Here is a 70,306-nt window from a genome sequence, read left to right as displayed (position 1 = left end):
ATTTACTTTATTGATCCCAAACTGGGAAATTGTGGTGTTACAGCAGCAGGTTATCAGAGCAAGTAAAAACAATGTTATTAAATACAAAGTAAATAAGCACTAAACATACAACAATAAGAATAAGAAATATATACATCCAGGATTTAACTTAACATTACTTCTAGTCTAACATATGAGCTTTAGAGGCATGACTGTGTAAATATATAATCTGCATCATCAATAAACACGAGCTCTAGCATCCCAAATGGAGGTCTGCAGATAGTTCTGCCATATTTCTTAAATAAAAGTGGGGGGGGAGACAGATAAAAAAAAAGGGGCATGCCTGCTGTTGCCATGGGGATTTCAGACGCTACCTGTCAGGCGGCTTCGTATGCCCAGCTTGAGACATACCCCAGTAAACATTTACTGCATGGATAGAAAATTAAAGTTAGTGAATCAACATAACCAGATGGATGTGATAGCATTTAGAGCACTTTTCTTATCTGACTGATACACTATAGCCTGCTGTGACAGTTGGGTGAAACCAGACGGCCTATAGCCTTCCATATAAACCTCCACCTCCTGCTGCCATAATCCTTTCTTCTGTCGCTTGTGAATCTTTTTATCAGATCTCTTAAGGCTGACAAAGGTAAATTCTCCAGTAGCGTCTTAATACTCTTACTGTGTTAACCACTACTGACCACTCAGATCAGTATGGAAGATCAAGACGTCTGAGCTCCATTGATCTGTGTGGGTGTTCACATGCATGTCCTCAGTCATTTAAGACCGGTGAGTTCAGCTATTTAAATGAAAATAAATTGTATAGATTTCATGCTTAAGTTGATATCAAGAGTTTATAAGCAATGTAAAACATGCAAGTCTGACATCAAGTCAAATCCATCATAATGGGAATAAATGTTTGTTTCATAATAACTCTTTGAATGATTTAGAGTAGCCTATGTCAAGTATAGTGAAATAGCTAAATGTGTGCTGTTTTCTATATGGACATTGTTTTTCTTGGAATCATTTTCTTTTCTTGGAATCACTTTCTTAAGACTTATAGCCTATAAGTCCCCAATCCGTTAAGGTCTACCAACACATCCAAATAAAGCCCCTTCATTAAGCGAGAAGCAAAATGCTCTCACATCCTGCTCCTTCTGATCTCTTCTTAAAACAAAACAACTTTGAGCAGTCTTTTTTATCAAATTAAAAGTTCTATCATCTCATCATCTCGTCTCATCAAAAAATTAAATGCTAACACAAACATTATATAAGGCTCCATGAGGGAAAATGGTTATGCCTGAAGAATGGTTGTAAGTTTGAATTTTCTGTGTAGTATTTTGGTGGAGAGGGTATGCACAACGTTTTATTCGTAGGCTAAATAACAATAGCCTAATGTAGCCTACCTTTTCTCTCTGAAAAAACAGCTACAGTTAGCCTAACTTCACAATAACACTTCACATTAAATGAAGCATAACTTTGGTTTATAGAATAGCCTACTTGTACTTTTGAAACTTTGTATCATTTATTTTTTTGCTTTGGTATTCTAATGCTAAGAATTTTAATTTAATGGACAATTCTGAGTAGGCCTACTTCTGCCACCAGTGGTGTAATCCTACTGTAATGGTGCTAGGAAACGTGTTCAATTAAATTAAATCATGAACCCAAGAAAAGAACCTTCCAACAAACAATTGATAGGCTACGTCATTTGATTCACCGACCTCACAATTGATGAACTAAACTTACAAGGCATAGCCTCGTTTCAAAAATATTTTTAAACATCTTCCTTTCTTTCCTCCCTGACCATTGTTTATTTACAACTGTATAGGTCACCTCTGGTGTAATCTCCGCCTTATGTTGACTGTAATAGGTGGCTCTCTTACCTATTATATGGCAGTAGTCTTTGTTCCTGCATCTCGCTTGTCTGAGCGCACCTGAATGCAGCATGCTTACAGCGCATCCCCTGAACTCCAGAGAGCTGTGTCCTGACAAGTTTGAGGTCAATTAGGATTAGAGTGCTAGTGGACTTTTATAGTTGTGTGTGCGGCTTTGAGACACGTGAGTTAATTAGTGTTGCATATTTCTGTTGTTTTTTAAAAATCTGAATAAAGTAGCATGCATTTATTTCATAGTTTATGTGAAAATGAATCTCTTATTGTGTTGCAATGACTTGTTGACTTTTGTTAAGACTGAAGTCCTTGTAATTAGTCATTTGACTGACAATTGAATAGTTATGCTTATAGCTGTTTCTGTATATGCTAACATTCGGTCGACATCCTGAGGTGATTGCTGCCACCCTTTTTGGATCCATAATTCCTCTTAGGCTTCAATTTGTGTCATATGACTGTGGAATTTGTAACCTTTTTTTTCTCTCCTTGTATTTTGACTTCCTGAAAAATAGACTTTCTTTGAACATCTGAGTGAACTTGACATTCCCTCCTTATTAGAAAATGATAAATATCAGCTTGACCACGCATTGGAAGACCATGAAATTCGAGAAGGTATGTCCCACATGAAAGGTGGAAAATCTGCAGGTCGGAAAGACTTCGAACAGATAGGCCTACATATAAATTGTTTAAGACTAAATTGGTAGGTCCACTGAAACATATGTATGAAGAGTCCTTCCAAAAAGGCTATTTACCTCCCAAGAAGTGCATTAATTTTATTGATCTTAAACCAGATAAGTCACCCTTTAAATGTGAATCTTTTAGACCTATATCTCATTTGAATTCAGATGCTAAGATATGAGCTAAAAATCTTTGCATTAAGGCTGGTTAATGTCTGTCATCTGTTAGGAATAGATAGGGGTGGCTGTGGCTCAGTTGCTAGAGTCGGTCGTCTCTCAACCGGAAGGTTGAGGGTTTGATCCCCAGCTCCTGCAACAACATGTCTGATCTTGGGCAAGACACTTAACCCCGAATATCTCCTGCTGCTTCATGAGTTTATGTGTGTAAGAATGGGATGAGTTACTACAGATGGTCACTTTATAAAGCAACCTCTACCATCAGTGTGTGAATGGATGTGAATGTGGAGGTGTGATCTGCAGTGTAAAAGCGCTTTGAGTAGTCAGAAGACTAGAAAAGCGCTACAAAGCTCAAGTCCATTTACCATTTGATAAAAAATGTCAAACTCCAGACCAGTGGCAGAGGTTGTGACCCATTATGTTGCCGTTAGATACCATTCAACTATTAGAGGAATTAAAATAGCTGATGTAGAACATTGCATAGCTCTACGCAGATGATACATTACTTTTTCTGTCTGGTGTAGTGCAGGGTATATGCAGGTATACGGAGTATACCAACTTATTTTTCAGTCTCCATAGGGTATACCCTAATCCCCCTCTGATTCACAATATTCAGTAGTAGGCCGCAATTATTTTTCCTTAGGATGGTAAAGGGACTAGTCTGATTGGCAGTTTAAGGTATAACACCTGATCTGCTTTTGTGATTTATGTTCATTTCAAAACAATCCCTGCTCCCTTAAGTCTAATCAAGCAGCGGAAGTTGAGTGTTTATGTGTAAATACAAAAGGCCCTTTTTAAGTTAATAAAAAATGCAAAATGAGTCTTACATGTTACTGTTTATAACAGAGACCGTTTATGCTCTGCTGGCCCCTCCGAAAAAATAAGAGTATACCCACTTCTTCAGGCACCACTCCACCACTGATTGAAGTGTAACTTAAAGTAATTTAAAGGTTAAGTTATGTAATGGGTTCTATTTTGGTGTTTTGGGTTATGATATCATTTATTGTAAGGGATATATTGAGTAGGGGGATAGCTGGTCACATGGGTGGGGATGTTGTGTTGATTTAACTCACCTGTTCACATTTGGTTCTCAATGGAAGAGAGAGGGTGAGCTGGGTCGTATTTTTTGTTGACCGCTATTTTCTTTTGCCCATTGTGATTACTTTGATTATGTGTCAATGCACGTTATCATGGATAATCTTTTTCAATTATAAAAAGTAAAACATATTTTAATATCTCAGTCTTTTTTTAGGTATGGTATAGGCCCAACTTCAGCCACTCAGCGGCTTCATTGTTCCGGATAGTCGCTACAAGGACTTATATATCTCCATTTAAAATAATGTAAGATGCAAAGTATTAAGATTAATTTCCCATGTAATTTCTAAACCCATTCCTCTGTGTCCCAAACTCTGCATCTTTGACTTGTACCCTAAATATTTAAGTTTGGTAAAACATGAAACTATATATTGGTTCACCTCTGCTTAATTAATACCAATCGTCTGATTGCTTTGTATGGGGAAAACATGTTGTGCCCCCATATCAGCATCTGATTTAAAGAATGAAAGAATTGCCATTTTACATTAATATTTTCTTCTTTTTTTTTTACTCTGCATAATGAATTTACTGTAATGCATTTGTAATGAAAAAAGCTGGCTGTTATAACCATGATCAACAAATAAAGGACACAGCTTGCTCTTAATGCGCAATTGTTTATATACTTGCTGTACTTTGTACTGTATTATATGAAGTAATATAGCTCCTACTTATTTCCCTTCTTTCATGAGAGATGGATTGGTTTGGGACGATGGAGAGGTGTATACAATGTTTGTCAAATTATGTATGCCCCCTTGATTTATTTTCTTTAAATGCACAAAAAATACAAGATTATTTTTACATTAAGTCATTCAATTCTATTTTTTTAACAAAGTGACCATGTATTAAAATGGCAGATACTGAGGCAGAAGAATTAGTGCATGTATTTGTAAAGTTCCAGTGTTGGAAAAAGTACTTTAAAACCACACTGACTAAAGGTAAAGATACCTCACTGTAAAAGTATGCAGCTTAAATCAAAAGTCACCCTAAATAAAATTACTTAAAGTAGCCAATTACAGGGGCGGTCCATATTGTTAATGTTTGGTCACGTCTTAGTGATCTGTTGATTTTAAGTTGTAAGATGTCATGACAGTCACTAGGTTATTGTGGACCCCAGGAAGAATCTGAGATCCTAAACTAGAGAGTGCAAATGATTAAAAAAGACACAGCATGATGATTCACAAAACACACTCAAAGGGTTAAATGCAGCCTCTAGCGCTACAGAGCACGCAGTCTCTCTATGCGTTTGTGCACCAGTGCAGTGCGCACAGAGACGCACAGGCACGCAGAGAGGCTGAGCAGTTATGCAGTCATTTGGGGGATAATGTCCCCCAATATTAAAATCTGCTTCATTACAAAAATTCACAAGCACTAGCAACACTGGCGCTAACAGCCTCGCACAGGTAACAGTTTTCAGCTGGTGATTGCGCTACAGTAGACTATTTATAAGAGCTATAAAACCCACCTATCTAAGTCTGTAAATATGACTTTAACATTACTTTCAAAAATATACCCAGGGTTAAGTCAGTCCGGGGCTGTAGACACTTCACCCATGTCTTTTTTGGATCTGTTATGCATGATAAAGATGAGGAGTGTTGCTTTATCTTGGGGTTTTCCTTTCCTTGCGTTGTCCTTCAGGGAGGAATATTTTTATTTAGGCTATATTTAATGTGTGAAAAAAAATGTTTTTGACGTGTGGTGCTTAACCTAAGTGAACACATTCAGGCCATATTGTCATTCAGTTAACTGAACGCACTGTTTGTTATTCTAAACGTTTAATGTGAATGGTCAGAAATCCAGCGGGAGCGGGATTAACACACCCTCGCTCTTTCAAAACAAGTCACGGAATATCCAGCCTTCCCCAGCCATGTCTTCAGAGCGTGACACCACGGTTGTCCTCTCATCTCAGATCCACCCTCCAGACAGCTGACTGAGATGCAGACGCAACGCAAACCTCTAATGAACAAAACAATGTGGTTGTCTTGTGTCTGTGTACCTTCATTTGTTCATTTCGTTAATTAATTTTAACACCATATTGCCTACTTTACTGCGGTCACGCCATCCGCACTTCGGAGATCGACAGTCGCGCTGTCCGCGCTTGAAAATCGATTGCGCGTCTACTCCCCTTTTTGCGGTAGAGTGAATTGAGGTGCGTTCATGTGCATTTAGTAAATAATGAGTGCTTAATCCAAATTGCAACGATGCCTACGAACGGGGATGGCTTCATTCATTTTTTATTTTCCGTTGTTACGATGCATAGCCTACATTTCTAATTAAGTTCTCAGTGTTTTTCAAACAGATTTGATTAACTAAAAGGTTACTGTGTGGACAATAATATTCATTAAACAATCTAATCAAATGATTACAAGCAAAGTCCATAGAAAAACGTGTTAAATACATCTTCAATGACACATGCAGTCACATACAAGTCAATTTAGGCCTACGTTAAAATAGATGATTAATTCAAGCCGATCATATCTGAATTGTGGCGTTCATTCTAAAAGCATTAATGTTAAATCAAATTGTTGTCTACAAGGTCCACCGTATAATGGTCAAGCTTATTCCTCAGGTACATTTTTGGTGATATGTAGAAAATGTATTGCAAAAGTTTTGAAAAATGTGATCACTAAAAGCCAAATATACCTGAATTACTTAAAGTGCAGATATCAGAACAGACCTAAAAAAAATTCCTCATCATCAGATTGCATCAAATCTGTGTAAGGACCTTCTTCACTTACCTCTGTGATGACAATCAAGTACATTTACTGAATATTTATTTAATAATTTGATGAAAAAGTAAGGCTTAATACAAGGTGGCTTAATGTTCTGATATTAAAACATTCATAAAAATTCAAAATCAAATTGTTATCACAAATTCCACTATGTCATTGTTGAGCTCATCCTCACGTACCTCTGGTGATCATCAAGTAAATTTACTGTAGCATTATTTAATAATCACATGATGAAGTCAGGCTTATTGCACCCCAGTCGCTAAAAAATCAGATATTTATAAATTAATTAAAGAAATTGTTATCAGCAAATTCCACCATATAAGTGTTGAGCACATCCTCAGGTACTTATGTGGTGATGATCAAGTCAATTTACTGTAGCATTATTAAATTATAACATGATAAAGTCAGCAATAATACACAGCAGTCGCTAAAAATAGGAGACTGAGGATGTGCTCAACGCTTAAATGGTGGACTTAGCTGATGAAAAAAAATATATATTGTTTTTAAATTAATTACAAGTACTTTCTTGTTTGTGAACAGACTGGACCAATGAACACATAAATGAGGTCAGGCCATGCCCTCTCGCCCATCCACTTCCCTGCAGCTGCGAGTACACGCCCCCATGCGTGAGCGCGCATAAACTACACAGGCCCACAGGGAGAGATAGGGTCATGTCCTCATGGCGGAAAAACACACAATTCAGTCTCTTCTGGTTTTTCCAACACCTCCATTAGTGTAAGAGGTCAGACCCTGAAGCACTATACGCCTAAACTAAAAATGTCGACTTATAAATTCTAAATAGCCTACAGATTGCAGGCTCTCTACTGTTTAACAGTCGCCTATAGGCAATTACTGTGGGATTACTGTTTATATGCGCTCCTTTCAGACGGTAATAATAATAATAATACTATGGACTAATGAAACTAGGTAACTACTGGTACATGCTGGAATTATTAGACTTAGACTTTCTTTATTGTCATTCAAACTTGTACTTTACAGTGCAGATAAGAACGAAATTTCGTTGCATTTGACTCGTTGTAGTTCAGGATAAAAAACAGCAGCAAGTATTTACATAGAAAAATAAGGTGCAGATATAAATAGATATAAAAAGAAAAGCTATGGGTAAAAATTACTATACAGATAAATATATTGCACATTTGTGATGTATGTCATATTGTATTTTACAGTCCAGTGAGGTAGTCCTGTGTGGGGGTTTGAGGGGGAATGGAGGGATTATTTTTATTTTTTATTAGGCTATGTAGGCCTATATTAGCCTACTTAAATTGTAAATAAAGTGTCCAGTGCATAACAGCAAAATACGAAAAGATCCTGGGGGAGAAACCCGCAGACCCACTGAAGTCTGATCTCAGTCCTGGGACAGGGACGGAAAACGAATGTGTACATGATGGAAACAAAAATCCCCATTTGTCTCCCTGTTGTACTGAACTTTCAGGCCACAAACAATATGAAAAAAGAAAAACAATAAAAGTCTGACATCTAATGGACAAAAACTGTATTGCAGAGAAGGACAGCTGGACTCACTGTTCGAGGGGAAAAAGTATCAGATATAGAATCAGAATCGGTTTTTATTGCTAAGTAGCCTATATTTGCACACACAATGAATTTGACTTGGTGTGTTGGTGCAAAACAGTTGACAAAAGAAATAAGGCAAAAATAGCAAGAACTTACATAAAATAAAATATCAGAAGCTATTAATATAATGAGTGTAACAAATATAAAAACACAAAATGTACAAAAGGTGCAGTATTCAAGGTCCAGTGACAGTATGACACATTGTGCAGTATACTGTGGGAATATTCTTAATATCCGCTATAGATGGATTTATTTTTATTGAATCACATACATTACTAAACAAGAGCTTTATTACATATCATATCCCTCTTTGCTCTTAATGAAGTCCATGGCCTCCTACTTGATTTGCTATATTAGCATTTAGGCCTAGTGCTTTGTTCAATGTAAAATCATCACAAACCACATGAGTCAAGTTTCCAGGATGACTTGTACGCATATAGGCCTAATCTAGTGGGGTTACAAGGTTTAGTTTCACATCTGAAAGAAAGTCTTCATGTCAAATGTCGGCTAAGGTATGTTTGCAAAATAACAGCATCCTCATAAGAGATCTGCATAAAATAAAAAGCACTTCTTAAGTGAGAGACATCCATTTCAATTCGGCATCAGGCTACACTCAGACCTGCCAAAACATTGATATTTCAGAAAATACATTTAGATTGAAATGTCATTTATATTTTATAATTTAAACGTATCAGAAAAGTGATTTTCGATTTTAAAAAAACCCCAAAAAACAGGATATATGTAGCCCAAGTCTGATTTTAGGGGAATACATCAGGGGGTTTCATCGATGTGGAAGGTATTACAATATGCAGCAAGGAAAAAACTGTTTCAGTGAGCGCGCTCATGGTAAATGTGGGCGTGGCATCTTTAAAATATATATATTTAACCACTTACTCTGTACATTTGTGCTTAAACACTATTAACAAGCACGTATGGGCATATCTTAATAGGTTATGGAATGAATTAAAGCTGCATCATCATATATATTAATATAGAAGGGGTTCCGGCACAGATGTCGCCATCTTTAGTAAGGGACAATAAGCCTAGTGAAATAACACAACTTGTTGTTATTCCGTGAAACTTGCTAAATGTTTATTTTGTGTAGGTTTCACGTGTTCTTTGAGGCACTTTAATAAACAAGGAACTCCTCACCTATTCATAATAAAAAATAACGGAAATAGTTTCTGCGTTTCTGTGTGAAACGCTAAGTGAGCGGGTCTTTGTCGCCATGTTTACTTTGGGTGACGCCAGCTCTCTTCCATTTTCCTCCGCCTCTGGTTGTCAAGAAGATGGCAGCTTCCAGGCAGGCATGAGAGGAAATACTTCTTCGCAAATCGAATGAATTTGGATTATTATCATAAGATAAGCCCTCGAATAAGTGCTTTTGCAACTACTGCATCGAAATAGGTAAGCAGAATTTTGAAATAGGTCCGCCTTTTGAGGTTTGTTGTGTTTTGTTGTGGCACTCCGTACGGCCATTTTTCTTGTGGGAGCTGTAGAAGTAGGCCGATCGTCGAAAAGATGGCTGCTTCCAGAGACGGCATGAAACATAATAACACACTATATGTGCAGTTAACTTGAGTTTGGTTGCGTTTTAAGATTGCTATTGCAACTGTATTAGTATCAGGTAACATATGCATGTGAAAATAATACGAAGTAACAGTGCATCTAATAGTAAACTTGGTCTATCCTGTAACAGAAGCTAACTCTGTTAGCCTGACCAGAATAGGTTTAACTACTAGCCGCCAGTGCTAACGAGGTCTAGCTTAGGGCATAATTCATTTCACGCTCCGGGTTTACCTCGTTTTTTTTGTTATTTCAATTGAATATTCGATGTGGCTAAACAGATGTGGGTTTTGATTGTGCTGCATCCACTGAAGAAGGTCACTATTTCCCCCCAATGTTGTGAAGTGCGATAGAGCGGCTGCAAAGAATGCTAAGTTGCTAGCTACAATATGGCGACTCCCAGAGAAGCATGAAAATAGCCGACTCTTGCTAACGCATTTAACCGTGGATTAACTCTTTGTTGAATCAGCTTATTTGTTTACTTAGTTGATCCTCTATTCGATTTTGAAATGGTGTCTCATTTTACATCCTCTCTCAGTCGGTGTTGTGTGGTAGCGACCATGTATATTTCAATTTCATTCGCTTCCGCCATTTTTCAGACTGGCAGCAGCGTTAGCGGGGGTTTGTTTGGTTACAAGATGGCTGCTTCCATGTACTGAATTCAATGGCTGGAAACAACTATATACAACATAGTTTGGGTGTTGGATTGATTTTGTATATTCAATGCACAACTTCAACTCAAATGCATGTAAATGACTTTGAACCAGGCTCGAGAGATTCTTATGTAAGATAATGGATACTATGAAGCTTTGTAGCTGCTACGTCCATAAACACAGTGGGACAAGTTAACCACGGGACATGACCCGATACCCCGTGTGTTTTAAGATATGTTTATAATAAGTATCAACAGACTCATTCACTTTTGGTTTTGATAGAAGTCATGTCTGCCCCTGGCTCCGCGGTGTCTGGGACCACAGTGTCGGTCCTGCAGCCCCGGTGGAAACGGGTCCTCGGATGGTCCGGTCCGGTTCCCCGGCCCAGACATGGACACAGAGCTGTGGCCATAAAGGAACTCATGGTTGTGTTCGGCGGTGGAAACGAAGGGATTGTGGACGAACTGCACGTATACAACACTGGTAAGATTAACTTTGTGTTTACTTGTCTGACATTTCTTTATATGCATTAAAAGTTTAAATTAATAAATATTACATGGCCTACTGGAATAAAATGCCACGCAATTGAAGATGGAGTCATTGCCTCAAAGTTATAATAGTTAAATTGTAAAGATCGATTCGTGATGTACTGAATTATCTATCGTTAAGGCCTCGACAGACCAAGCAGTTCCGTGTCTAAAGGGATTGGTCTCCATCTGCTGGAGGAAGAGTTTTATTGCATATGAAAAAGGCGGGCTAAAATAAAATGGATGATGCTAGTTGGTTTAGGAGTAATGTTTGCGACAGTTTCTTGTATACAAACAAATAAGAAAGGGAAAGTTTTGGCGAATGTGTTATTTATATCCATATCTTTAAATACCCTTTGCTGAATCTTCTCATATAAAAAATGATAGTTGCTGCTTAACAGATTAACAGCTATGTTAAAGTCTTTTATTTTTTATGACAAAGATTCTATCTCATTGTCTTTATTTATTTATTTTTATTCTTTTTTTTTTCCTAGCAACAAACCAGTGGTTTATCCCAGCAGTCCGAGGTGATATTCCTCCTGGTTGTGCTGCGTATGGGTTTGTTTGTGATGGCACAAGGTTGCTGGTGTTTGGTGGAATGGTTGAGTATGGAAAATACAGCAACGATCTCTATGAGCTACAGGTAACTAAGCTATAGAAAGACAAACTCAATCTGTTTTTTTTTTCTTTCAGTTTTACAATTTTTCATTTCTGTAAATATGTTTGTTTTTAACTTTTTACTATTTTTCCGTTTTTTCTCCTTTGCTGTAACAACTACATTTTCCCCAGTTAAGGTTTATCTTATCTTATGAAGTAATATTAATTTAGATAACGTTCTAAAACAAATATTTCATATTAATGGTAATTCATGAGTATGAGTATTGCAGTGTCCCACTGAATCACACTATAGTTGGTTGGATGGTTTTTAATGTATGTATTAATTGTGATTAACTTATAACATAGTTTGTAAACGTCTTAATCTGCTCATCTTACTTCCTTTCTCTTGTCATCGCACACACACATGAACCCACAATCATGCCTGCACTTCTCACACAGGGGGCTGGTCCCGTCTCGCCTCATTCTGTAACTTTGTATAATGTGTGATTTGACAATATTCACCAGCAGGGTAGAGAGACGCTCAAGCACATTACCTGCGTTTTGAAATGTTTCACTCAATATTCTGTGATCACATCAGAGGATTCACACTTAAAGCTTTTGATGATGAATCGTACGACACGCATCACAACAAACGTCGAGCTGCAGAGAAATATTTAAACAGCATGTGAAGGTGCTGTTTTAAAATGAGACGTAGCACCACAGAGGTTGCATAGCTCTCTCGCACGTGTGCAGCTCTCTCTCTCTCTCTCTATCTCTTTCTCTCTTGTGCAAGTGGTTTTTAATGGATAAACCAAAAAAAGTCAGGAAATATACGTGGGTGGCCAAACATATACCTGAATGTCCCGCCCAGGTATCGTCTATGTGTGCCAAACACTGGATGTTTATTTCATATGATTGTATTTACAGCTTATTCAAGCATTGGGCAGACAGCAAAGTTTTTACGGCACAAATAAAAAAGCCCAGAGTTACAAGTACCAAAAAGTGTCTTAATAGGCGTTCCTTATTTTAACTCATAGATAAGCAATGGGTTTATGATATGAAACAACAGAAGTTATTCTGGTCTGATAAATTGGGAGGGGTAAAAAACATGGCAATATTCTCCAACATGCAAAAGTTTCACTCTCTCCACCATGAATGAAGTTATAGTTAAATATGTTCAGTTTCTCGTTCTGGTGTAAAGCAAGAACTTTAAATCCTAATAGATATTCCGTTCACTTAAAAATGGAATAAATACAAATTACATAAATATGAATCAATGACAAATGTAATATAGGAAATATAGGAGTGTGTAAAGATGCAGCGATTGTGAAAATCGGGGCCTACACTGATGTTCTTTTTTTTTATTACTTCTTTTGGTCCCACAGTGCCAACTTCTTCTCTCATGTTTGACCCAACAGTTTGTCCTCTGCCAAACATCTTGTCTGAAACAGCAGTTGTATAAACTAGTTTGGCATAAATTAATTGAAACGACACAACAGATAAACAGTGGCCACAGACATCGGTTCATGCCACATTATTTTCATCATTATTTGCATCGCTGGGTTCAGGAGTATTGGTTACATATGTGTTTATAACTTGCATATCGCTTAAGTTACTTTGGACTTACATCCTTATAATCAGATTATAGGATCCAGACGGCGCTTAAACGTGATCTTTGAATCATTTAATAACTGAATTTATTGATGGACGGCGAGTATTAATCAACTTATCAGCAATACGGGTCAATGTAAATATCCAGGAATTAGCACAATAGCTAAATTTAATGTGTTGTCAATCTTTAGTCTGATCTGTTATTCTGCTTCTCCTACAACCTCATCAGTGAATAATATGTTGTTGAACATTGTTTGTTTTAGGCTAGCAGATGGGAATGGAAAAAGCTGAAGGCAAAAAACCCCAAGAATGGTCCCCCTCCTTGTCCTCGTCTTGGCCACAGTTTTTCCCTGGTTGGCAACAAATGCTACCTATTTGGTGGACTCGCCAATGACAGCGAGGACCCAAAAAACAACATTCCCAGGTATCAATATTTTTATCAGCAGGCAATAGTAGGGCTTACAGACGCACCAGTGCTATAGATTTAACTACAGCAAAAACACGAGTGTGAAATATGTCTGTGCTCTTCATTCACAGATACCTAAATGATCTTTACACACTCGAGCTGCGTGCTGGTTCCAGCGTGGTTGGATGGGATATTCCGATCACATATGGAGTTTTGCCTCCTCCCCGTGAGAGCCACACGGCTGTGGTATACACAGAAAAGACGAGCAGGAAATCTCGCCTGATTATCTATGGAGGGATGAGTGGTTGCCGTCTTGGAGATCTGTGGACCCTCGATATTGGTAAGTTTCAAAAAGTGTAAAAAGTTCAAATATAATGCCCTAATGTTGCTTCTCTTAGAAAGTGCTGCTGTTCTTAGTCAATTGAAAACATATAATTCTTCAGGGAGGATTAAAACTAATCTTTTGACAATGGTCTGTTTAAATTTGTCTTGTATGTGGTTAAGTATTCTGGTGACATGTCAGAAAACATTGTGTGGCTCTTGGATAACATTTACAACTGCTCGTGATCTTTAGATACCCTGACATGGAACAAACCATCAGTAAACGGGACAGCACCGCTCCCCAGAAGTCTTCATTCTGCCACCACCATCACAAACAAGTGAGACCACAGTTGCACTTAAGCAACAACACAGTTCATCATTTTTTTTGTGATCATGTTAAACTTTCCTGGTAGATGCATCTCTTTATTATTTCAATGTCTCAATCTGCAGGATGTATGTTTTTGGAGGATGGGTTCCTTTGGTGATGGACGATGTCAAAGTAGCAACACACGAGAAGGAGTGGAAGTGCACAAACACTCTTGCATGTCTAAACCTTGGTTTGTATAACTAATATGTACTGAATAGTTGTTAAAATTTATCTTTTGGCAACGATAAAGTATAATGTGCTTCACTGGAGTTCATTTTTTTGCCATGTGTTTTTCTGTAGACTCAATGTGTTGGGAGACGGTGTTAATGGATACTCTTGAAGATAACATCCCTAGGGCCCGTGCAGGCCACTGTGCTGTGGCCATTAATTCCAGACTTTATGTTTGGAGCGGTCGTGACGGATATCGTAAAGCTTGGAACAACCAAGTCTGTTGTAAAGACCTCTGGTACCTTGAAACAGGTTGGTATACTTTAAAAGGATTTGATTCACACATAAGCGTGGCATTGGTGGCTCAGGTCGTCGACTGTAGTATCATTATGTGTAATATCTTGTTCTCCACCTCCACAGAGCGGCCGCATGCCCCTGCCAGGGTGCAGTTAGTCCGTGCCAACACAAATTCTCTGGAGGTGAGCTGGGGTGCCGTCTCAACTGCTGACACCTACTTATTGCAGCTACAGAAATATGATATCCCTGCAACTCCAGCCTCACCAGCCATGAGTGCAGCGCCCTCGCAGCCTTTGAACTCTCCTAAGAGCCCTGCACCAGCTGCTGCAGCACCTTCTGCTCAGAGCCTACCACAGACAGGTACTATAAAAATGGCCACTCTCCTCCTTTCTGACGCCTCCATTGTGCTAGTTCTCACTGCAAGCGTTATCATTGTTCCCTTTATCTTGCAGCTGTTTTGAAGGTTGCAGCACAACAGTCTGCCACAGGCACATCTCTTGTCACAGTCCGCCCCAGCCAGCCTGGGAAATCCCCTATCACTGTGACATCCCTTCCTCCAGGTGTACGAATGGTAGTGCCTGCTCAGACCACACAAGGATCAGTATGAACAATTTCACTAATTTATCGAAGTATATATTGCAGTTGAATAAGCAAACAAGTTAAGCTATTGTTTACTTTTTCTGTTTTCAGCCTCAGATGAGTGGCATGGCAGCTCTTGCTGCAGCTGCAGCAGCAACACAGAAGATACCGCCTTCCTCTGCAGGCACTCTCCTCAATGTTCCTGCAGGTGCTACCATTCTTAAGACCGTAGCGATGTCTCCGGGCACAACCACAGTGAAAGTTGCTTCTCCAGTCATGGTACAGATTTTAATGAAACATAGTCAATTCTAATATTGTGTGCATTTCATCTTTCATAGGTGTGTGGTTAAAATAATGCTCTTCTTATAGGTCAGTAACCCAGCCACACGGATGCTCAAAACTGCTGCAGCTCAGGTGGGCACAGCAACTGGCTCCTCTCCCACCACAAGACCCATCATTACTGTCCACAAGTCTGGGGCAGTCACAGTGGCCCAGCAGGCCCAAGTGGTAACCACAGTGGTTGGAGGGGTCACCAAGACCATCACCCTTGTTAAGAGTCCCCTCTCTATGGGCAGCGGTGGCACATTGGTAAGAAAAGAGTATGCACTTTTGCACTATGTTATACTGAAGCGTTTGACCTTCTAAACACACCCTTTGGTGCTTTCACATGCATGCGTTTAATTTGGGGTTCTGCAATTTGGGGTTTTTACACACTGTGTTTGCATTTAATCTTTAAAAACGTGTACTGAGCCAGTGGTATAGTGACTGCTAGATAACTCAACTCAGAATACAGGGAGCATGGTGTTAATAATCTGCATGACAATCAGTCAGTTACGGCCAGAGTGTTTCATAGTGCTACCAGTTTGGTGGTCCATCCTCCCACTGAACTCCCTGTGCCATCCAGTGTTTTCTGGTGACTCATGGATTTGAGTCTCTCTCCTTTGTCGGCAGATCTCCAACCTTGGCAAGATGATGTCTGTGGTGCAAACCAAGCCAGTGCAAACATCAGCGCACACAGGCCAGGCTTCAACTAACCCTCTCACACAGCTCATACAGGTCAGCTATCATCATGAGTGCAGGAAAAAAAAAACAGGAGGTAGCTTATAACTCCTGAGACAGGCACCATGTCTGTCTTCTTATGGTTTGCATAATCTGTGCTCTTCTTTCAGACAAAGGGTCCTTTACCAGCTGGCACCATACTGAAGCTGGTGACCTCTGCAGATGGCAAGCCAACAACCATAATTACAACTTCCCAGGCAGGAGGACCAGGAAATAAGCCCACTATCCTCAACATCAGCGGTGTCTCTCCTACCACCACAAAGCAGGGCACCACCATCATTAAGACTATCCCCATGTCAGCCATCATGAGCCAGTCTGGAGCTACAGGTGTTAAATCACTCATTGTCATAACTATTTATCACAACAGGTTGCTCATTAATTACTGTGATTAGAACTACAAAAAAGTTGTCGTCCATATTTTCTTAAGGGGTTAAAAATAAATCTCTAAATAAATATTAATGGCATGCTATGACAGAGTAGTGATCATTTAGTAGAGGCTGTAAATAAAACATTGCGAAGAAGTATAAATTGAACACAGTCTCGTGTTTGAATAGTGCGTCTTTATTTGACATAGTTAGAAGGTAATTGGTTTCAGTTATACATGTTTTGGCCTTGCAGGTGTGACGAGCAGCACGGGCATGAAAACACCAATCACAATCCTTACCACAAAGGTGATGACCACTGGAACTCCTGGTAAAATCATCACCGCAGTGCCCAAACTTGCCACTGCAGCCGGCCAGCAGGGACTCACACAGGTACACTGAGTCTATATGTCTGTCTTTGTATACATCATCAAGTGTTGCCATTTGTGTTTTACCTAATGACATCATCCACACAATGTGTTTCAATAGGTGGTTTTGAAAGGTGCGCCTGGGCAACCTGGTACTATTTTGCGCACTGTGCCCATGGGCACAGTGGGTGGTGTTCGACTTGTTACACCGGTGACAGTGTCTGCAGTTAAGCCAACTGTCACCACTCTAGTTGTCAAGGGGACTACTGGTAAGAATAACTGTTATCGTGAATTTTTTTAAAGAACATTTTTTTTGAGCGACAATTATGTAATTACATATTTTGTCGTTTTCTGAAATGTAATCTGTGGTTCTTTCTCTTTTCTTTTTGTATGCCACTGATCGTCTGTCTAGGTGTCACCACTCTTGGAACAGTTACTGGTACAGTCTCTTCTAGCTTGGCAGGAGGCGCAGTGGACAGTTCCAACGCTTCTTTGGTTACCCCCATCACCACATTGGGTACAATTTCTACCCTGTCCAGTCAGGTGATCAGCCCATCTTCCATAACTGTGTCAGCTGCTCAGACAAGTTTGACCTCTGCCTCATCATTGCCCTCCTCTACAATCACAGTTCAGGTAAGACTGTCTCCCAGCTAATTGTTATACATTTGAATTTCTCTCATTAGGGCATCAAACCCTTAAAGCAGTATGTGTCGTACGCTTTGACTCGTCGATTGGGTTATGGTGTTGATAAATATATATGTAACTGCAGAACAGTAACCAAGCTACTGGTGTGAACGTGAAAATGTGTAAAAAGAATAACTTAAATTTCTTTAATCTCCGGTGGTCAGAACCAGCCCACCCAGGTGACTCTAATCACAACCCCCAGTGGTGTAGAAGCTCAACCCGTGCAGGATCTACCAGTGTCGATCCTTGCTTCACCAACCTCGGAGCAGCCCAGCTCTGCTGAGGCTGGAGCAGCTGGAGAGGGCTCTGGGACCGTCACCTTGGTCTGCTCCAACCCGCCCTGTGAGACCCACGAGACTGGAACCACCAACACGGCCACCACCTCCTCTGCCACCATTGGAGCAGGAAAGGTCTGTTCCAATCCGCCCTGCGAAACCCACGAGACTGGAACAACCAACACGGCCACCACCTCCTCTGCAACACTGAAGGCAGGACAGGTGTGCTCGAACCCCCCCTGCGAGACCCATGAGACTGGAACAACCAACACAGCCACAACTGCATCTTCAAACATGTCCACTCCGCGCATGTGCTCCAACCCGCCATGCGAGACCCACGAAACTGGGACAACTAACACAGCTACTACAGCCTCGTCTAATATGGGAGCAGCCCAAAAGGTGTGCTCCAACCCACCCTGTGAGACCCATGTGACGGGGACAACCAACACAGCCACCCAGTCTTCATCAAACATGAGTGCAGGCCAAACAGGCACAGCTCAGAGGGTTTGCTCAAATCCACCCTGTGAAACACATGAGACTGGGACCACCAACACCCCATCTACAGCCACCTCCAGCATGGGAGGTAGCGAGCAGACCAGCACAGCAACAGGCACGGTCCAAAGGGTTTGCTCCAACCCGCCCTGTGAAACCCACGAGACTGGGACCACCAACACAGCCACCACCGCCACCTGCAGTATGGAGACAGGCGAAGGCACAGGTAAACTCACATATACTGTAACTGTCAGTATACCTGCGGATATTGTTTTCTACGTCCAGATTCATTAAATTAATATTTTTTCATGAGGTCTATGTCTAGGATCTCACAAGTTGTTCTTGTTCATGTAACACAGATGTGAAAAATCCAAAGGTGTTCGTGTGGCAACGAGTTATGATTTTATTACAAGAATGACTATTGGTATTGAGTTGTCAAATTGTACTTTTGTATCTATTAGCCACCCAGCAGACAGAAGAAGGAGCAGAAGGTCCCAGCAGCACAGAGGCAGCCTCCACCACCACGGCAACTGGCCCAGCTACCACCGCCCAGAGCAGGGCAATCACTACCGTCACACAGTCGACACCAGCTCCTGGACCCTCTGTACCTGTAAGTGCTCACTAAAGAACATAACTACCTCTTTAGAGCAGTTGTTACTACAGCAGATATCTCTGACTGCATGTCTGATTCATATTGAATTACTTGTGAGAAACAATGTTTCCCTGCCTTCTTGCTATAAAGCATAGTACCAAATGTTTATTTCTGTACATTTTATCATCTTCTTTCTAGTCAATATCATCAATCACAGAGGGGGTGAGCACTGCTGCAAGCTCTACAGAGGAACCAATGCAAACTGATGAGACAGCATCAGCAGAAGCTGCAACTGCAGAGGAGGGAGCTACCGCCATGGAGACACAAGCACAGGTATTTACAATATGTTTTTTTCAATTCCAAGTCCATCTGATCAAAGATATGTTGGATGTATATGTGACCCATGATGTGTTTTCTCTTAGGGAGAAGCAGCCACTGGAACAGCTTTGAATCTGCCCTCAGAGCTGATGTCTGAGGGTCAGGGAGCCACACTTATGGTGACTGGTCTTTCAGACGAGGAGCTGGCCGTGACTGCAGCAGCAGAAGCCGCTGCTCAGGCAGCAGCCACTGAAGAAGCCCAGGCTCTTGCTATCCAGGCTGTCCTCCAGGCAGCTCAGCAAGCCGTAATGAGTGAGTCCAGTTGTTGTTTTTAAGTCAGATTTGTCGCTTGTTTTCTTGTCGCTTAGATTTCAACAGTAATGTCGATGTTGAAGGCTGATGTGTTAAGTGAGGAAGAAAAATGGAAACAAGTTCTCCGACTATTCCAAGCTCCACAATTGTTTAACAGTCTTCATGATTGTACTAGTATCATTTCTTGATTACTTTTTTTGTTTCGTTTATAGATGAAAGTGTTAACACTGGAGAGAGCCAGCAACCCACCAGCATCCCCATCATGCTGACCCAGCAGGAGCTAGCAGCACTGGTCCAGCAGCAGCAACAGCTACAGGAGGCTCAGGCTGCTGCGCAGCAGGCTAGCGTGGACGCCAGCATGCCTACTGAAGGCCTTGCCCCTGCTGACAGCCTCAATGACCCCTCTGTCGAAAGTAATGGACACAATGAGATGGCTGCCGCAGTGACCAGTGCTGTGGCATCACTGCTGCCACGGACCACTGCTGAAAGTAAGACTCTAAAGAAGTTTGTTTGAGAGTTTCTTTTCGTGTTTCTGTACAGTAGTTTGAACCTTATGAACTTTTTGTTTTACACCATAGCACTCGCTCCATCGAGCACATTTGCGCCGTCTATATCGGTGGCAAGTCCAGCCAAGCTGCAAGCAGCAGCTGCTTTAGCAGAGGTTGCCAATGGCATTGAGGGAGAGGTGAGTCACTTTTAGTAATTCTGATAACATGCTGGCCCAGCAAGATGAAAGGAGAATAACTTGGACTAAATTGTTATTTTCTTTCTTTATTTTACAGAAGCCGAGTCCTCAGCCAACTCCAGTGAAGCCTGTTATAAAGAAAGAGAACCAGTGGTTTGATGTTGGAATTGTGAAAGTGACAAATATGGTTGTTACCCACTTTTATGTGCCAGGAGATGATTCGCATGGAGATGTAAGTGTCTCAGGAGACATGTAAGCCAAGCCATGACTGCTGTTTGGTGTTGCCAGTGCATTTCTTATTTCTGTATGTTTATTTATTTTATTTATTTTTGAAGGATGACTCTGGCATCATGCCAGACTACAGCCAGATGAAGAAAATGGAGCTGCAGCCTGGAACTGCTTACAAGTTTCGTGTCGCTGGAATCAATGCTTGTGGCCGTGGATCTTTCTCAGAGATATCTGCTTTCAAGACTTGCCTACCAGGCTTCCCAGGGGCACCCTGCGCTATCAAAATCAGCAAGGTAACACACCAGTGGAGCACTTCCCCTCATTAGTTTTTTTTCTGTAGTTGTGAATTTGACAAATATCTGTTTGAGCAGGAAAATAAAAGCAGCTTTGTTTAAAAGCCATGCCCTCAGACATGGAGTGTTTGTTGTTCACTGGTTCTCTACAGAGCCCAGATGGTGCACACCTGACCTGGGAGCCACCCTCGGTGACGTCAGGAAAGATCATCGAATACTCGGTGTACTTGGCCATCCAGAGCAGCCAGACAGCTGAAGCCAAGGCCTCAACTCCGGCACAGCTAGCCTTCATGCGCGTGTACTGTGGGCCCAACCCATCATGCTTGGTGCAGTCGTCAAGCCTCTCCAATGCCCACATCGACTACACTACCAAGCCAGCCATCATCTTCCGTATTGCCGCTCGCAATGAGAAGGGTTATGGCCCTGCCACCCAAGTTCGATGGTTGCAAGGTGAGGGCATGGATGGACAAACTAATATTTAATTCATAAATATATATTAACAGGTGGTGCTTTAAATAAAAAATAAAGAAAGTACTGGAGTAAGGGATACATTTTAACCAATTTTTCTGGTTTGTAGAATCCGGCAAAGATGCTGCATCGGCAAAACCAGCCCCGAAAAGACCAGGCACCTCTCCTGATACGTAAGTACGCTGTTCATGTTTCATCTTTTGCACACAGGATCGACGTCAACATTGCATTGAAAAGTTTAACATGCGTAACTCATTCTGCTTTCATATTTGCTCTTACAGCAAGGCTACTGGTCCAAAGAAAGCAAGGACGGATCAGTGAGGTTGCCCAGAGATCCCTCCCAGTCTTTTGTCCTTTTTTTCACTTGCTGTCCTTTTATCAGGAAGACTGACCTTCACCCCTCCTCATCCTCATCGTCCTCTCATCCTCCACCCCTCAAGTCTCAGATCAGGACAGCAGTGGAGGCAGATCAACTGAATGATGCTGAGATGAAAGTCAATCTGAGATGTTTCTGTAGATAAAAACCCTCCTTCCTCCTTGTTCTGTTGGTCGTACTATTTTTAGAGCAACACAAACTTAGAAGCACATTACCTTTTTTCAGTCACACCCCCCTCTATCATTTAACCTCTACTTTGGCTTGTTTCGGTAGTTGAGCAGTATAGAAAAGCATTTACATCTTTCACAAACTGGCAGCCAGCCTGAGCGCAATGTTATATATATATTTTTTGTCTTTTTGTTTTGTGAATCCTGGGGGTATGTAGAGAGAGACTACATGAAATGATGTTCAGAGATGAAAAAGGCTGTGGAGGCACGAGTTTAGATGAGAGGAAGAATCGGAATCAAATAAAGCACTTGTCCTCTATGAAAGAGGACATCATTTTTCTCCTTTTTTGCTGAAAACAAATTTGCTTCATCAACAACCAAGTCTATAGTCCCCGTACTGGACTCCAGTCAACTGGTAATGTCATCACTGTGCGCTTTTAACCCCAAGATGAGGACTGGTGGCCGACACTTCAGAATGGACAACAAAGAATGACAAAGGAAGAGGTTCATAGAGAAGGAACGACAGACTTTGATAGGACTGAGACTTGCAGCACACGCGCAAAAAATCCTCCCAAAAAATTAGCAAGCAATGACACAGAAGATCTTTTGTGTAGTTTATTTTTGTATTTTTTAAGCTTTTCTTTTCCTCCTGTGTGTATGTGTATGTTGAGTGCATTTTAAAGAAGAAAAAAAACATCACTTTTTTTTAACTGTTCATCCCCATAGTTTGTGTTCGTGGGAAGATGGGTGGCTTTGTTGAGGTTGCCACTATATTTTTAAAAATCTTCATTCAGTTGGTTGTATGTTCTTGATGTTAACAGATGGTAATGAAAGAGAGAAAGATTTTTGTATTTGTTCCAAGTAGAACCGCAGAGGTGATAGGACTGAAGGGAACTTTGAAGTGGACCCAGGGAGAGGAGAGTTTTTACTTTGTTTACTACTCAGTGTTTGTGTTGCTTTGTTTGCCAAATCTGAAATTTCACAGGGTATGAAGAAAAAAACACCATCAGATCTGTTCATGCCCTCCCCTTAATATCCCCATCAGCTGTCCTACACTTTATGCTCATGAATGTGGTCTCGCACCGCTTGTTTAATTTTTGGATGGAGGAATTATATTAGTAGGCATACTTTTCCTATCCTATTGATGTTTGTGAATCCATTTAATAAATTTTTAATTTTTGTCCTTCCACGGCTCTGTATTTCAGACTACAGATGGTGTGCAAGCTAACTTGACGTGTCAACCCGTATGTTTTGGAATGGGGATATCTTGGGAAGAAAGCTTATATGGCCGGAGTGTTCTCACCTGTAAATTAGTTCGTTCATAGAGCAAGAATAAAACAAACAAAAAAAACATCTTGGCCTTTTATATAATTACCTGTAAGAAACCATTTTTACATGTTGGTCATTTCTCGATTGCCTTTTGTGTCTTTACTTATAAAAGAAACAGTTATATATATAAATATATATAGTCTCCCTGATTGTTCTGATTTGATTCTGTCAGGCTGATTCACTGTAAAAGTCTGATGCCATGTTAGGTTCATCACAATACAACCGTGTACAGGGAGGATGTTTCTGACTGGATATGAGTGTAAATCTACTTTGTTAGGGCGGATTCAGTTGTGATGGAAACAGCCAGGACGATCAGAGCCAAGGTTTTCGCTTGCCACCTTTTCTCTGGCTGGCACCTTGGTTTTTGTTTGTGGTTCCCCCCCCCCTCCCAATTCCTTTCTAGAAAATAACTTTCTCTTCATATGCATTCATAATTTTTGTGCGTGTCAGTGTGTCTGTTGAACAAAACTAGACATGCATGCAAAAGCAGTGTATTTTAGTAGTGATGCCTTAAGTTAGACCATAAGCTGAAGGTTCTCAAAAAAGAAAAAAACATTTAATGAGTTTGTTCCTCTCTCCATGTGGTATAAAATTGTGTCCTTTCCTTCCACAGTACCTTTGCTGGGTCACTATTTTTGCACCCTTGTTGGATAGGTCATCATCAGCAGTCAGTGCCGGGGTCTCTCTGAACTTTCCCTCCCACACTGGGACGAGTGCTGCTCTCAGCACTCACAGGTGTTGCGAGTTTCTCTCGGCTGTTTGCAGGTTATCTGGAAATGTCCTGTATTTTCCAATGTGTGTTTTTTGTACTGTAGGGAGTAATGTATCTTTTATCATCAAAAAATAAACATGTTAAACATAGATCCTGTGTTTTTCTTATTGTCACTGGAAAAAATAAAAAAAATGTAGTCACCTGTTGCAAACCTCTCTGAGCTGCTCTCAGGAACGGCTTCTCCACATCTAGATCCTGTTTGGCACTTCCTTCCAAGTATTCAGCTCCTATGTCCTCACACCACTGCATGGCCTGCCTGCGAGACACCTGAAGAGCGAGTGGCATAGAAAAACATCTTAACACATTACAGGATCATCAGTTCCACCTGTTTAATGTCATTTATCCATGTACATAATCAAATATCAGCACTGTGATTAGAACAGCAGTTAATACAGACAAGATGTCATCAGTAAAACTTTTTTTTTTTTACAACTGTTTTATACTTCATCACGTTCACTGACCTCCCTGTTGCTTAGGTCAGTCTTGTTGCCCAGCACGATAAAGGGGAATTCAGATGGCTCCTGAGGCTCGCCCTGGATCAGAAATTCATTCCTCCACCCCTCCAGTGCAGAGAAACTATCTCTGGATGTGACATCAAACACCAGCATGCAGCAGTGGGCTCCTCTGTACAAAGGTGTGCCCAGAGACTGGAACCTCTCTGTACCCGCTGTGTCCCAAATCTGAGAAGACACAATGCTTCCAATGCTGAAGATGTCCTGTCCTGTATTAGTTTGTGTGTGTGGGTGTGTGGGTGTGTTTGGGTGCAAACTTGTTGGCCAACCTGCAGGATGACAAAGTCCCCGTCTATGTTGACTGTTTTTGAGAAGAAGTCTGTCCCTATAGTGGCCCGGTAGGCATTGGTGAAATGGTGAGTCACATATCTGTTCATGAAGGAGGATTTTCCCACCCTGTGTAAACACGCACACGCACGCACGCACACACACACACACACACACACACACACACACACACACACACACACACACACACACACGCACACACACACACACACACCACAAGATAGGGTTACATCACTTTTAAATCTCTTCTCTCCCCCCCCCCCCCCCCCCCCCCCCACACACACACACACCCTACCACAGACAATTAGCCTAACATTTTATAAATGCACTGTTAACATTTAATATCCTCCTAAATTGTAAACTTTGGGAACTATCCCCCAGGATTTACACCGCAGTCTTAAATCGGCTATAAACCTAAATGAAAGTGAAACAACTGTCGACGAAAGACTAAATCAACACATAACAACAGGTCAAATAACAGATTTAATCAAGCTTGTGATAGTTACCCGGAGTTTCCTATGAGGATTATTTTCAGTACTGGACTCTTTCCAGCGTTCATGTTCACCTGTTTCCTCCGCGAGTTTTAGCTGCTGCTGCCTTCAGGTGCTGCTCGTTGTTCACAGCTGTAGGTCAAAGCAAAGGGATAATAATCTGGGTTATTTAAAAAAAATAAAAAAAATTAGATTTACATGTGCTACTGTCTTCTTACCTGACGTATGTGTACATTATTGTCTTTGAAAAAGTAATCGGGGGAAATCTGGGATGTAATCATAATGTTGGGAAAAGTCATGAATACAAGTCAATATGCCCCCCTTTTTATTCATCAAAGCAAATTCTAAAATTATGTAGCCTATTATTTTGACTTTTTAAAAGAAAAATATAGACTTATAGCCTTTTTATATTTGTTTTGTTATTCATTAGACATAGGCTACTGTGTTTAAACATTTATACATGACAGGCTAAAGAATGTTTCTCCTGTCTTTCTACTATACCAAGATTGCTATGTTGTTGAGAAAACACAAAACACTTTTGATGGCCTAATATATGCTATAGAGATAAATAGACATCTGACTCCAAAGGCCAAAGGAAAGTGTCAATGCAGTGCTGTTGGCTAGATCTTGAAACTTCAGAGTGTTAAGTATCTCTAGATACTTAGAAGTAAGCGCTTGCAGAAATGAAAGAATGTGAAAGACTTTGTTGTCAATCAATCACTCAATCAATCAATCAATCAATCAATCAATCAATCAATCAATCAATCAATCAATCTTTATTTGTATAGCGCCTATATTCACAACAAGTGTTATCCCAAGCACTTTACAAAAAGCAGGTACAGACCTTACTCTTTATTATATTATATTACAAAAGAGCAGGTAAACACTTTACTCATTGTTATATTATCCACAAAGAGCCTACATTAATTCATCATGAGCACTAAGAAAGATTTCATTTAAAAATCAAACATCATATGAAAGAATATTTTCTTGGTGTTCTCTGTGATTTAATAATAAAATTAAATGGATGTCATCTGCTCTTATTCTGTTTAAGTGTTATTGCTCAAAATTCAGTTCACATGTTTAGTAATGTAAACGATATTGTATAGTTCCTTTATTCCCCACCAGGAGGCAGAACATGCCTCAGGCTATTGATCTTTCTTCCAGGATTTAGTTTGTGTTTTTATTAAATTGATAATATCACAAAGCACAATAAGATATATAGAGAATTACAAAGATGAAAACGGTTAGTTGTAAACCAGTTGATAATGAGGTCAGAGCAAATACAGTTACATTCTCTGTGGTAACACTTTCATTCATGTCCTGAGACTTTCAGAAGTGCAGCAGATGTTCTGAGATTACATAAAACCTGCAGTACAAAAAGATTATGGTATCTTAGTGAGCATAATTGTAGTGCCCAGCTTTGACCTCTAATCTACCTGACTGTATTAGTCATGGCAACGCTGAGAGACACACTTATACACACAACATCACAAGCAGATCAGAGGTGGGTGATACAAGTCATTCTTTGTTCTCACAAAAAACTAATGAGAAATATTAAGAACATTGAAAAGTGTATGGCTGCATGTGTGGGTGTCTGTGTGTGTGTGTGATAGAGAGAGAGAGAGAGAGAGAGAGAGAGAGGGAGAATTTGAATTTAAGAGAGAGAGAGAGTGCGCGCTCTCCTGGGTATGTGGCTGCAGCGCTGTGTGGCAGAGATAAGACCACCGCCTACACAGAAGCTGGTTTCTTGGGAATTACAAAGCTGTCCCCAAAGTCCACGAGTGATACACAACACCATTCGACAACCAGCTACAACAAGGTCATGGCATCTCCCAACTGTCCAACAAGATGTACCAGTGTCAGCTCTAACTGCTTCTGCAGGTTCATGGGTAACATGGCTCGACCACGGACATGCTGCAATGTCCTTTAGGTCTGTGTGTGCGTCTGTGCTGCTGTATGACAGTGAGCAATGGGCCTGTAATTCCTGGCCTCCTCCTTTCATCTTGATAACTTCTTATCAGAGCAATGCAGCCCGCTCTCACAGCGGCAGCAGCCACATCCCTGCCCAGCTGTCCACACTGCCACCCAGACCTCTTTCACTCCTAATATCACTTTCATTCACACACTCTGATGCTCTCAAAGGGCAGTTAGGCTCTCTTCCATTACATTCTCATTACATTTCTATTACAATGTCTTCACGAAAGGAAGTGGAGAAAAAGGGGATGAACTTTGTTTGATAGCACAATAAAATTGCAACTCCAGCCATCTTTTCAAACATTTCTTCTCATCTTTCACATGATTACGGCAAACTGAAGCCTACCCAGCATGCACATGGGATGAAGCTGCAGCCTGAACACGACTCCAGTCCGTCTGACACATCATTGCATACTTTTATGATTCAAACTTTGCAAGGCCTTCTAAGAGAACAGTTTCATCTATAAGCTCACTTCTATCAACCAGCATTAAGAATAAATACAAGTCCTGCAGCGTTTAATAATGTGTCCATCCGATGGCGGTGAAAACACATGAAATAATGTTAATCAAACTCTCAAATTGTGACTTTTGGGATCAGGATGACATTTCTCATAAATCAGACAAAACAGAGTAGTGTATGGTTTAAGAAATAATAAGCCAATGAATCATGGATGGAGCTTTTAGAAATAAAACGTGACTTTTGTTTGTTTTCTGTTTGGAAGTGTTAGAAACATTATTAAACTGAAGTCATCTAATCTAATAAAGTCATTACAGTTGAACACATATTAAAAGTCATTTTAAAAAGTTTTTCTTGTGAATGTTGCAAATAAACAAATATTCACACCTTTCATGATAAATAACTGTGTATCTTTTCCTAACATCAAGGGATTGGAAACATAAGTTAATGTGGAAAGGATCATTACACTATAACATCAAACCTTTTTAGAAGATCATTAATTGTGTTGTGTGGAGATAATTCCCACAGTGAGACATTTTTCCATTGACTACTTCCCTACTGGACTGTCCGACTATTTCCGGTCAGACGGTTCTACTAAAGAGAAGATTACAGCTCTGTTTGTTGATACCATCTGAAAAAGACATCAGTAGAACTTTGACCTTGCTGACCTGAAATGGTTTTTTTCCACCTTTTTTCTGTTAACGGCAAGAATATCCTCTTGCAAAGCAAATGTGCAAAGAGCAAAAAATGTAGGGGAAAAGGTGACCTAAGCAAGAAAAAAAATCACCAGGTTTATATGAACAATGCATTTATTTGCATCTATCCTTACTCCCGTATGCGGATATAATTTTAATCAAAGGGGCAAAAAAAGGAGGGCTATTGTTGCAAATAGAAAGGCCTCAATTCTTCCCAACTGTTTTCTCCCCTGATTTCCCTGAAAACTGTAAATGAACAAAGAGAGAGGAAAGTTGGGGAGCTGTTTTGACTATCAAATGACTGGCACAGTGTTGGACTTGTGCAGAGCCAGGACGTGTCCAGACCATATCTCTCCCCCATGATTGCAGCTCCTTTCCCTATTTGCATTACTGTATTCCACTTAAGCTTTGCTGGACCACAAAGAAATTGAGTCTTTGCATTTTATATTTGCTTTGTTCAAATGTCTGTCGCCCTTTTGCCATGTAGTTTAGCTCTTATCTGGGGCTGTATGCACATTTCATCAACAGACAAAAAGCACTCCTCCTGCATGCTTTCTGCCCTCTCTACAGGCGCTCTGTGATGTCCTTCATAGTAAATGTGTGTATCTATGACAAAGTCAGTCCACAGTCATTCTCTCGATCAAACTACTCCAGTGTTGGTTAATGACTGTATATTGGCGCTGACATGTGGTGCTTACTCTGTTGAAATCTTTATTTTAAAGCATGTTATCAATAGAACTCAAAGCCACAAAAGAAGAGGAACCAAGATTAAAAACTGACACCTTCACCTTTCCCACTTACTTCAGTCGCCTAAAACCTTCGACAGGACACACAATATTTCTGCAATCTGTTAAAAAATGACAAAGTAAGACATTATTCAACATTCAAAGTGGTGATTATATTACATCTTTCCTCATACTTGTTTTTTCTCTCTGTACCAAAGAGGTGTGTCTTTGAAAAAGTTGTCCCCAACCCCTCCCACGGACTGTCTCTTCACCCTAAACTTCACTGATAGTTGTAGAAGTACTTCTTGTAGCCATCAGCCTTTTATTGAGGTAACCACACAAGCTTGGCCACCTACCTGGTAACACAAATTAAACCCTGTGTTCTTCGGATTGCGACTCTCATCAGTGACATCCAGTCAGGTAGGTGACCCCTCGACTTTTCTCTCCTGCTGCTCTTTATATAGACACCGGTTAATCATCAAGACGGTTTAAAAAACGACATCCAGTTTGTGGAAGCATTTGAGTGCTTTTGAATCTCTCGCTGTTAGGTTTTCAGATCACCTCAGACCATTTATTGTTTAAGTGACTTTGACTTGTTAAATAAATTAAATCATTTTATAATGTAATAAATAGTTTTCATTCGAAGTAAAGATTTCTTCAACGTATTACGATATGGTTTATTTATGTAAAAAATAAAGTTAATTCATTCGGCTCATGCCTATGAGTAACCTGGGGCCAAATTACGACATATAATATATCTCATAATTTTATAATTATGTTTATGTTTTAATATAAATAACTGTTATACACGCCTTACTATTAATCTTTCACATACAAAAATAATTCAACCTTAAGTAGATTAAGCATGTACAGTATGTGACATCTGAAAAACAGCTAAAAGTGATTCTAAACGTGGTTAATGCCATCTGTTGTTATTTCTCTCCACGTCATGCCGCCTCACTCTCTGTTTTTAAATGCACACACGTCTAGTCTGACAGATTTCTATTAATCAGATGAGATTAGGGTCACGTAGTATCGGGGAAGCTGGATATATTTAGCCTTATAATAATGCCGTCTATCAGATTTTCTCAGACTTTATCACACACTATCAGCTTCTTCTCTTTCCTCTTCTCTTTCCTCTATGAAGATACGGAACGAGGGCGGCCTTGGCTGTTATTGCAGCTCTCATAATGTTGCTGTAACAGTTTCTGCCTTTTTCTGGTTCCAGCCTTTTTTCGAGCATTTTTTCAGACCTTTTCAAGTTCCATGATGGGGCTTTTCAACTAAATGACTAACAATTGTGTAATAACTCAGATTTGTTTGTTTGAAAAAATCAGCACTGAATAGTTAATGGAAGAACACATGGCGGGGATGGCGGGACTATATATTCGGGACTTGAGTGAATATATATTCAATCTTTATAGCAGTCTTAAACTCTTACTTAAGCAAATCTGCCTGCAAACTATACTCACTTCTTTTTATAGTGGTTGAGGTGTTGTGCTGTTTGTCCACCCTTCAGGGCGTCCCAGAGGTTGTCTTTTGCATTCTTCTAACCGGCACACCAATTGTAGAAGGGCCACTTAGTAACCGTTTGGTCAATGGCTGCATCGCTGCATTTATAGACCCGTTTATTTTTAAATTTTACTTTCAACCACTGATGAACTTCCTTTTCCTTGAAAAGGAAGTTTGTAACCATGCTGTCTAGAGATCCTGCCCCTCACAAGTTTAAGTGACACCAGTTTTTGAGGTGGAGAGTGTGGTGTTATGGTATCTTATAAGTTACAGTAAATCATTATCAGTAAATTACGACACATATTTCCGGGCAATAAATGACAGAATACGATGTCAGCTTCCAGTGTTTGAAAAGTGATAAGAAGAGACACACATTCTGAAAGAGCTGTTCTTCACCTCTTCAAGATCATGTTCAAGGTTGAGGTTTTTTCTTTCAGCATGGAGGATTCGTCCGAGCAGTCCCATTGGGTGTCCTCATCCCTGCTCACCTCAGATCCTCTGGCCACTTTCTCCTCTGAGCCCGGCCTGCTGCCTCCAGGAGAAGATGGAGAGGCCTTCTTCTCCATCCAGGACACAGACTACGCCAGCCTGCCCTCCTTCTTTACCAACCCCAGCCACAGCCGAGCACCATCCACCTATAGACACAGCTCAGGTCAGTGCACAAACCTGCTGTCACCCATCAAATCCATCAATTTATCCATCCTCCAAATCATTTTTCTTTATCTATTCTCTCCTCTTCTCCCAAAGTTCGCCAGGTGTTCAGCTCGCCGAGCCTTCTCAGCAACTTCCAGCTGCTTGATGGCTCAGGGAGCCACTCGCTGAGCTCGCCGTACAATACCCCATCCTCCACCTGGAGCAGCAACCCCCTCACCAAGACCACGCTTCACTCACACACCCCAACCTCTCTATACACCCCCTGTGTTACCTCCTCCTTCACAACCCCCAGAGATGGATACTCATCTCCAAACAGAGAGAGTCCCAGGCTCCAGGAGGCCCTGAAGGCTGAACGCCTGAGCCCGCTAGGAGGATCGGGGTCCGGCAGCAGTTTTTTGAATTTGACTCCTGCTGGTGGAAGTGTGTACAGCTCCTCGTCCAACGTCCACCCACACATGCTGAGCCCCTACAGCTCATACATGACAGGTCCACAAGAGTACAACTCTGCCACCCTCTACTCCAGCCCTGGGGCATGGATCAGCCCTTCATACTCCCCCAAGCTCCACAATAAAATGAGGATATCCACTCCAGGTGGGGATTGTATTTACCCAGGTATTTTATTTGATTATATGATAGATCAGTCAAACATTTAAAGATAAAGGTAGTAACTTCAAATGAGTTTTTTAAGCAGGTGGAGTTGCCCAGTTCTAATAAAGTACACCATCAAATTACCACAAAAAAAAAAATAAGTAAAGAATAAAAGATTCAGGAAGCAAATGAACATGTGTACAACTGGAATTTTTCCATTATTGTTAACTTTACCCATTTTCATTATTTAATAGCCTAAGCCTTTATAAGACTTGTAAGAAATTGATTGTGACAACGGGAAACTTTTCATTTGCGCAGAGGCCAGAGAGTGTGTTAATTGTGGAGCCACAGCCACCCCTTTATGGCGTCGGGATGGTACAGGTCACTACCTGTGTAACGCCTGTGGACTGTACCACAAAATGAACGGCCAAAACAGACCTCTCATCCGACCCAAGAAGAGACTGGTATGACCCACTGTGAAGGACACATATTTTTATTTATGAAATATTTGACATTTAATAACTCATTGTCAACGCAAAATAAAACACCTTAATGATTTTTTCTGTTTCAGATTGTCAGCAAGCGGGCGGGCACACTGTGTGCCAACTGTCACACAAGCACAACAACACTGTGGAGACGCAATGCCAATGGAGAACCTGTGTGCAATGCTTGTGGACTCTACTTTAAACTGCACAATGTAAGTCAGTCATCTGCATAAAACTCACAACTTTGGCTGTTTTTGTTTACACATACACAACATTTTACTCCAAATTCCCGAGGATCTTATGTCATATCTTTTCTCAGGTTAACCGACCCCTCACCATGAAGAAGGACGGCATTCAAACACGTAATAGAAAAGTGTCCAACAAGAACAAGAAGAGCAAGAAGGCAGCCATGTTTGAAACGTACTCCGACATGAATCAGCCGCCTTCCCTGGATGGGGGCCCCTTTTCCCTCGGACCCGGGACTCTCCTCACCTACAGCCACACACCTCACCTCATCTCAGCACCATCATCCCTACATCCCTCTGCCTCTTTATCCTACACACACCACCTCAACACTGGCATGGTACCCACACTGGTGTGAATCAACCAAACAGGCCCCTGAAAGCTGTTTATGTTTGGGTATCAGCAGGCCTGCTTGCTTTACAGTTATTTTTGTGAAGTTGTATATATGTGTTTTTGCACTGAGTAATGTGATTATGTTTTGTTTTTATGATCACTATGTTTAAGGGGAAACACAAAATCTGTAGATGTGCTTGTTTAATGTCAGAAAGAAAATGGTCTCAGCTGTAAATACAAACAAATATCTGATTTCACTTCCATCCAAGTCTCAATCTTTCTTCTATCATTCATAATGTGACATTATACTTTGTTTTTGTGCTACACAGATCTCTTTTGTATTTGAGAAGTTATTGTTACCATTTTAAATCTCAATCAAGAAAACAATAAAAATGTTTGACGTATTCTGGTGGAGAGTTTGAAGTCATTTGAATTCTCAGTTTATCCGTTCAGCTCAGAGAACTGACCGCAGGTACGCCCCCTGAGGGCTGATATTGTCCTCCCCTGTTCAGGTATAATAGTCTCTTTGTACAGGCAGCACTCTACTCTGACAGTGTCATTGACGTGTATGCAAATTCTCCATTCTGCAGAAGTGACAAACATTCAACACAAGTGCAACACTTAACCCGGGGCTTTAAATGTAGACTAGAACTTCCAGCGGTTGAGAGACTGAGACCGAGCTTGAAATTTAAATGCACACACACATATACACACACACACACACACACACATACACACACACAGGCATACGTATGCACACACACAGAAGTTCATGTTTGTTATTACTCATCATGTCTGTGTGCTCATAGGGGAAAAATTATTTCATGCATACAGTTTCCTCCTTCATGTTTGAATGCAAAAGGTCAGGGCTACAGAGAGTTTGCTTAGTGATGATCAAATATCATATGTTACATGACATCTCAGCTCTTAACAGAGGATGTTTTTTTGTGTTGCTGACAAGACAAAAGACACAAACGTGAGAAAGCAGAAGATCCATTGTGTTTAGATGTGTCAGGTGACTGAGAGAGAGACCAATAGAGACTAACAATCAGACAGACAGGCTATTTGTATAAAGTTATCGGGCAGTCTTGGCTGACCCAGGTTTGCCTTGGACCAGTCCCAGTCCCCTATTTCGTAAGTATACACTTTAATAGAAAGGACAGTTTTAAGCCTACCCCTAAGACTGGATTCCAAAGAGAGGGGCCCGGTGCTTTAAAGTTCTGCCTCCCATACTATTTAAAAAAACCACAACAACTTTAGGTACCAGAAACAGCTTGCCTTGTGTATGCGCAATACTCCAGGTGGTTGATAGGACACCATGAGCTCTTTAATAAATGATTGGGCCTGATCATTGGGAGCTTTGTAGGTTATAAGAAAAAGTTTAAATACTTTGCAGTTTACTTGGATGAGTTACGAGAAGCTTATTAATGAAGAAAAAAAAAGATCTCTTTAATCAGTTCTCGTGGAGCAACATGATTGTAGGGATTACAAATATCAAACCTTGAATTCAAAAATTTTGCAACAATGTATCACATTTTATTTGCTGATCTCAAATGTTTAAAATATATTTCTGGAACGGTAAATTTGACTGTACAATTAATAGTGTGGAGAATAAAAAATGTTTATGTAGAAAAATAAATGAAGTTGAAGAATAGATAGACTTCAATTTGTCTTCAGAATTCAGAATTTGTCTTAATGTAATGTACATGTTACTTTTGTACAATTACTATTAAGATGTAAGTTAGTTCTTCGTTGTGTACTGCTGATCTTTGAACATGCTGTGATTTTTATGTTAATTCCAATCTATTTCCACTCAATAACCCAACGATAGCTGTTTAATATTGATAAAACGTGTAATCAACTATCACCAGTTTGATTTGACTATTTAGAAAGAGTTCTTTGGTTGAATTTTGTTGCAAAAAGCCAATTGAAAATCTTTACATTTAAGAAAAACAAAACTCTGTTGTAATGTCCTTTTAATTTAAAAAAAGTTAAATAATGCAGTATTGTGTATGAGCAGTGTTTTTTTCCATACTGAGCAGTAGGGCTGGGGTCGCTCACACAGCACTGCGGGATGACTGATAGGTTATCACTGAGGCCACAGACCCACAACCATCTACCTACTGCTGGCACCACCACTCTCACACTCCCTGTCAGTTATTCAGCGAGGGGCACCATGTACATTTAAGACACGAGGCCAGAAAGAGTGTGACTAACATGTAAATACATCACTGGTGTCATCCAAAGACAACGCTGAAGACTCCACAGAGTTCAATCACCATTTCAGAATCACTGTGTCATTGCACATTTCGGCTCAAATAATCCAAGTCAAGTTTCAAAATCTGTGGTCACAAGCAGAACGCTTCACTTGGCGCACATCTATAAATAATATCACACACTTTGATGATTGTTTTGACTGCCGATTTGTACACGCTTCACTGCAGACTTTGGTTTCAACTCAGTCCTCTGAACATCTGGGTGCCACCACCCACTCATTACACTGCATTACACTGCATTACACACACAGACACAAAACAAACACACACACACATTAGAAACACACAGTATACATTGTATCTATATAACTTATCACATTTGTAAAACAAATCACTATTTAAGTTAATATTTCCTCAAATGTCTTCTTCCTAATTTCATTTACAGTCAACCATTCTAATGCCTCCCCTTATTCCCTCGGGGGCCATGATGATGGGAAAATATTGTCTTGATGTTCCTCTGACCTGACGGCGTGAGACAAGGGGTTTTCTATTTGATTTATCTGTATTTAAGCCTCAATCAAACCTTTAAAGAAGATATTATGTCCTCCTCAAGCATGATTACAACTGGAAAAACATAATGTTCCAAAATGTTTTTTTTTTTTTTTAAACCTGTATAGTGAAAAAAAAGGTTGATTTTTGGCCTTTTTATGACTTTATTTAGAGCTAGGACAGTGGATAGAGTCAGAAATCGGGGAGAGGGAGAGTGGGGAATGACATGCGGGAAAAGAGCCACAGGTCGGTTTCCAACCCGGGCCGCCCGCTTCGAGGATTATGGCCTCTGTAAATGGGGAGCGCACACTTACCACTAGGCTACCAGCGCCCCCATATTGTGAAAAATGTAGATGACTTATACACATCTATAATTTACACTCTTTTCCCTAACTGCCCCTATCTGCTGTTTATCTGCTGCAGCTGCCAGCTCTGCTCTGGGGAAATGGCAACAAATGCTGGGGATAGATTAGCAACCACAGGCAAGTTGACTCAGGAGGCCATCCGTTATTGTCCTTCTCTCTCTGCTGATCCTTCAGTGTTTGTCTCTTTCTCGCTTCAACCTTTTTTATCCATCAAGACTATTCAATATCCTTTATTATTGAAGAAACTATTTAAACATTGAAGCAAGTAATTTGATAATGAATTGTTCCATCTTTGATAGTCTGGAAGACTGAAAATAGATCAATGTTTGGGCATATAGAAGTTTGATTTAGCAAAGATTGAAATAAAACATCCAGACAGAGAGAGGAAAAAAGTTCATTTTGGGCCAACACAAAAACATGTTAATGCTTAACTCTCTGAGCGTGAGAAAATGACATTTGAATCAATGCAGTTGCCACAGCTTGCAGTTTAATATACAGCTTTATCAAGTTAGAACATGTTATACACTAGCACCACCAAAAGGTAATGATGCAACACTGCAGTGAAAGTCTTCCCCCCCCCCCTCCAACTGCCACAGGATGTAAAACTGTGAAGACTGTGTTCAGAGATAACACACATTTCTTTGTATTATGTGGTTTATATTGTCATCTACATTGTTGATGGATCTTATGATGCTGAAGAAAGACAAGTTTTATGCGTAGTATAAAGTATTTTAGACTATAACACCAAGTGAAGTCTATTAAGTAAAACATTTCTTTTAAAAAAAAGAGTCTTTCAATTCCAAAATAATTTGGGCTTAATGCCTGATAAAATAATAACAATAGTGTGATTTATATATAATTTGTCATGTACAGGTATGTGAGAACAGAAAAACTAGTTAAATAGATTTTTTATAATGCATTATTTCATCTGACATATTGTATTGTTCCCTTTCATTCAATTTACAACTATTGAGTGAATGGTTTCAGATAGGGTTCCCTATGAGATGCTGCTTTACTTTATATTTTGTCAGCCCTCTGGGGCCCAAAGCAGTTGCCTACCTTGCCTGTTGACAAGCAGCGCCTCTGCATAAATACAGGAAGGATTCAGAAGCTGATTTAGAGTACTAAACAAGAATGTAGGGTTATGCTTGTTATTGTTGATTAAACTGGAGAAATATGCATTGTATAAGCTTAATAAGCTGATTCAGGGGTGCAGATTGCCTAGTGGTTCAGTCACGTCCCATGTACAGAGGCCTACTCCAAGCGGGTCGCCAGGTTCAAATCTGACCTTTGTCTCCTTCCCCGCATGTCATTCTCTTCTCTCTCTCTCTCTCCCTGGTTTCCCACTCTATCCACTGTCCTTTAAGTCAAAAGTCCCAAAACAAATCTTTTTTTTTTAAATAGCCTGGTTAATAATTCCTTTATGTTAAGGTCGTGAACGTTGGGGTTAGTTTTCTTCCATCTTCGCTCCACCTTCCTACTGTACGATCCCTTAAGGCATCTGATTGGAATTATTGATCCAAAGGGATGAATTGACAGCTAATGTAGATCTGGTTTTATATGGGGCTGTTGAGTCAAGAGCTAAGGAACATCGATCATTAAACTAGTTAAAAGTGTCATTAATGTTTGTATAATTGACGATTATAACTGTTCTGAGAAGGTGGGGGAGAAACGTACTAGCAGAGCACTCATTTAAAATGTGTGACTGTTTGTTTCAGTAACGGGACTAGTGTAGAGTGAAGAACTGTGTCAAAAACAATACATTTAAGTCAGTCATGTGAAATGAATTTAAAGAGAGACACAGCGTAAAGACAAGGCCGAGAGTGTGGCCAAGGGTATGTGTGGGGAGAGAGACGTGTTGCCCCAATTTACTAATGTAGCTAAAAAGTCACAGTCAAGTGAATTAGATGGATTGTCAATGTGAAGGTTAAAATCAACCACTATAATGATCTTATCAAATGTAAGAACAGTGGAGGAAAGCAGGAGAGAGAATTCATTCAGATAACCTGAAGTAGAGCTAGGAGGTCGGTAGATAACCGTTCAACACACTCGGAATTCACACTCAGGGGAACCATCAGACACACTTAAAGTTGATGTTATAAATCACTGCAATGCCCTGACCACCACCTATAGACCTCAGAGAATTCAGAAAAGGATACCAGAGGGGACGAAACTCCACTAGAGGGCAGCAGTCCCCTGATTTTAGCCAACTCTCAGTACGACATAAGACGTCTGAGATGTTAGAGGTGTTGAAGTCGTTACGATTAAAAGATTTGTCCCACAGTGACCTACAGTTTAAAAGGGCAAAACATCTTTAGTGATATATGGAGTAATAGTAAATGTTTCATTTGAGTTTTAATGATATTGGCATTACATGTATGGGAGATGTGTTGCAGAGTTACAGAGAGATTAATTCAGCAGGACAATTGCATGTTGATAATGTGTGAAGTGTTTTATGGTTGGTTTAACACAGTCAAAAAATAAGACACAAGAAAAACATAAATATATTTATTTTTTGAAGCATGCCTAAAACTCCAGTACAGCTGGCCAATACAAAGTGAAAAGAAAATATAACGTATTTATTCTGTAAGCTGACTGTTCATAAGTAGTAAGAGTTGGTCATTGGATAAAGAATAAAAGAAAAACAGATAAACACGCAGTGTGATCAAACCAGCTGATTCTGTTTCACTGTGACTTAGCTTATCAGGTTCATTTAAAGCACTTCCAGTCTGGAGAGTAACACCCCGTAAAAAGTGTAAATCTCTCCTGTGTGTTAAAGAAAAGAAAATAATAGTATAGTGGAAGTATATCAGCTCACCAAGCCACATATTCTGAATAATCATACATCCTTGCTTTAGCCAGCCCTGATCCTCTCAGTGCAAAAGCAGACTGGCTTTTTGTAAACATTACCTTTTGAGTTCTGGTTTGTTTTGAACTGTGTAAAGCTTTTTGAATTGCTCTATGTATGAATGGTGCTCTATGATTAAACTTGCCTTGCCTTTTCTTTTTATGTACGTAGCACTACACAAGGTGTGCCACAGCAGATGAGATGGAGTGCCTTTTACTGTTTCTTAGCGATGTAAACACCAACCACAACTCCCATTAGCAGCGCCATTCCAACTAGCAGCCATCTGGTGAGAGTTTCCCGAGATCTCCTCACTTCTCCAGCAGCGCCCCGTCCGAAAATTTCAACAAAGCAGTCCTGGAAAATATAAATGAGACAAGAGAGATATTGCATTATATAAGTATTTTTTTTCTCTGAATTTTTTTTCTGGTTTTCAATGGAACAAACCAAGAAGCATAACAAAATCAAATACTGAATCTTTGACGTGTTTTTGTCATTAGATATAAAGCCTCTAAAGTTGTATCTTCTGTCCTCCATTAAAATCAAGCTTTCTATAAGGACTGCCTTTCAAGCCTCTTGGCAGAGATGTTTAAATACTCAAAAAGAAACAATAGAGCTTTGAGAGCTCCCTTTTTTTAGTTGTGTGCCCCATTCAGGGACACCTTGGTTGACAAGGTTACAGAACCATTAATACACCTCATGTTGTGTTCTTCTGCTGCCGACTCACCCATCCTCCCTGGCTCTCGATCCATGCACTAATGTGCTCATCCAGGTACGTAGTCATCCAGCCTGCGATGCGGGAAACCAGCTCACCCATATCCTTCTGGACGCATTCCACACACAGTACACCGCCAAAGGCAAACAGGCCTACTATACGCCCCCAGTTGACTCCATCCTTGAAAACCTCGTCCATCACACTCTTAAAGCTGTGATAGGCTGTGTTGGGAGTAATGTCAAGCTGCGAGGAAAGGTCACTAAAGGCCTGCGTGAAGAGAAGCTCAAACTCATCTGCAGAGTCCAGAAGAGCTGCCTTTACAGCCTCTATGTCGGTGTGTGGGGATGAAGACATCACTGACTGGCCGGCACGGTTCCTGCTGTTGGCCAAAAAGCCATTACTGGCAGCAGAGTTTTCCATGTCTCCCTCAGTCCTTTCACCAGCATCCTCTGGCCTCAGCACATAGGTTGGATAGTTCCTCTGAGACAGTTTGTAGCTTATAAAGAACTCCACCAGCTCTCTGTTACTGTATGACATTATGAACTGTAAACCTCCAATGCACAGCCAGCCTAATGAGACAACATGGTTACTGCTGCCATTCCTCTCAGTCTGTCTGCTGCCACATGAGAGCTTCTCCACCTTATGGTGCCTGGGGGCAGACAGGGATCACAAAAATCACATTGATTCCTGATGGCAAGCATTTAGCAAACATTGATATTGTTTTTAATTTCGTTCTGTTTGGTATAAATTCTAACAGTAATATTTAAACTTGCTTGATTTGTGTAATTAATCATGCTAAACCCCAAGTCTCATTTGATCTTTTTCAGACAAACAATCAATGCAGGTAGTACAATTTAAGAATGAGTAATTCTCAATCACACCTAAATACAGTTTATATGTGGCCTACATTATTCAGCTATCTGCTGAAATGATTTTTTTTACAATCTAACGAGATGCTCGGAAGCTTAGAAAATATAGATCTGAAGCAAACATGTGGTAAGTAGCATTGGCTAACAATCAAAACAAATGGACTATCAGCATTATGAACTCTAGTAAGGTACATTCATTAAGTTGTTAATGAAGGATAGAATGAGTCTAGTTGTCCACCTACCATTGTTGACAGCTCTGGGCACACGTCACACAAACACTACCATTTTTAGCTATGAATGCTAACTAGCTGTTTATAAACAGTCCATAGGAAACGCGTCGAAAACAACTAAAAACTACAACCACTCAGCTGTTCTGGGGTAATTCTTGTTTACAGTTATACTTACACCTGTTTAAAAAAGTATTTTCACTAAGATATTGCAGCTCTGGAGTTACCAAAGCCGCAGTTCTATATAAAGACACAATATTGGCATTTTTGCAGCTGCACTGTGGCCTCAACAGTGATGCACGCTGGCGGTTGGCCAATTCTGCTACTGTACGAGCCAGAAGTCCCGCCTCCACCCAGCGCTGCACCAATCAGCGTCTGAGTGTGGCCGGAAATTAGGGGGCCCGTGGAAAAAGAAAATCCAACTCACTGGAAAAGCGTGTGCGTTTATTTGTTGTAAATCACATTGACAAATGTCATCGAACCTACAAACCTGCCTACCGGTATGTGACATTTTCGTCCTAAATATCATGTCCCCTCAATGAAAGATTTAACGTTCATAAAGCTCATACATATTATTACTTCATTTTAAATAATGTATTGCATATTAATTTCAAAGTTTGAGTTAACAGTATTTTAAGCTTGTATGTTGTATTCTATTTTGAGCATGACTTTTGATTTTAAAGTGCGAGTTAATAATATTTTATGCAAGTGTAGTTTTAATTTAATTTAAAAGTCTGGGTTAACAATACGAGAATGTTATGCTCAATAAAAAAAGTTATGCAGTTTTTTTGCTTTTCTATTAATGTTCATGATTGAACCTTTATGCACTAAATCCTTTAGATTAAATAAGGTCAAATCTGATTTGCAAAATTTATGATGCAAATGTCAACGTCTGACTGCACCCTAAAAAAGTAATTTATAAACATCCCGCTGAGATAAGGTATGCATTTAATTTTTTATCAAACTTTGTCTCGTCTAATTTACAATCTTGTTTTGTAAATAATTTTTGAGAAACAACGGATTCATCCCAACTGCAATTCAGCCAAATATTTATACTTTGTGACTAGTGTATAAAAAAAACTTTAAAAAAAAAATGTAAACAAACATATTTATTAAAATGTGTACATAAGCAATAATAAGCATATCCTACACTTTCTAAATGTGAAAGAAAATTAGTTATTTTTCACAATTGAGAAAAACCATGGAACCAGGGAAGTAGGCTTCATAAATCTTGTGATAGTTAGCTTGTGGATAAGACAGACTGTTTAAAGAGCCTAACAAAGAAAGATGGCAAAAAAAATATATACATAACTTACATGTCATATTTATGCACCAACATGTAACTTTTTTTCCTTCTTTCAGACTCTAAGAACAAGCTTAACATTTGAAAGCTAAGTTTTTTGTGACCCATGGCAGATATTTGTGAGAAGTAACTGTTTTCAGCCAAGTTCTTTCTCTCCAGCTGAATTTATACACTGCTTTCTAAACTGAACTGTTTCACAACCAAGGCACACTTCCAGACATAAACACTAACAGAAAGTCATCCAGGCATTTGATTTCCCATCTTGCAAAGAGCTCTCCTGCTCTTTAGAAAGATCCTCCTTGGTATCCGGTTCTTCTTCATCCGTCAGGTTTGCTGGGTCATTGGACTTAACATGTTGGTTGGTGGAAACATTTCCATTCTCAGATTTTTTCTCAGTTTCTTGGTCACTGTCAGAGTCTATGGAGATGGTCTCTGTACATGTACTGAGTTTCAAGGTACAATTAAGTGTCTCGCACGGCTTGTTTTGGTCTGTGTTTGGAGCGCCAGACTTCAGAACTCCAGGTCTCTCTACTGATGGGCCATCAATCTTACTCTCCTCAAAGATCAAGTCATGCTTTACTTTCTTGACAGCGTGCATGTCAAAGCCAAGTAGCACAGACAATTTCTTAGTCTCACACTGTCGCACACACATTTTTTGCTTCATTACAAAGTGACTAGAAATGTCTGACTTCCACAGCCACAGGCTTGCAGACAGCTTCTCCTCTTCCTGAGCTGACAGGTATGGTTGCCGGTTGAAGTAGGCCGTCAGAAAATTTTTCCTGGCCTCATACGTCTTGTGCTCATAGCTTCTTGGATCCAGAGCAAGCCCAGATTCGGGTAGCTTTCCAATGGTTGTGGAGGAAATCTTTGACTCCTTGCTCAGTTTTAACCTCTTGGGATTGGACGTGGTCTGCGCTGGCAGCTGCCTCTTGATGAAGCCAGCCCCTGATGAGTTAAGAGTCAGGGAAGACTTAAAGGCTTGGCTTGCCTGTGTCCTACCCACAGCCCTGCACTGCACAAGATGCAACGTGATCGTGGAGGCAACCATGTTACTGGTGTACACTCCCAAGCAATGAATGCACTTGTATGTCATCTTTTTCTCGACAGGATGCATTGTTTGAAGCACTTGGTGTCGCTCCCTCAAATGCATAGCCAAAGCATCAGATATAGGACCCTTCAGGATGGTAAAACACAGCGGACACAGAGTCTTACCAACCTCACTTTTGTGAGGCAGGGAAGGGAAACTTGCAGCAGCAATTTTTGGAGCGCTCACTTTGACCAAAGGTGGAAAACTGCCCTGAGCAGGTGCGAGCTGATCTTGACCATTGACAGATTCTTTCATGTTGAAAGTTAGAACAAGCAGCTGTACATTAATTAACTTATCTTGTTGAATGGTGAGATCAAAGGTAAGAGGTGATGCACCTGGGGGTCCAACATAGTCCCCAGGATGAGTCTGGGCCACATGCTCCATGATCTTCTCAACATTGTGGAAAGCAGCATGGCATTGTGGACAGGTGATCCCGTGGATCATCATGTGGTTAAGCAGGGTATCACTGGGTAGATAGCGGTTGCAGAGTAAGCATTTGCTGGTAAAGTTGTGGATTTTCATGATGTACTTGGCCAGCGCCCAAACTTTCTTTGCTTTGTGCGCATTCTCAAAATGAGCACTGTACAGGTTTTCAGGAAAAAGCTCATTGCAAACTGTGCATATCTTCCACTTCTGTGTCTGACCCGTGTTCACACCAGCAGAACTATTTTCAGCCACAGTGTTGTTGCCAGGATGTTTGACATGCACCTTACCAGCTGTGATGGTGGATGGATTTTTAACAACAGGGGCCGCAGGCTTTAAATAGCCAATTACTGGTTGTGCTATTGGGCCTTGTGCTACTGCACCCCTACTCATCATAAGAGGGGTCTTCTGCGAAGTGATTGGAAAGGACTGATTCCTGGAGACAATGATATTAGCATGTCCAATCATAGTGGTTACCTGTGCACCAATGCGTTCGTGATACTCTATTACATGTTGTACCAGAGCCTCGTAGCTTCGAGTGGAAAACTGGCAGCGTTTACAGAGGATGTTGTTGCCATTGACAGAATTAGATCCATTTTTGACGGAAGATTCAGAGACCATACCTAGATATGGTGATACAATATGCTGAAAATGTTCCCTGTAGATGTGCCTTCTCACAACGTTATAGAGAGTGTCTCGGAACGTGCATTTTTTGCAATAATACATTGCTTTCTCCACGCCATCTCCCTGTCCAACTTTCTCACCTGCTTTGTTCTTCTTTCCCACAACAGTCCCCTGTGGGATCCCATAACTCTTGCGCACTGTAGTGGGTATATGGAATATTTTTACATGTGTCTCTAAAGTTCTCTTGCTTGCAGTGAATGTGCAGTATGGACAACTGAGCAGGAGTGTACAGTCAAAGTATTTCCTGTGTACATTGCGGAAGTGATTCTTGTAGCCTGAGTAGTATTTGGAAGAAAATGGGCACTCTGTGCAGCAAAATGGCTTTGATCTATATTCCTAAAAAAGACAGGGGAAGAAACATTAGATGATTAAAAAAATATGGTGATTAGTGTATCAAAAGTTTGTAAATGACTTGGATAAAGAAGTAAGATTTACCTGTGTTTTAGAGTCTGATGGATCCCATGCACAGATATCAAGGCAAAGACTACCTTTTACAAACTGCTCATCAGGGCAAAAGTCCTTGAATTCCTTTAGAAAAAATGAGAGGGATAATATAATATGGAATATGTATTAGTCAAAATACACTTTTGCATACAACATCCTACAATATTTTGTATTTATAAGTCACACTGGCTTTGAATACATTCTGCTGAGCTAGCACAGAACCAATGTAGATTCAAGATTTGTATTTGTCACATGCTCATACAGATGTGCAGTGAAATGTAAAAGACTGTTCCGCAAGGCCATGCAATAACACTCTGTACATTCAGACTCGATATTTTCTATATACTGTAAACCTTTAATACAAGAATGTGAAACTATCCCATGATCCACTTAAAAGCTCTATCAGTAATGTTATTTTAAACTTACCTCTGCTGCCTCTTTGCAGTAGTCCAGTCCAATGTCTTCAAGTGCTTTTTTCACTTGTTTCCTCGCTCGTCTGATTCTAGTAAGGTTATTCACGGGAAGCTGATACATCTCTCCTGACAAAAAACAATAAATATCTTTAAGACAGGATGAATTTATAATCCTAGTCAAGGCAACAGTAAGAATTTATTATAAACAATCACCAACATCACCAGAGACTGATCTTACTGAAATACTAATGTGAGGCCATGTCATTTCAACACCCATCTCCTTTCAGTGAATAACTTTGAACTTATTAACTTTAAAGATGACTGGACATCTACCTGCAATACTTCAGTGGAAATGCTATAAGTAAGGTTTAATTTATCTACTTTCTTTAAAGTCAGTGTGCAGGTTTGGACTTCTATTCACAACATGACCAGAGAATCTGAGTTTAATTGTTATCAGCATAATGGACTAGCATGCATTTATTAGCAAACATTAGCTGTGTCGCCCGCTCTCGTCTGCTTGGTCACCTAGCACACTCGTGGCTAACAGTAGCTAACAGTGGCTGGTTTGCGCTTTTTACTTCTCTAGTTTCACTTCCAATATCAATCGTTGTGTTCTACTCACCTTATGGTAGGTCAGCTAAATATCTTGACACTGGTTGACTCAGTACATTGACACCTCACAAAGAAGTTTGTTGACCGGTCTGGGGTGTGTTTTGCTCTCCTCAGAGCCGCTGGGTGCTGATGCTCAGCCCCACAGCAAGCTAACTCAGCTAGCTAGTCGGCTATCACATCTGCTTTGCTGTCGCTGCAAACTATCAGGATAAACTAGTGGCAGACAGTGTGGTGCACATTCAATAAGAGCTCTAAACTCATACAATACTGGCAGCCAGGACAAACCAGTGTCATATGAGCCCTTCTACTTCTTGCCACCGGTGTTCGGGCCGGGCTTATACCTGAGCTAACGCTATCTTTTCCAAGTGAGTCAAATCTCAATTCAAAATGGCGTCTTGAATTCGACGGAAGTCGTAGCAGAGAGCTTGGCAGATTTTCTGTAGGCCTATTGTAATTAATATAATCATTTGTTTTTAAAGCAACACTATTTCTCCAGTAGGCTGATGAAAACGTCATAGTCAAGATTACATTTTTATTTAGTTTCCCAACCAAAAGCACATTACACTTAAATATTGCATTCATGACTTGTCAATATGAAAAAAAGATTACTTAGTCCAGTCTGTGTGTAAATCAAGAGCAAGACTCAAAAGACAGTTATTTTCACTCTAGGGGTTCCATCACCTCCAGTACGACAGTGCGAGTTCCTGTCATCACCAATCTTCTGACTGTCTTGTAGTCCAGGTAGAGAACACACTGGCCATTCACCTGGCACACAAACTGCCGAGCCTATAAAAAAAATTATGTCAGGTAGGTATTTTTTTTGTCAAAAGTGCTGTTTTCAAAGCCCTCTGAAATTAATTGAGCAATTTATCTGTGCTGTGTGTGTGGCATTCAGTATCTAACCTTAATTCCAGCAGTGGCTGCAGGGCTTTCAGGATCTACAGCCTGCACATAAACAGGAGAGATGCCTCTGATAACAAAGCCCCAACCCAGGGCGTCTCCTATCACCTGTCATGACACAAAGCTGAAATAAGTGACACATTCTGTAGTAATTATTGTAAAGTTTACCTTTTGGCACGATATGTCATTTGTTCATAGGGAAAAACAACATTAGTTTGTTAGGTGAACTATGAAGGGGTCTTGGTAGAGCCATTATTAGTTTTTTAAAGATTTATTTTTTGGGCTTTGTGCCTTTAATGGAGAGATAGGACAGTGGACAGAGATGGAAATCAGGGAGAGAGAGTGGGGATTGACATGCGGGAAAGGAGCCACAGGTTGGATTTGAACCCGTGCCGCCCGCGTTGAGGACTGTGGCCTCCATACATGGGACGCGCACACTAACCACTGCGCCACCAGCGCCCTGAGCCCTTATTAGTTTTAAGTAGACAATAAATTAGAATGCTGTAATGTCTATTTCAGATTTTTCAAATAATAAAGTTTTTCATCACATACTGAAATCATATTACTGCATTATATCCACTCTGGGAGAGTGCTGATCCGGCTTAACTACAAGAATGACATTAAATCAGAGGGATTCCATTGGTGTTTGGAAAAAAACATGGTTGATTCATTACAATAATTCACCGTCAAGACTTTCTTGATGAAGGGTGCACCAGGTGCTAGTAACTCTTCACATGTAAAATGTCTTCGAAGTACTGCAAAAGAAAACAAAGTCAGTCACGTTCATTCTGTTTTGGACAATGAAACACAAGAAAGCATAAATATTCAAAATGTTTTGTCTTTAAAAATGTTTTGAAACATGAATATTAATTAAACACTTGCCTGATTTAGGATTATATCTCACCAGTGATGCTGAGGACGGCTGGACGAGCAGTGGAAATCCATCTGTGTGAAGCTGAAGAGAGCTCAAGCTGCCTCGACGCCCACTGGTAACCTGTTTTAAGTCTTTACTTGATCCCACTGTAATAGGTGTCGTAGGAAAGTAGTTATGGCACTATAAGCAAATGCAACAACAGTGAAGTGATGCAAAAAATAGTGCAGTGTTACTGTTTTACCGGACTGAAAAGCACTGTTGCCCTCCTGAGGTTGGCTTTTGCGCAGAACAAACGGACTATCAGTATGGTTGTCCCCTGGCGTCGCCACCACAACACTTTCATCGTCGTCTTGTTCACTTTCATTTAACAGCTCAGAAAGACGGCGGCGGCGGCGAAAATTGATGCAGAACTGATAGAGCAATCCACTGTCAAAAAAGTCACGCTTCTTTGTCACTTAATGTCGGAGTGGGAGAAAGAGAGAGAGCATAAAACACGAGTCATACATGTTTCAGAATGAATGGGATTGGGAGTGTATTTTCTTTAAATTGAAAAAAGTCCCAGCCGGCCGCTCACTGCTAGCAGCTGCTGACAGTCAGCTCATCCATGGTGTCGTGCATCAAAGGGAAACTGAGTACTCGACTCACCATGTTGAATGATGCCATGCTCCTGCAATGCCCGGCACAGCTCTATTCCCTGACGCCGGCTCTCTGCCTCTCCATTCTGAAGCAGCCAGTCAATTAACTGACATCCAGGAAAGGAGCGCTGATATTGAACACCATGTTCTTCTCTTAGCTCTAGAATAGAGTTCTTGTCTCCAATGAGACTGAAAACACACACACATGAAACACAAATCAGGTTTCATGGACATGATGTAGTTACAAATTAACTTCAACAGGCCTTGCAACAGACACACTTACCAATATCCAATGTGTCTGTCAGGATGTAGCTTTGTGGGAAATTAACATCCCAGCCTATTTATAATGTACTTCATATATATTGAAGTGCTATTTTGACTATGCCTCGCACACTCCAAGGTTAGCTATTAGCAGTGGATACACTTAAACACAAACAAACAGCAGTTCTTACTGATCATATAATCGATGTCCTCTCATGAAGATTTTCACTTCTGTATTGAGGGGAAATGTGCCATCATCCGTACGGAAACGATACAGCAGTTTAGCATCCTTGAAGACAGGCCTTTTATCACACACTAAAAAACAGGGAGTACACGGTTTCAATTGAGGTAATTGATTTAATTTGTACTAAAGCTCCTCCAATATCTCCACTCCGAACATTCTCAATTTGCTTCCTTCTCACCGTGGTGAACAATGTCTTGATCAATGAGATGCTGCATTAGGCACACAGCAGTTACTCGGTCAGGGGCCTCCTTATGGCTCACAAGCCAGTCTGTAAGTTCCTGAGCCACAAAACAGTTAGGATATGTGCGCAGGTGGTAGCGTCGGTCCTTTATCAGTTTCCCATCATGAAGCCTCAACCTTGAAATTAAGTTTGAAATTAGCCACAATCCTCAAAATCAAACTATATCTCTAACCTCAAATCTTGAAAATCAAGCATGAGCATCGTCCCCCTCCTCTCTCTCTTCTTACCTGAGCTGTTCTCCAGCAATCATGACTTCAGCTTTATGTTGTCTTGCCATGGCTCTTCTCCTAATGCTACTTGTTCGCTCCATGTTTGTTATCTGTAGACCAGAAAGTAAGTGAGGACACTTAGTTATGGCTCTTTGTGTTGACAAAATAGCCCTTGAATCACACAGAACCCCATGGCCATGTGGGAAACATGTTGTGTATACAGAAAGGAAGAGGCACAACGACATGGAGTGTTTCTGTCAGGATATCATCGACAGAAAGCTTCCAACAAAAGGAAAGTGCAGTGTTCAAAATCATGTCTTTCTGGGTTTTGTTTTTTTTGCTGTGTTGAAGCTAACACCCATTTTCTTGTTTGCTGTTCTGACAACACACAAGGCTTCTTTGAATTTTTTCCTATTTTTAGTGTTTAGAGACATGTCATTTGTCCACATGACAAGCCTTTGCTAATTGCTTCTCATGGCTCTAATCAGTCAGTTCGTGGAGGTTTTGATGCAGTCATGTTTTCTAAAGGGTCTGTTCATTTAGGTGTTGACTTCTGCTCTCAAGATAAAGCATTTTGTTTACAATTTAAAATATATCAGTGGAACAAATAGGACTAGTTGTGTTGTCTGTGGATGTTACAGCAAAACTTGAATCCCTTTAACATTTTTAAAGTCATAATATGGCTACCCTGAAGAACCTGCTAGTGCAGATGCTTGTTTTTATAGACTACATTTTGTCTTTCTTCACCAATGGCAACACAAGTCTTTTTAAAGTGATCCTGTGGATGTGAACGCACCCAGCCTCTTAGGGGAAGTGCCAGTCCTAAAACCTGACTGTGCTTAAGGCATCAATGAGCTACATGATTGGTGGAGTGTGTGAGTGGGTTTGCGCGCCGACTAAATATCAAATAAATCAGCAAGATAAGATTATCTTTTGTTGCAAAGAGGTGTTGATGTTAAGATGGCAGTTATTGACTGTGTCGGGTGTAGACATTTCTCCATTTGAAGGTGTGACCGTTTTACTACATCAATTAAATGGCAAACACAACCTGCTGTTTCTGTGCACATATAGTCTGCGAGCATCATAACTTAGAACAGGTTATACCACATAATGGGGTTCCAGCCCCCCCCCCCACACACACACACACACACCAGCTGGCATAAATCCTAACATGTGTCCCTGAGCCTTCCTTGATCAGTCACACTGTCTCCTCTTTTCCTTTTTTCCCAGAAACTATAACTGACTGAAACAATGCATCGCTGTTCTCACGCGACATTTTCTATTGGTTTTGGCTTGAGTCCTATATCTTGTCAGCGAAGCTTTTTCGCTATCTTTGGAGTCAAAACTGCCAAAGGGGGTCACCTGAGGGCAGGAACATCACTTGACCCTCTGACATCCTGTGCAGCGGTGTCACCTCTGGACACAAAGGGGTGACAGCCCTGAAACAGACCACAGCTCCTGGAACATGTCAGAGGTTTTTTATTCTGCTGTTGCTGGGAAGTTGTCAGGGGATTCATGAACCCTCAGATGCTTCTTGGTCTGTCTAGGTCAGTAAAGTGTTAGGGATCCACCACAAACGTTTTTATACATGTTCCATATACGCACAATACTGTCAGTATGAATAACACAGAAATCAAGGACCATAACTTTTAAACAGGAATAGTAGATAGAGCCCAAAAATAAACCTAAAAAGGGCTTACTTTAAAAAGAACAACCATCATATAATTGTCAAAGGGCTTTGTGATATTTTGAAAAATGTTTCCATGTGACTTAGTTTTTAGCACTGACCAGGTGAAAAACACTAAATCTGTTCATTTGCATATATAATATTATATGAGCCTCAGTGTAATGGCCAAAGAAAGACAATCTCTCCTTGTAGTCATGCAAGCTGCCTGTGATGGACCAGGCAGTGTGAATACGTCAACTGAGTGTGGACAAATAACCACAAGATGTCAGTATTCTCCCGTGCAGCATATGTGCAAAGAATAATACTGACTCAGCCAAAACTCGATGTCAAACCAACTGTCTTGCAGCCTCCGTTTTTGTTGTGTCGATGAAAATGTGTGTTTGTGTAACATTACTAAATCACAACCATCTGTCTCATAAATGTAGGCCAGTTAAATCTAAGATATTCCTTGGTTTCATTAGCCTACATACGCTAATGTAGATTTTTAAAAAAGGTATTAAATGCCTGGCTGTAGCATATTTGAACACTGACATAAATCTAAACAGTCTGTGTGAGGACTGTAGGTAAACCTGTAGTAAGGGTCAAATAATGTGCTCGACATTAAAACGCATATTGTTGGGAATGATAGTGTGTCCGCTGTGAAAACATTTTATAGGTTTTGGTCAAATGATCATCACGAACAGCTCGTGAGCACAGACTCGTAGCAGCTTTTATGCAAATCTTTCTTTTCCGCGTGTTTTCATTGGAGAGGATCGTGGAGGTGTAGTCTAGAAGGCGTGACATCATGCCAATGCAGCTTTATGAAGAAAGTGCGCTCCTCCTGAGCAAGCAGAGAGGTGCGTTCAGTCCTCTTGGCATCGCTGGACTTTCATTGTGTGGCTGCTGAAGCAAAATCGGCTGCGCGCAGCACAATTCGTCAGCTCTCACAGAGACCGATCACGTTGGAGGCGTTTCTCGCACACATGTTTTTTTCTCTAAGCTGAGAAAATCAAAAGTTTGGAACTGTTGTCTTTTCTTTCTTTCTAAAGTAAGTACGCTTTCATTGACTGCATGAACTAGCTGTGGACATTTGGAGCTCGTACAAGAGAACAGCTACCTGCAATGACCGCTGAGTCGCATTCGCATTTGGGACTGCAGAAAACTAACATGGATTTTGTGAGCGACTTTGACTTGATGAAGTTCGGCGTCAAAAAGGAGGCGATACAGGGGATAGAGCGCTCCTTCATGGGGCCGTGTAGCCAGCTCCAGAGACCAGCCTCTGTCTCCTCCACTCCTGCCAGCACACCTTGTAACTCAGTGCCCTCATCACCAAACCTAAATCCAAACGAGCAGAGAAATAACCCCGGGAACGACCAGTTCTGGGTACCAAACAACGGGGGTTACCCACAGCAAATGTACCCTCAAGCTTTTGGTCTGACCCCCGAGGACGCAATGGAGGCCTTAATCGGCGCCACGGCGCAGCAGGGACACCCCTCTGCAACTCACAGTCACCACGGTCCGCCACCTTTTCAAGCTGAATACGACGGCTACGGAAATCTGAGCGAGCCTGTCCAGCACTACCCGGGACTACCAGGTCACTCCGACGTGCAAGGCATACCTAGCAGTCACTGCCATGACCCCTTTCTCAAAGATGACCTGGGAAGCCCCGAATCGCCGGATGACCAGCAGGTCCTCGGTGCGCACCACCACGTCCCGCAGCACAGCCGCCACGACCGGCGATCCAACGCCGATAGCTTCTCAGACGACCAGCTGGTGTCCATGTCCGTCAGAGAGCTCAACCGGCTGCTCAGAGGCCTCGGCAAGGACGAGGTGATGCGTCTGAAGCAGAAGCGCCGGACCCTGAAAAACAGGGGTTACGCACAGTCCTGCCGCTACAAGCGCGTGCAGCAGAAGCATGTCTTGGAGCACGAGAAAACCAGCCTGGTGTCACAGGTTGAACAGCTGAAACATGAACTCGGCAGACTGATCCGGGAGAGAGATGCATACAAACAAAAATGTGAGAAACTGTCCGGTGCAAACTGTTACCACGAAACTGGGTCCACCAGTGACAATCCTTCCTCCCCTGAGTATTTAATGTGAGTTTTTAATTTCCTTGCAGGACTGATCTTTTCCACGGAGAGTTATTGATTGTTGACAGCTCGCCGTGCTCTGTAACAAACAGTCAGATGGATCCACCAAGTTTGAAGTAATGATGGACAAAAGGATATCACTCAAGTAACTGTAATAGACTCAACTAGGCAACAAGTTATGAATGGAAAATTAAATTGAAGCATGCATGCAGGACATGTATGAGATGTTTTTATTACACAGGCATATTTGTATTTTGTTTGAAAGGATATACTTGAAATCAAAGAATTCTCCCTTTTTATTAATGTACAACTTTAATCCTTCTGCTTCAGTTACTGCGCATCTTGTTTTTGGTGATTTTGCTTGGCCGAGTTTTTGTAACTCAAAATTATATTTTGTGTTCATGCGTCTAAATTGAAAACAAAATTGAAAGAATGATGCTGAAAATGACATTTGTATTATTTTATGAAGCTGATTCTGCTGGACAGATGTGTTCCTCCTTTACATTTATTTTGAAGATAATATATAATTATGCAAATTGTTTTTTCTTCTATGTTTTTCATTTACTGTTGATCAATAAACCCATTGTGACTTTTTAAAACGGTGTCTTATCTCGTGTTTGAATTGCTATCTGATGATTGAGTTTTTAGTAATACAGTTAAACATTTACCAGACATTATCACATCATTTGAGGTTACATCTTGGTACTAGTATTACTAATGTATACTTATCAGAGCTCCTTCAAGATTCAAAAATCAGACTCACAATACAGAAAAAAGACATGATTTTAAAATTCACAACATCATAAAAGGAGATACACCAAAACAACATTGTGTACTCTAAAGAAATGTAGATGATTGAAGTTTTTCAGTGGGTGTATTTTGAACACAGGAAAGTCAATTGATTTATTTGTTTGCAGTACCAAAACATTTACTCCACTACGTATTTCTGCTCCAAAGTTATACACAGTTACCCAATAAAAAGTATAACAATTACACACAAATGAACAGTCGCTGTCAAGAAATCATGTGACTTCTTTATCATCTTAAAAGTATTTTGTCAGATGGCCAAAGGAAGGAGCACAGGAACAGTCGCAGTGTATTTGTTGGTCTGGTGGTGAATGAAAGGACGAGTGGCTGTCTCTCCTTCCCTGACCTTTGCCCTTCATGGATTGCTGCTTCCTGTGGGACCCATGCATGTGAAAGCACGGGAGGCTGCCTGGCAGAGGCTGTGGGGCACAGATAAAATGGAGTGGAAATCAGGTTTCCCTTCCACTGTCTTCCTCAGACAAACAGATCACTTCTGCATTCATTAACAGAGGAAGAGAGAGACAACAACCGCGGCCTGCTGCTCCCAGCTCCTCTGGGCAGCACAGTGGGGAATTTTGTCACTTACTATATGTTTTTCTCTCTTTTCTATTCTGCCCTGTTACATTTTTAAATCCTCTTGCAAATTTCCTGCACACACATCACACTCAGTTCAGGACTACAGTTACATTTGGATGATCATAATAGTTTCAAGGACAATGTGATACTATGAGATAAGTGGTCACATTTTAAACTGAGTTTATTACTTCTGTGACAGGCTGTGTGCTGAAAACTTTACTGGATTTTACACTCAGTCTGAGGAGACTTTCTCGCTGCTCCCCCTGTGTGAGAGTTCAACTTGGCAGGTGGCTCTGTTAATGGCACCACCCTTTAGCCTGGAAACCAGGTTCCCTTTTCATGTGTGACCCCTGGCAGGTTTGACCTCACCCCTCTGTTGATGGAAAGCAGCTCTAAAATCGCACCACAGGTGCAAAAGCACTTTCCTTCTGAGAACAGGACTAGTCCCTAAAGATCGGCTCTGCAGAGGGAGAATGTGACGCAAATGAGTGTGGTTGTGAACTTCAAGGATGTAGCAGAAAATAACCAGATGGTTACGGCCATAAATAATGCTCCTCTATATTTTAACGTTATTGTGAGGGGCTCATTAATCAGAGGCTCCTATATGCAGCTTAAGGCATAGTGTACAGGCAAAGTCTGACTTTAAAATGAGGTTAGAGGAATACTCGTAAAGACACTAACAGTTAACTGCTGTGCAGAAGTAAAACTCCCATCAATTAAAGGTTTTCATTAAATGAATTAAGATGAATAATTTTTCTTTTGTGTCTCAAATAAATATCATATTACATATTTAATGTCGTTTCTAAATAAATACCATTTATATATATAAATATGTAAACAGATCAAATTAAAATTTTCGTTATTTTTTGATAATTTTATACATTTTATTTAGGATTGAATTACCTAAAATGAAAGAGTATATATTTGTGAATGAATTAATAATTGCGTACACAGTATTTCTGTTTACGTATACTGCCATAAATTTGTAATTGAATACGTGGAATGCGGTTTTTCAAACGGTCCATTTCTTTGTGTGGTGTCCTTTATTTGCGCACTTGCAAACATCACATGTGGATTTCCTAGCAACAGCAGAGGAATATGACAGTAGTAGAAGAAGAAGTGTTGGCGAGGAGAGCGGTTTGTGGTCCTGTGTGACAGTGTGCAGGGTGCTATTGTAGAAACGATTAGCCAGCTATTTTCCCTCGCATGTGATAGGCTGTTGGGCCTGATGTGGGAGCCTCACCACCCCTCCTCCCTGCCACCAACACCCCCAGCCCACAGCGCCTGAGGCTGGCTACTGAGTCAGCAGGAGGGAAAGGTGTCTGCACGGCTGTGGCATTAGAACAAGAGAGAAAGCAAAATAGCTGGAGAAGGATAAAGAGCAGCGAAAACGGTTCTGAATAGACATGCTTGCATTTTTTAAAAACAGATGGAGAGAGGGAACGATTGCATGGGGGGAAAGAACGGGATGATAAAGCAGCTTAAAGAGAAAGCATCAGCATCACATGAATTATTTCCAAATCTCAACTGATGAGGTCTTTTTATCATAACTACAGATTTTACTGTAGCACACTTCTATGAATAACACGTATAGATGGCTAGTGTTCAATGAAAGCACTCAAAGGGTCAGTTAAACGTAATGCCAACCTCTCGGCTGAGTGCTAGGCTTTGCCAAGGCCCGGCCTCCTCTCAGACAGCGCACACAGACAAAGGAATGCTGCAGATACTCACCATTGTGTAGGGAGAGGCAGAGGAATGCGGCTGCCAGGCTACGTACACTTTCACCAATGAACACAGCCAGAGGCCTAGACCCATGATGGAAGACCCGGGCCAACAAAACCAACAGTCACACTTCACTCACCACTTCCATCTGTGATATCATACCCTTCCTCTCAGGACAGTAAGGATTTGGTCTAGCTTGACTGTCTAAACATTTGTGGAAGATCTCCTGATTGACTGACTGACTGTAACAGGAACTGTCAGAGATTAGATACAAACACCCGTCAAATAAGAATTCGTTTGTCAGTTCGTTAATGTTCTTTTGTTTCAAACACAAACTAGCTGATAGATCAGTTCATTCTGCATTCACAATAATGATTATCACTCATCTTTTGCTAACTGACCAGACATTTGACCCCCAATAGCGAGCCCTTTCCAGCCCCAGCCAGTTCGTTGCTGTTGTTTTGCAACAGTTGAGGCTCAAACTGGCAATTGTCTGTAAGACTGGCTCCATGTGAAGTGCAGAGCACAGATAGGGATGGAGGACAGGATGGATGGGGGACTTCCTCTTTCACTTCCCATATGGGGATCCAGTCAAGTGACTCTTTGTGAGAGTGTTGGGTTGTATGTCGCAGGAAAGCGCAGCTTCGGCGGCTGTGGTTTCCGGTCAGGATGTCCAGTCGTTCCTGCACGGTTGTGACACCGTGAATCATGCAGTGATCACACGCACACGCAGACATTTCCATGGACATGGCACACTTACAAACACACAAACACATGCGTATGCAAATGAAGACATTCATGTGCACTCTCGCTCCGTCACATATTTTCAGTAAAATCAGGTTATTTTGACTTTTTAGCGTATGATAAGGAACTGTTTCTTGAGCTCCTGCTCGGACCATGAAGACATTTTTACTGCTGTTGCTACATCGTGAAAGCTTTCAGAGTAATTATGATTGTACCTCTGGTAATAACTAAAGTTATCACATGATGGGCTCTATAGGCTCCAAAAGAGTGGATTAATGTGTAGCCTACAATAAAGTCCTGCTATCTTGGTAGCTGTAATAAGGAATCTGGCTTCATTTGGACGTTGTGTTCAGCGTGTTTGTGCATGAACTCCTTGGGATCTGATAGGAAGGCCCTCTGATAAAGAGCTTGTCACGTTTAAGTCGACACCACTGACAGAAGTGTGACAAAGTCCTGTCACATTACACACCCTGGACTTTGGTTACAGAGTAAAGGGTGAACTACTGTATGTAATGATTATACAGGTTCCTCCCAGCATGACAGAACCATTAAAAACATCCTGAGCCTGTTAGCAGAGGTTGAAAAACATGATTTTTGCCCCCCTTCGTCTGATAAACAACATATTCTCCTGTTTTATGAGTGACACTGCAGTTTTGCAGCAAACGAGAGAATGGAAGAGGGATCATAAAAGGGAAGAGAAGAGTTGAAAAAAGAAGAGAAGAGATCTCTTTCCCTTTCATACCCTGCTAGGATTTCCTGCTAGGGTTTTATGGGGGTCATGCAGCTGGCAGGCGCCCTCCTGTTTCTGTCCGTAACGATGACAGGCATCCATTAGTGCACAGTAGAAGCACGAGCCACAAAGGTTAACTCAGGCTCTTCCCCCCGTAGCAGCCTCTTCCCTTTTTACAGCCCCTGGCCCCCCTGTATTCAACCCACCTATCTATATGGCAGAGAACTGCGGCGCTCAGTCACTGTAGGCAAAGCTTTACAAATTAAGGGTCGGATCCTGCTCAGATTCTGACTCCAACATTTGCACCTTGGCAAGTTTTACAACGGTGTGGAGAGCATGTCCAGTCCTCTGGGACCTTGTTAGGTCACATCCAGGAAAAATAATGGTGTGGCTGGAGGTGCTGTAGAAGAGGAAATGAGCATTTCTTGGTCTTATCGTGAAATGAAAGAGAAATATACTTGTTTTTTAAGTGTGTTAGTGTGCAAGATAGAATTGAAACTTTTCTGTGTGATCATTTGAATGACTGGGCGTAAAGTTCCTGTTTCAGAGTGATGTATCTGCAGAAAAACTAGATAAAAAAAACCTGTAAGATACATTTTTATTAGTTTCTGAAATGCTGTAAGTAAATGCACTTATAAATAGATGGTGGGGTTAGAAATTTAAACTACAGTTGTCACTGAACAAATTCAACACTGTTCTTCATAAGTTTCTGCGGGTGTCGCTGACATGAGAATGTGGCAGCAGTGTCATGCGCTCTGTTAAAGTCTCACAGGCCTCCTTGGAATTGGGTGTGTCACTCTCCCACTAATGTGTCATGTTAGCATCTCCCTTGTGTCATAACTCTTCCTTCATGTTTCTCAGAAGTACTATGCTGAACTTAAAGCCATATTATTTTTCTTTTCTGACGGTTTTAGCGCAGCCGCATCCGTCTTGGCCTTTTGTGCAGCTGGAGGACTTGGCAAAACAGAATTCCCACGCCCAGTCTTTTTATTCTTTGGCCATCTTTGTGATCATGCTCGATGTTTAGCCTCCTCTACAACAACTGAGACACAACCAACTGTGTGCTGTGGTTGGACTGTCAGGGACAGAAGCTTGTGATTGGACAACAAAGAGCTTATAAGGCATCTATTTAAGGGGATTCAGGCTTTTATACCACAGTGAACCCGTGTACATGTTAGCTCTTTTTGTGGTCAAGATAAAGGAAGTACTTTGTTCTGGGATGTAACGGCAGTAAAAAAAAAAAAAAAAAAAAAAAGAGAAACACTGACTTCTCAAAAGAAAAAGAAATTAAATGAAAGGTCACACGTAAACAAAAAAGTTTACTGAGGGTGTCTACTAAGAGTTCCCACTCAATTAAGTTCACTTTCAAGACGTACTACATCACATAAATCTACTCCTGGCTCTCTGTTGATGCAAAGAGAACTAAAACGAACCTGGTCTCTTTCACAACTTTGACATAAAGCTGTATCACTAAAACATTTTTATAGTTTATAATTGGAATACTGCAGCCACTTCTCTTAGCAGAAAGGCTGCAAACATGAGAGAATTAAATGATGATAGTGGCAACACTGAATTTTCTGATGTGTCAATTTAATCATCGCTGAGCTAACTGAGATAGGATCTGCAGACTTTGGTAATAAATATTTTTTTCATAACTACAAGTGACTCTTCTGTAAAAATGATGTTTGACCTCTGCTAAAATAACAAGACAAAGTATCTACAGCTTTACTCTCTGCTCTGTGAAGCTTGACTTGGCCCAGCTTAGGCACATCAGTTACATACTAATAACGTCAGCTGAATATGACGACACCACTTTTCAAAAGTAGTTTTGTTCTGAAAGTATAGTTGTTGCCATGGTTATCATTTTGAAACAAATTCAAAATTGAACATGATGATTCATTTTGAAAGTCTGTAGATCACAAAAGGTACAACAAATAATCATAATTGAGACATATAGGTGATGAGAAATGTCCTTTAAACCCAAAACTGTAAACTACACAGTTCTGTCAGATACAATCGCTGTGAGACAAGAATATCTGAGTGACTGTAGAGGTGGATCAACACATGCTATCCCTTGAAAAATATTGATTATAGCAGGTTTAAGAAGTTGCACAATGGAAAAGTCTGACCCAGGAATGTGTTATTGAGGCTTTAGTTTGTGTTTAAGTTGTTCTGAATTTGATGATATGGTTATATATTCATCTTCCTGACTGTACAAGCCTTTATGTTCTTTATGAGGCAACAACCCATTGTGATTAAGAATGTACTAAAACAAAACTGCAAATGATTTGAAAAAAGCATTAGACAAGTGTCAGAGAAGACAAAGTGAACTGTGTGAAGGAACACATCGCCCACACGTGGCTGAGTAGTGGCCTGCAGCACTAACATGCCCCAGCTGTACAATAACACAGGTTGGTGGCCTCTGATTTGTAACCCAACAAACTCTGACCTCAGCCTGCACGTCAGTTGTTAAGAAACGTTGAACTGTCCGATTGTTGTGGGAACCCTTCATCTGCCTGCCTCCCGTGTGTTTATACTGTCTCCTAGAGCGCAGATGAAAACTCAGACCAAATCAGATAGTGAGTGAAAACAACACCTATCAGACAGCAGGCTGATAAAGCAAAAGCTTCCCCATAAAGAAATGTGTATTATGTGGCAAAGACTCAGTTTGACTGTTCTGGTAAAAAAAAAAAAAAAAAAACATTTGGGATGAGTGTGTCAGCTCCAAGTCTCTTTTGTACAGCCGGAGTCAAAAGGTCACTATAAGTCTGTGAGTGACAGCAGTAATGGTGAGTGTGGCTATATTTAAATCCCAAGGAGAGGAACAGCCTTGACTCATGTGTGTGGACCCTATCCATCCACACACACACACACACACACACACACACACACACACACACACACAAACACACACACACACACACACACACACACACACACACACACACACACACACACACACACACACACACACACACACACACACACACACAAACACACAATTGAAACAGATTTTGTGAACTCGCCTTAAATAAAAGAAGCATTCATATGACTTGTTGACAATTATTATGTAGAAACCTGATTGAGTAATCTTTTGCTGAATTCCTATACAACTGTCACCTCTGAAGTGAAGGGCATTTGAGGGAGTACAAAAAAATTGTATTTTGCACAATGTTACCATGTGTCTTGATAAGTGAAAAGGTAGACTACATATTATTGGACAGAGTAAAGGAGAACTGCCTGGTAACAACAGATTGTATTGATCTGTGTGATAAAGTGAACCCTTTCTTTAAAGATTCTTTCCCAATGTCCCGCTGAGGAGTTGCCTTGCTTTGTTGTTTTGGATAGATCTGAGACCATCTGTGTTGATTGGCTGGTGGTAGCTGAGGTGTTTGGTAAAGGTTACTGTTGTTCATTGGTAGAAAGAGTGGAAAGCACGAGCATTGGGCTTTCCCATAGAACCAGTGGAGACTACAACTTTGAAATAGGAGCAGCTTCTCTGAAGCTTTATCAGGCCCATGATCACCTGATAAATCTGTCAGGAGCTGCCATCCCTCCATAGGAACCTGTTATTCATAGTATGTGCTAGCAAGACAAATCTTTGCAGCACTAATCCCTTAATCCTGATTCAGTGTTTCATCAATAGAAGAAACACTTGTGTTTGCTGCAAAGACTTAGACTTAGACTTTTTTTTTTATCTCAGAGCAATGCTTCCCAAATCAGGTTGAAGTGACACCTAATTGTTTGTGATGGGATTAATGAGAAAAGTGTGGCACATGGTGCATGTGTTATGCCTTTACTCTTTGTGGTTTTAGACCGGCTTAACCCCCTGGGGTACTTTGACATGCACATGCATACCTATCTGCACCGCTATCTCTTTACAGTATATCTGTGTCAGCAGCAGGGTGAGGCAGGAGCATGAGAAATGGAGGCGAGCTCGGTCCTCAGTCCCGCAGATAGGGGCTACACACTCTGCTGTAAACAGTCTGTGTGTATGTGTGTGTGTGTGTGTCTTTATTTCCATCTGTTTTCATCGCTTATGGAAAGGTGGCATGACGAGTCTTCCCACAGGAGTGTTGAGAGCGTTGATGTCCCACACCTTCCCTCTCTCCTCACCTTTCATGATGATACGGACCTTATCGCTGCATCTGCCTGGCCAGTTAGTCCACACCCTTTGTTTTAGGATTAGGGGATGCTACTGCAACCATTGTGAGCTAAACAACACTAAACTGGGAGCTTTACATCAGAGGAGAGGCACATATCTTATACTGTGAAGAATCTATATTTAGTGTGAAACGAATATTTCAGTAAATCTTGAAATAATTGAATGATCTGTGGAGCTGTTGTGGACTCTTAGTGCTTCACATGCAAATATCTCCCTGAAATACTATGTGCATTAAAATCTCAGGTGGCTCAATTAGATCCACATGCAAGAAAACTGTGAAACTATCTAAATCATAGGAGGGACTCATATGATATGATAAATCAAATTGGTTAATCCAAAATATTCCGTGCAACTATTAAGTAAGAGGGTGATACATTCTCAGTTTCGGTCTCGGACGACTCAGAAATGTTTGACAAAAGCATGACAGCTTCAAAGAGGTGAAGCCTCTCCTCCACAGTGAGCCACCGTTACAAAGAGAGGTTGACCTTGCCTTTGGCCTCTTGGCTGCCTGACAAAGCAATCCCCATGCTCTAGTGCAGTACGGCTGTCCTCTAAATGAAAGTAGCTGAGAGGCGAAGGGCAAAGAGGCCTATGGAATATCAATGTGCGATGCTCTCAATTAAGATTAAAGCTTCGAATGGAATCCTATGGAGCCGCTTCCCTAAGAAATGCTTGACATTTTACCCTTGCTGACTCTGGATAAAAAAAAAGGTCCTGCGCCACCAGTACCACCATTACCACAGCTGCTAACTAGCTGCCCCTCCACGGCCAACCCTCCATCCACTGAACTCATTCTGGAGATATTGACTTAGGCTACAGTCACACTTCTTAGAAATAAGTGAAATGGATCATCTTACTGCCAGTGGATGATAAGAATACTGAAATATGAAAAAGCGTCTGGATCAGCAAAATGACAAACTAGGGGGGGAAATATGAGGCAGTCATGATAAACCCTTAGAGACAAATTCCCCTCAGCTAGACAGAGAAATGAGGAGAGGAAAGAGAGACAAAAATATATACTTCTGCAACACGGCCATGTTTAAGAAAGAGCCTCATTAATTCACAATACATGTATTTACTGTGAATGCCGAAAACATGGACAGACTGCACCAAGATAGCAAAAAAAACACACGAGCCACATGGTTTGTAAAGAAACCGACCTGAAACCGATTTATTATAGGCACTCAGAGAGTTGCCGTTCTATATTTCAGTCTAATGAATACTGCAGATATTTTCTTACAATTGCATACACCATTTTTTTTGTTCATTTCCAAACACTTCTCATTAACGAGAATTCCCATTACTGAGCCAAAATTCTGTCCTTTGTTCTCTGAAATGATTTTATTTCAGGGGCGGTGGGTTCAGTTTGAATATTAAACACAAGTCAGTGTTTACTTGGAATATGCAGCATATTTCCTGGTGATTACAGAACATGGTGTGAGTTGTTTGAATCTGATCTTGTAGATTAATACAGATTGGGATGATGTTTACAGTGTGTATCCACCAGCACCATCACATCTGAGCTGTGAAAGCCTCTTCCTTAATGTTTCTGGTGCAAAAGACGTTGGGAGACACACATTGTGGCCATTCAAATTCAGACACTCAATTAGAAACAAACATGTTTGCTCTTTTTATTCATCAATAACTCGAGGTGGGGCTATATGCTGTATGAAGAAGGATGATCTTGTATTTTAGGGCTTATATAAGGCAGCAGTGGATGATTATTAATGTGATGTAGAAAATAAGATCAGAATGGAGCCTATCGCATAAACTCCACCCTTGATAAACAGAATTCCACATCACGCTCCAACTCTGCAGTTAACTGAATCAATGCAATTCCACTTGTGCTGATCTTGCAGACTGGGGCCCTTCCCCCATCCTCCCTCTTTCCCTCTCCTGCTCCCTCTCCCTCTCTCGTTCTAACACACACATACACACACCCATCTCCCTCCCCGTGCAGGTCTACCCATCGTAACACATTAGCAGTAGAAGCCATCACACAATCAAGACAAGGCAGTGTATGAGACGTCAGGCCAATTTGTTTCCTTCTTGGAGCTACATCACATTAGCAGGGTGGCTATACCCTTGAGCTAAATCCAAGTTCACACAGAGGGAGCGGGCTGCCGGACAGGAGGGCAGCCATGTCAGCACTTTTCAGACGGCTGCTGACATGTATCCAGCAGACTGACAAGAATGGAGAAAAAAAAAAAAGCTTGATAGTTAGAAATATGGTCCTTTTGGAGGTTTCTCTCTTTTTTTGTGGGCTTGTAATGGCATTTTCTGAGGCCTGGAAGAGAAAGAGAGGCCAGTCAGAAAATCTAACTAAAAAGTTCTTCAGTCAGCGGTCAGGACATCAAATAGAGCTGTCGAGTAAATAAAAGGACAGGGTTTTATTTCCACTCTCATCAGGATCTAATGCCTCCAAACAAATCTGATATGACTTCAGTTGTGCTCTCCCTGAATCAGAAGACAAATGGGACTCCAAGAGAGCAGTCAATAGTTCAATTATCTGATGTCTGTCTTGCTTAATTAAACATATAATTGACCATCCTAGGACTAATGATATCCTTCCCATTACCCATGAATCCATTGGATTTGGCATAACCACCACTTGACCCCACTGTGAATTGACTGGTCTTAGTTACAGGGTCAGAGTGTATCCACCGTTCACCGCTGTGACACTTCACGAGACCACATTCCCCATCGCATGTCTCAGGATGTGGCTCTCAGCTCTGCCAAAAACAGTTGGAGGGAAAAACGCAATTACTACCAGATTATCATACTGCTTCCGTTTGACTTTTCTGACTGAATTCATGAATATATATGAATCCATCTTGCATCTCAATCTGGAAACCCCCACATCTTAGTTCCCCCCACATCTATGTTTGGCTGGTGGCATTTTCTTTGTTAGCCTGTTTAAACAGGAAGATCAAAGTGTTACTTGAAAAGCTCGGGCCATCATTAAAAACATCATGAGACTCAGACACTTCTCTCTTAACAAAAAAAAACACACATAATATTTTAAAATACATTTGAAGAACTTAAAGAGAGAGGTTCAGATGTGTTTGCAAAAATACACTGCAGAAAACCTCTCAAATCTTGATCTCTCCAAGAACATGGAAGACAACTTGTTTTCTAAGCCTGATGAGCAAGCATTTTAAGTTTGTCCAAATCAACTCTCAAAGTTGTTCAGGTTGTTTACAATCAGGAGCTTTAGACTTTAAACATTTGAACAGAAGGAACATTCAGAAGCTTTTATTGAAAGAAAAAAGCAAAGATAGCTTAGATGTATGTTGGTCAGTTTTGCGTTTACGTTGCACCTTTCCTTTAAAATAAAGTAAAAACAGTCAAATGAATACAGCATCAACATGCGAATTTAAGTTATCCAAACCTAAACAGTCTTTTTTCATGGCTTACTTTGACCTACGGTAAAAAAAAATCAATTCAATTCCGACAAAAGAAGCTAGAGTTCACAAATGTTAAATGTTGCAAAGACACAAACATCAGTAAAAGAGGACTGAGAGATAAACAGTTTATTAAAAATGAGGCGCTTTCACTGTCTGATTCTGACTACATATTCATGCATGAGTCTGTTTAGGTTTTGAGAGTGTACAGAACATCAGAACAATAAACCCATAACAAAGAGCCCATGTTAACTAATTTGAATGGCTTATAATTTAACTTATAAAAGAGTACACACATGTATTAATAAGTGACAAAAACAGTGTTGAGCTACAATACTAGCCCTATACTGGGTTCCAACTATTTGCTTGAAAATACCTAACCTCCCTAAACACACACACACACACAAACACACACACACACACAAACACACACAGACACAGACACAGACACACACACACACACACACACACACACACACACACACACACACAGACACACACACACACACACACACACACACACACACACACACACACAGACACAGACACACACACACACACACACACACACACACAGACACACACACACACACACACACACACACACACACAGACACAGACACACACACACACACACACACACACACACACAGACACAGACACACACACACACACACACACACACACACAGACACACACACACACACACACACACACACACACACAGACACAGACACACACACACACACACACACACACACACACAGACACACACACACACACACACACACACACACACACACACACACACACAAACAGACACACACACACACACACACACACACAAACAGACACACACACACACACACACACACACACACACACACACACACACAGAGCACCCCTTGCTCCCTGAATGTATCACCAACCTTTGGACTTCACTACTACTCCCCTTAATAGCTCAACCTGACGAATCATTTAAAAGCCCACTGAAACAGACAGATGGGTAATGGATTGCATGGCAAATCAATGCTGGGATCAATGGGAGACATGCATCAATAAATGGATAGAGAGCTGCTGAAATAGACACCGGAGTTAATGCGGAGCAGTGTAGAACATCATTGTGAGGAGCCCACAGTGGAGGAGCTAATACGAGTCGCCTCAGCTGATAAGGTGTCCTTTTGAATAATGGAGACAACAAACTGACAGTGATAAGCTAAACTTAAGCTAAGCTGCCATAGTGTGGCTGAGGGAGCTACGTTTTTAGTCCCCACCAACACACACACAATCTCCCCTCTCTCTCTCTCTCTCTCTCTCTCTCTCTCTCTCTCTCTCTCTCGCTCTTATAAAGGAGACAACACCAGGCCCTCTTCTTTGCCTACAGTATAGCTCCTCATCAGCCAGTTTACACGACTGTGATCATGTGACAGACGGAGGCGGTGGTGAACTGGACTGTTAGATAAAGTATCAGGAGGAACAGTAGGACAGAAAAGGAACAAAAGGACAAATCTGTGTTTTTGTACCCAACACAAAGTCCTGGGAATCTTTTAACTCTCCTCGTCAGAGACATGTTATCAAGCACAGAGTCCCTTTCAACAGAAACAAACTCTATTGTTATTTTTCACTTGTAACAGTATGCTGAGCTCAGGACACATGGTGTTGTGTGGGGGAGAAGTTCAACACAAGTGTTGAACATGTGTTGGGCCCAGGTGGCGTTGTGACCAGGGTCTGACTCATCGCAGCAGCACCGGACGCTCTAGACTTGTGGTTTTTGCCGTTCGACAGCATGAGACATCCCACTCACTGATAACTCCATTTAATTCTCAACCAAAAACCAAAAAAAAGCAAACAAAATCACTCTTAATAGGCCTCCTCTTGCTCTTCTTGGACAACCAAACTGCAGGACTACAGCTGTTTCTTGTGGGCTGTCGCCATAAATCTCGAGTGAATGGCTGGTTTGAGGATGGGTGCTAAGGAGCAGCTGTACATGTCTAAAAATAGTGTCAAGGCTGCAGCCGGACAGCGCAATGAAGCTCAACATGCAGTTTAGCAAAAAGAGACTATCAACAATACGTTCCACCTGCATTAGCCCAACTGGAACCTGGCATCAGCATTGCTACGCAGGAAGTGACTGACTGTTGTGCAAACTGAACATTGTGCATGTTACTGTGTCTGTCTGACTCACACAACCAAACAACTGCCAATCCTGACCACATAATTCAGACGCACTTTTGTTTTCCAACGAGCTGAATGTTCGTTATCAGTGTGTCGTGGCCTGAGGCAGAATGCTCCCTCCTCGCTGTAGTGACAACCACCGGCCGCCCTGATGGAAAACAAAGCCAAGATGGCACAGCAAACATGAAATCATTATGACAGGCAGAGTTGAACAAAGTAGGACTCAGCACACTAAGCACATTTTATCAGTGTTTTGTATTAGTCAGGTTCCTCCTATGAATTAAAGAACAGACTGAAATTCCTTACATACAGCTCTGCTTGTTATCGAGCTGATACCAAAGTCTGTGAGTGTACACACATGTCCTGCTTGTGTTTGTTTGTGTCTCTGCCTGTACACACCTGTTCTGGTCTACTGTGGGGTAAATGTAATTGCTAAACACAGAGGCAGGCAGTGTTTAGAGATGCCAAATTGTACCTCTGGGAGTCACTATAGCTCACAATCTGACTAATGAAGGCCAAGTAATCAAGCTTCAAACTCATCAACCATGTTTGCAGTAATTAAAAGGTTTATGTTCAGCACCAGGAGAGCCGTTTGACTCTGTCAGTCTGTGTCAGAAGCCAAACCAGATCTTTGTTACATACAGAAGCCAGAACCAAAATCCCGAAGTATGGCACTACATTTACGGCCCTGACCGTTTTTTTTTCTCGGTTTCCGTGTTATTTTTTGACAACAAATACATTGTGTCGCAGGTGTAAGTTTGCAGTTTTTGCATTCACACCCAGCCACAGAGGGAGCACACATAAATATACACAGCGATGGATTTAAATCCAATAATCAATCGTATGACGAGAGCTGCCCGTCTACATCATCCTGATCTATGCTGTCCCAGGGGACTGTCATGGGCCGTGAGGAGACGATGGAGGGGCTGTTAGTGTTAAATAGTACACTCATACTACACACACCCTGGCCTTCGAATCTGCAAGTCAAACACTAAAAAAATCACATGATTACCCAAAGGAAATAACCATGTAATACACCTACAAGCATGCAAAAGTAATGAGTGCATCACATTATTGAATAAACACACGTTTTCCTTCCTTTGACATTCAACATTAACCTTTTTATCATAAACCTCAAACATATGATCACTATCTCTGATTCTATATAGTCGTCTGGACGTGTGTGCTTTGTCATTGTGCTCCACAGCATACACGTGCTGACTGACTGCATTTGGCCTTAACACAATATTTAGAAGGGTATCATGTATCCTTCTATCAGACATGCTGACATCCACAATGAATTTACCCAGCATTCAGCACGGGGGTTTCAAACATTACACGTCTCCAGGGATCAAAAGTAATGTGAAGGAAATCAGTTTGTTTGTCTCTTCAATTTTACTCCTTGCATCATTTCACACTGGAGGGCAATGGAAGACAGCCATCAAGAAATATTTATTGAAAACAAATTTAAATACATAAAATTGGGTAAATCAAGTTAATTTAGCTTAGATTTGTGAAGACAACATATTGTGCTGTTAAATTCAGAGTGTAATGCTTTGGAGTTCCAACACAGGACAGAGTAAGGAATGTGAGCCAGTGAGCATGTGAGCATGTGTTTGCTAAGGTCAGGGCTCTCTCTGGTGGCTGAATGCTGCTAGTGTAACATCTGATACTCAACATGAGCGGGATCCCAGAAAAAAAGAGTAAAAACAGGGAAATTATATGGAGGAAGACAAATAAAATAAAAGATAATCTGTTTTTTAATTGTCCTACCTGAAGTTAGTGTAATATGCGAGTTTCTCTGTTTTCCACTGAGTCGAGTCTAATAGGGACAGACTGCTGTGTTGTGGATCCCCCACTGCTTCCTTCATTACAGTCAATGGTTGTTTTACAGCAGCCAATTAAAACCAAGCACCATTTTCTCACAGACTACTACTGTATTTACTCGTAGATCTTTCCTTCAGCTGTATTGTACATAAAGAATTCAGAGGCTTTTGGTGTGTTAGCCTGGTAGGAGACACACCCAGAAGGGTCTGCTGCTCTTTCCTTATTGTTGTGCTACAGTTAGAATAGTAGGCTATGATGATAAGCCGAGATGGTAAGGTGTCAGCTTCTAAATGAAAGAAAAACTTGATAACATCAATGAGTGTTATTAATGAATAACAATATTGTCTCGTGTTTTTGGTACACCGGTTATCTCACTTCATTTTGATCTTCTGCTACATTTACCAGTACCTTTAAAACTCACCAGAGCCAATATCAACACTTTTCAATCAATCTCAGACCACACCTATATTAACTAAACTTCAATTACAATACAGGGTAAGCTTTTTTCTGATCCACACAGGTCATATATTTAAGGCATAAATCAAAGGTGGAAGCAGCTCTCAACACACTTGTTTATCAAGATGTACAAATAAATGTATGTTATTGGACACTGTTGTGTATCACTATAATTGTATCATAAGTGTGTGAATGTGTGTGTGGAAGCGTGATTGTGGCATGTTGTGAACAACTGCTTTTTGAGTGGTCAGAAGATTAGAAAAGTGCTATACAGGTATAGTTGTTGAATGTTGGACAGGTTGGTTAGACAAGAAAAATGCATTTCAAGATGTCAGTTTTGATGATCATCAGGTAAATGGGCAATTGACGAAATTGTTCAAGATAACTTTGGATTTAATATGTACAGTAACTATCGCTGTTGGATTTATGTAGTAATGGAAAAAGTACAGTAAGTTTAAGAGTTAAATCCTTAAGTTCAATTCAAATACGTCTAACTTAAAAGCTTCTATTTTTTTCTTCAGATTTATGTTTACAGAACAATAAGTAAATCAAATGTGTTTAGTGTGTTGTATTCAGATGAGATTCAAGTCATCTAAAAGTCAGATTCCTACATCCAAAGGCACTGGACTGAAAGACACATACATACAGTACTTCATTAGTCTAAAGCTGATCATCTATAAACCCAATCCTTTGAAAACCTGCTAATTTCTGCTCTCCGTCATAGACTGAAAGCACATCCAGAAGGCCTCCTTGTGATAATGAATCATTATGAATAAAGCTGTACTTCTTGATCTGGTATAGTTGCACCTTACCTCCTAAATATAGTTAAACATTAGTCACATAAAGATAGGAGTGAA

At 40.8% G+C, this 70,306-nt stretch overlaps 7 protein-coding genes across 8 annotated transcripts; 3 read left to right on the top strand and 4 right to left on the bottom strand.

The window, feature by feature from the left end:
* Positions 1–9,390: 9,390 nt before the first annotated feature.
* On the top strand, positions 9,391–24,100 carry hcfc1a (host cell factor C1a). Its single transcript, XM_061042461.1, has 28 exons — positions 9,391–9,546; positions 10,641–10,841; positions 11,380–11,528; positions 13,357–13,517; positions 13,631–13,839; positions 14,074–14,158; positions 14,271–14,377; positions 14,488–14,667; positions 14,776–15,012; positions 15,105–15,253; positions 15,343–15,510; positions 15,601–15,819; positions 16,183–16,287; positions 16,401–16,617; positions 16,909–17,045; positions 17,142–17,289; positions 17,433–17,653; positions 17,869–18,697; positions 18,933–19,081; positions 19,262–19,396; positions 19,486–19,693; positions 19,906–20,181; positions 20,272–20,378; positions 20,476–20,610; positions 20,714–20,899; positions 21,052–21,349; positions 21,477–21,540; positions 21,649–24,100. Exons 2-28 carry the CDS (start codon positions 10,646–10,648, stop codon positions 21,686–21,688), a joined length of 5,115 nt encoding a protein of 1,704 aa, XP_060898444.1. The 5' UTR covers positions 9,391–9,546; positions 10,641–10,645; the 3' UTR covers positions 21,689–24,100.
* si:dkey-13a21.4 (uncharacterized protein LOC494576 homolog) lies at positions 22,622–25,431 on the bottom strand. Its single transcript, XM_061042462.1, has 5 exons — positions 25,318–25,431; positions 24,793–24,919; positions 24,473–24,691; positions 24,153–24,278; positions 22,622–24,048 (listed from the first exon to the last, which is right to left on the bottom strand). The coding sequence occupies exons 1-5, from the start codon at positions 25,368–25,370 to the stop codon at positions 23,962–23,964; spliced, it is 612 nt and encodes a 203-aa protein (XP_060898445.1). The 5' UTR covers positions 25,371–25,431; the 3' UTR covers positions 22,622–23,961.
* A 4,002-nt stretch (positions 25,432–29,433) lies between these two features.
* Positions 29,434–33,376, top strand: gata1a (GATA binding protein 1a). Of its 2 annotated transcripts, none has more exons than XM_061042459.1 (6): positions 29,434–29,576; positions 31,106–31,320; positions 31,416–31,913; positions 32,229–32,374; positions 32,482–32,607; positions 32,715–33,376. In XM_061042459.1, the coding sequence occupies exons 2-6, from the start codon at positions 31,107–31,109 to the stop codon at positions 32,994–32,996; spliced, it is 1,266 nt and encodes a 421-aa protein (XP_060898442.1). In that variant the 5' UTR covers positions 29,434–29,576; position 31,106; the 3' UTR covers positions 32,997–33,376. The 2 variants fall into 2 exon arrangements, with proteins under 2 accessions (XP_060898442.1, XP_060898441.1); XM_061042458.1 differs by having other exon boundaries at positions 31,416–31,934.
* A 5,217-nt stretch (positions 33,377–38,593) lies between these two features.
* LOC132977687 (bcl-2-like protein 1) lies at positions 38,594–41,075 on the bottom strand. The gene is made up of 3 exons (XM_061042457.1): positions 40,773–41,075; positions 39,674–40,310; positions 38,594–39,303 (listed from the first exon to the last, which is right to left on the bottom strand). The coding sequence occupies exons 2-3, from the start codon at positions 40,196–40,198 to the stop codon at positions 39,163–39,165; spliced, it is 666 nt and encodes a 221-aa protein (XP_060898440.1). The 5' UTR covers positions 40,199–40,310; positions 40,773–41,075; the 3' UTR covers positions 38,594–39,162.
* Positions 41,076–41,851: 776 nt separating this feature from the next.
* On the bottom strand, positions 41,852–46,115 carry adnpa (activity-dependent neuroprotector homeobox a). Its single transcript, XM_061042453.1, has 4 exons — positions 45,734–46,115; positions 45,125–45,237; positions 44,690–44,782; positions 41,852–44,590 (listed from the first exon to the last, which is right to left on the bottom strand). The coding sequence occupies exons 2-4, from the start codon at positions 45,230–45,232 to the stop codon at positions 42,287–42,289; spliced, it is 2,505 nt and encodes an 834-aa protein (XP_060898436.1). The 5' UTR covers positions 45,233–45,237; positions 45,734–46,115; the 3' UTR covers positions 41,852–42,286.
* Positions 46,116–46,244: 129 nt separating this feature from the next.
* Positions 46,245–49,474, bottom strand: si:dkeyp-97e7.9 (DEP domain-containing mTOR-interacting protein). The gene is made up of 9 exons (XM_061042455.1): positions 49,106–49,474; positions 48,816–48,994; positions 48,585–48,708; positions 48,143–48,321; positions 47,739–47,951; positions 47,506–47,643; positions 47,308–47,378; positions 46,627–46,731; positions 46,245–46,509 (listed from the first exon to the last, which is right to left on the bottom strand). Exons 1-9 carry the CDS (start codon positions 49,330–49,332, stop codon positions 46,384–46,386), a joined length of 1,362 nt encoding a protein of 453 aa, XP_060898438.1. The 5' UTR covers positions 49,333–49,474; the 3' UTR covers positions 46,245–46,383.
* Positions 49,475–51,584: 2,110 nt separating this feature from the next.
* Positions 51,585–53,442, top strand: mafbb (v-maf avian musculoaponeurotic fibrosarcoma oncogene homolog Bb). The gene has a single exon (XM_061042456.1). It carries the CDS (start codon positions 51,876–51,878, stop codon positions 52,851–52,853), a length of 978 nt encoding a protein of 325 aa, XP_060898439.1. The 5' UTR covers positions 51,585–51,875; the 3' UTR covers positions 52,854–53,442.
* The last annotated feature ends 16,864 nt before the right edge of the window (positions 53,443–70,306 follow it).

The sequence above is a fragment of the Labrus mixtus genome, chromosome 7 (genome assembly GCF_963584025.1).
Source record: "Labrus mixtus chromosome 7, fLabMix1.1, whole genome shotgun sequence".
NCBI lineage: Eukaryota > Metazoa > Chordata > Actinopteri > Labriformes > Labridae > Labrus > Labrus mixtus.
The sequence above is the reverse complement of the archived record's forward strand: the minus strand, read 5'-3'. Positions and strand labels throughout refer to the sequence as shown.

Excerpts from the sequence above, each read along its gene's own strand:
- hcfc1a (XM_061042461.1), top strand. The coding sequence starts at position 10,646 with ATGTCTGCCCCTGGCTCCGCGGTGTCTGGGACCACAGTGTCGGTCCTG. Across the intron at positions 11,529-13,356 it reads ACGATCTCTATGAGCTACAG|GCTAGCAGATGGGAATGGAA; the intron begins GTAACTAAGCTA and ends TGTTTGTTTTAG. Across the intron at positions 14,668-14,775 it reads CCTCTGGTACCTTGAAACAG|AGCGGCCGCATGCCCCTGCC; the intron begins GTTGGTATACTT and ends CCACCTCCACAG.
- gata1a (XM_061042458.1), top strand. The coding sequence starts at position 31,107 with ATGGAGGATTCGTCCGAGCAGTCCCATTGGGTGTCCTCATCCCTGCTC. Across the intron at positions 31,321-31,415 it reads CACCTATAGACACAGCTCAG|TTCGCCAGGTGTTCAGCTCG; the intron begins GTCAGTGCACAA and ends CTTCTCCCAAAG. Across the intron at positions 31,935-32,228 it reads TGGGGATTGTATTTACCCAG|AGGCCAGAGAGTGTGTTAAT; the intron begins GTATTTTATTTG and ends TCATTTGCGCAG.
- si:dkey-13a21.4 (XM_061042462.1), bottom strand. The coding sequence starts at position 25,370 with ATGAACGCTGGAAAGAGTCCAGTACTGAAAATAATCCTCATAGGAAAC. Across the intron at positions 24,692-24,792 it reads GGGACTTTGTCATCCTGCAG|ATTTGGGACACAGCGGGTAC; the intron begins GTTGGCCAACAA and ends GTGTCTTCTCAG. Across the intron at positions 24,279-24,472 it reads CTGACCTAAGCAACAGGGAG|GTGTCTCGCAGGCAGGCCAT; the intron begins GTCAGTGAACGT and ends CTCGCTCTTCAG.
- LOC132977687 (XM_061042457.1), bottom strand. The coding sequence starts at position 40,198 with ATGTCATACAGTAACAGAGAGCTGGTGGAGTTCTTTATAAGCTACAAA. Across the intron at positions 39,304-39,673 it reads TCGAGAGCCAGGGAGGATGG|GACTGCTTTGTTGAAATTTT; the intron begins GTGAGTCGGCAG and ends TATATTTTCCAG.
- si:dkeyp-97e7.9 (XM_061042455.1), bottom strand. The coding sequence starts at position 49,332 with ATGTCGTTGTGCCTCTTCCTTTCTGTATACACAACATGTTTCCCACAT. Across the intron at positions 47,379-47,505 it reads GAGATATAATCCTAAATCAG|TACTTCGAAGACATTTTACA; the intron begins GCAAGTGTTTAA and ends TTTCTTTTGCAG. Across the intron at positions 46,732-47,307 it reads TCATCAAGAAAGTCTTGACG|GTGATAGGAGACGCCCTGGG; the intron begins GTGAATTATTGT and ends GTGTCATGACAG.
- mafbb (XM_061042456.1), top strand. The coding sequence starts at position 51,876 with ATGACCGCTGAGTCGCATTCGCATTTGGGACTGCAGAAAACTAACATG.
- adnpa (XM_061042453.1), bottom strand. The coding sequence starts at position 45,232 with ATGTATCAGCTTCCCGTGAATAACCTTACTAGAATCAGACGAGCGAGG. Across the intron at positions 44,783-45,124 it reads ACTGCAAAGAGGCAGCAGAG|GAATTCAAGGACTTTTGCCC; the intron begins GTAAGTTTAAAA and ends TTTTTTCTAAAG. Across the intron at positions 44,591-44,689 it reads CATCAGACTCTAAAACACAG|GAATATAGATCAAAGCCATT; the intron begins GTAAATCTTACT and ends TGTCTTTTTTAG.